Below are 72,089 nucleotides of genomic sequence, written 5' to 3'. Positions count from 1 at the left end.
CCTCATGAATGACAAAAACAGGATCGCACACCTTGATTGAAATGCTGTTAAAACCCTAGTCGGATCAATCCAAATACCAACCATGTCGACAAGACATACCAAAAATTGGATTCTGCGTAGATCCTAAGCCACACCTAAAAAGCTAAATAATACCTCTTCGATGTCTGAACTCCCAATAACCAAGGACAACTGTCAAAACGGAGCCTGCTGTTAATAATACTTCCAAACCAACATTTAACGGTACCCATATCCATAAACCAAAAGGTACAATGTATAGATTTTGACGATAGGTTGACGCATCCATTGACTTCCACTGATATAACTCGAAACCTTCGAAGAACCTCAACTATTGATGATGAACGAAATGACTAACGATCAAGAATGCATGGGCAACTAATCCAATGGTCTAATACACTACTAAAAAAACCCATGTGGAACTAAACATACCCAACTCTAAAGTTGATTTTTAAATCAAGAACTGCCCAGTCTAGACTATAGGTAGCAATCTATATAACAAGCTGACAAATCCCTCAACAATCGATTCTCAACCTGAGCGACCCAAACCCATCGTGCACTATTCATCAGCATTATCAGAAGGAACCACTAGCTACAAAGAGTTCCTTTTCCCGAAAGCTTCCAGTAGCAAAGAAAACGTGTACATTCCTGAGCACATATATCTGATGGAAACTAGCAATACACCTAATTTTCACCAAAGCTTGAACCAAAATCTCACATACATGACCCACAGATACCTGTGACCCATTCTTTTAAAACCATAAACTTTAACAGATTAATGATCCTCCAAGCAGAATACCCAATTCTCCCCCACTTAGGGTTCAAACTACCACCAACTGACATTTCAAACAGGCCAAAACTCAAATCAGATCAACCAGATGCATACCATCCCAAAACCTTGGAATGTATAACACAAATCAAAATGATATTCCATATAAAGACCTAGAAAACTCAAAGAGATTCCAAATCATAGATAGAGACCTCGGAATCTCCCTAATCATGCCCGCCTCTAACATCTAAAATCCTATGCAGATGCTCAAGCAATAATTATGTCCATTCATCACACCAATTCCCTATCTAGAAACAAATGGATTACCACAAACCTTGTCGATAAATACTTAATCATCAATTCATCATGCAAATCATTCATATAAAAAAGATGCATCATTCTCATAGTTGGGATACATTAGATACAAGAAACGTTTTTGTTCCTGATTCACTTCCATGATCATGTGAAACAATCAACTAGCACCAGACCAGACTATATTCAAAGAAAGCATACCCTTGATCTCATCTCAAGGAAACCATACCACAAGGATCCTCTTGTGCATTCCCACACTCCTATAATTGCTGCCAAAAACCACAACTATCTACGCCCATGTTGGGTGTACATCCTCACTCTGAAAATCACATGTCTGGTCTCTTTTTCCCGCGAACATGAAAAGCTAGAAGGACATAACCCCCGTCATGGATAGTGACATCCTAATCCATCTTCCAATCACTCAACTGGAACTATCTTGAGCAAGGCCATCGAGACCTCAAATCCATTAACTCACCTAGGTATGCACCATTCGAACCAAATACTGACATGAACACTAACGCCCAAACAATAATCTAACCCATCATTAGTTTAAAAAACCATAACCGAAAGGATGATAAAGAAGGGAAAAAACTACAATGAATCATGTTGCCAAACCATGTTATCTACCCTTAACCAGTTCCTTAGAATCCCCAAAGTTTTCTTTTATTCGAGTACGGATCCTATGCTTTCAATAGTATTGGTCCAATACTACCTTCCACACATATCCATAATTCCCTCAATAATCATTCTAGATCCTCTAAATAACTTCTCATGTACACTACCACCCGATCCAACCAGATATACCCACTCTCAAACGAGCACACACTGTTAATATTCCTAGAATCTCCTTCTAGGATTCCTCTTCCGAAAATGATCACGCAAGCACATTCTACCATGCTTCCTAGGTTAGCATAGGGTTCTCTTCACACCACCCTCCGCCATCAGTTGCCGAAGTGAATCCCTCTAATACCTTCTAACTACCTTACAAATACAATTACATGTTACAAGTACTAGAAAATTCTTCAACTGTAATGTATCACACCACAACGGATGGAATCAAACAAGAGCTGCGCAATAGAGTTAAACCTAACATTATAAAATTATCTAATTCCCACATGTAACCTAACGTATTCGCTTAATAGTTAGCTGATATTATTGTAGGTCCCTAAAATCACATAGCAAGTAGCGTTCGAGCATCGAGTAATCTAACTAGTGCCTCACTTAATCAGGCCATTCTATCCAACAATCTGAAATCCATAATAGCATGCAGTTCAAAAAGTTCAACCAACAGCAATATAAAAGGCATCTCTCCTAGCATTCTATCATGCAACCCTGAGCAGATCCTTAGCCCTAATCTAGCATGCAATTCGCCTATACTCATACTAAAACAATAAGCATAACACATGTATGGGTATTTAGGGAAATACTTACCTGACACCGGGTGATTGCAAATATCACACCCCTTTTTCTGAAAAACCTTTTTGGAAAATCATTCGTTTTAAAAGATTTTTGAAATCCTCGGTTTGAGTTCAGAAACACCTGGGAGTGTGCCCAAATACCTCAAACCAACGCTCTGATAGAAAATTGTAACGTCCCAAAATTTCCGAGTAAAACTTGAATTTTAAATAAGTCAAAACCATTCATTCATTATCCAAATTTCGGCCATAATAAAAGTATTATCAAATCATCAAAGTGAAATCATAAATAGTCAATGTGGAATAAATCTCTAGGGGACGCAGTATGATCAAGTCAGGCCCTTCATTTGAAATAGAGGTACCTGAAACCATAAACATAAAATTGTAATCACAAAGCTTAGTGAGTTCCCCAAAATACCACATACCATACATGTCATGTACACATACATAAATCTGGCCCTGCCCGCTACATTCATCAGGACCCGCCCGATATACATACAAACATATAGAACACATGCAATAATCACTAAGACAAATAGCATACAATATACTCATCAGGCGCCGCCTGGCATCGGGCCTCGCCCGGTATCCATACTACATACAACACATGAAAGAGTCACATAGGCAACTAGCATCCTGATCATAATAAGTCATGGGCCGACCTTTGGTACCTTCGACCCGCTAACACTATGAGGAGACTTACCTGAATGATTCAACAAAACTCCAATGGCTACCTCAACAACATAACATCGAATCCAAGATTCCTAAATTCAAACTGAAACAAATTCTTAGCCAGATACTCAAGTCTACCCAAGTTTGACCAAAAGTCCAACTGGTCAAAAAGTCAACATTCAGCTTAGACAAATTCAATGTCACGTCGTGACCATTCCTTGGTCACGTCGTAAGAATGCTAATGACAAAACAAGGATATTGTCACGTGGTGACATATCTTATGTCACGTCATGACTTCTAGTCAAAAGGCCAAAATCTTCATTAAGTGCCTAATCTCTTCAGGTCAAGGTCAATAACCTTAGATCTAGTTCCAAAATAGCTTCATAATGGATAAAGATTCTAAATTTATCCAATAGGATGGTCCAAACAAGCATGATCTAGTCTTTAAGTCTCATAGGGACTAAGAATGCATCTGTTTTAGCTAAATACATTAAGTCCAAGTCTCCAACCTTCAGATCTGAATCAATATGATGTTTAGATGGATAAAGTTTCCAACTTTATGCATCTTAATGTCTCAAGCTTTAAAGATCTAAACTTTAATACATAAAATGGCCTAAATGACCGAAATAACTTGTATGGATGAAAGAGAATGCGAAAGATCAAAAGTTTCCTAGTCTATGAGGTCCAGAAGACATTCTAAACTGATCAACAAGGTGTTGGAATCCAGATCTGAAACATACAATGGTCTTGGGAACTTGGAGAGTAATAAAATTGCAAACTTTATTCCCAACTCTCACTCAAAACTCATTAAAATGGACCAAAAACACCCAATACACTTAGATCCAAAGTTGAAATGCAATAAAGATTGGAACTTTATAACTTACAAAGGTCTAAAAGGTAGATGAAAGTAGAGATATTCAATTACCAAGCTTCAAGGATCAATCTTGCATGAAAACATTGCTCCAAAACCATCTAAAACTCCAAAAATGGATGACAGATGAGAGAGGATGCTCAAGTCTTAAAAATGGAGGCTTGGGTATCTCTCAAGAAGTTCTAGATATGATAGAGGCTAAGAAAATACCCTAAAACATGAATCCTTACCTTAAATACCTTGAAAACACTAAAAATTTCATGGGCTTTGGGCTGCACAGTTCTCATTTCGTGAGAATATATTCCCACCTCGTGAGGACTCTCACGCCGTGAGAATTACTTCTCACCCCGTGATAACAGATTTTCACCAAATTTTACTCCAACTTCTAACAGTCATAACTTCTTCGTTTCAACTCCGTTTTCTTTTTACTTAAAACATATCCAAATAAAATTCATAATTCACATAAGAGGTCTATAACAACACTCTTCCCATTTACCCTTCGACTCCAAGACACAAACCAAGGTTTTTTCATTTATCCATCATTATCATCATCCAATAAGATCTAAACCCCATTCCTTTGAAGCCCAAGGCTTTTACTTAATCAATTTATTGTCCATAATCTTGAAATAAGAAACTTCTTGAAATCGGATGTTACAATTATGCTTCAGTATGTGTATAACTAGTGCTCATGTGGTTGAAGGTTCCAGAAGCACCCACATGACATTTCATGATTGAATGGAAATTAGGGCATCACCTTCATGGGTTAATTTTGGATGGGACCAACCCAACAGAATTATGGTTTCCTATGCTTGCTTATTAACTGGATCATATTCCCATCATTGTTAGTCGCTACTTTTTAGTAATGGCTTAAAGTGAGATACAAAATTGAATGTTTGTAATAGTTCATGAGAGTTTAATATAATTTTTTCTCTTGTTCAAATGCCACATTGACCAAACCAAGTTAAATATTATGTTCGGTTTTGATTTGAGTATTTTTAGAAGTTTTATTCTGCAAGTGTCATCGAAGTTTGTTTGATATTTTTCTGAAGTGCTTAACTTATTTTTTTTGGTCCTAACAAGTTGATTTCCCTATGATTTCCGAGAGAACATTTTCATTAAAATGTTTTATTCCACCATTTTTTTATGTAATAATTCCTTCGATAGTATTATTTTTTATGATACAGTATTTGATGATTGTTTGTAATCTTTTATATATATATATATATATATATATATATATATATATATATATATATATATATATATATATATATATATATATATATATATATATATATATATATATATATATATATATATAGGGCCATTTTAAGTTTTCTTTCTTTAGGTTGATCTTGGAACCAACAAATAACAATACGGAACTTCTAAGTTGGTTTTGCTGATCTTGGTGAATGATAGAACATTAACAAAAGATGTAACATTATGAGATGATAGAATTATGATTTGAATTCATTATAAGTTGTATGTTTGTATTCTCCTAAGTTAGTCTTCATCTTAAATATATACCCGATGACAATATATATCACCACGTGAACATTATACTTGAAAGGTGTTTTTGTATACAAATACAATCTAATGACATAACGAAACACCAACCAATGGAAAGATACCAATAATCACAAAATTGGTTAAAGATAGAATCATCTAACCGTTAAATATCTTAAGATATATAAACTAATGAGTTGACCGTGATGAGTATTTATGTCTGTATAGTCGAACAAAACGTCGAAAATGTGCAAAACATAATACTCGAATCATGCTTAACTAGTAGTCTTTAATATTGATAGTTGAAACTAGCTTAATTAATCCCGCAGAATATAAAGTAACGCCACAAATATATAGCAAAGATTCTATGTGGCAAAAAAAAAATATATTGGTTTCGTCATGAGTCCACGAATACTTCTCGGTCTCATATTATTTTGACTTTTGAAGTTTTTATCCTTTAACTTTGACCGTATATATTTGTATTTTTTTATATACAATACTTGACGCAAAATATATGCAACATATTTGTTTTAAATGTTTTTTATTGTTATAATTTTATCAACTAATATATAACACAAATAAAATATTTAAGGTTAAAGTTAAAAAATAAAAACTTAAAAAGCAAAAAGTGGATAATAAATATGACAAAAAAAATAATTAAATGAAAATATATTTTCAATTAATCTAGTCATTATAGTAAATATCTTTGTTTAACAAAAGTATTATAAGAAAATCAGGATACCAAAAATTGTATTTGGAAAAAGCAAATAAATCAATAATTAGAAAAGAAAAAACAGATATAGTTGAAACGTCTAAATTCATGCATTAATTGCTTGTTCCATCAGTACCCTCCTCCTTGTTTCCATCTAACACACTTATTGTAGCTATCAGTTAGGTAGCCTTAAGGGCAGTGGTTGGTATTTAGACTTTACCCACTTCCCCTATCCTATTTCCAATCGATCAATAATAGCAACATTAAAAATAAAATATCAATAATAGTAATAATAACAACCCTTTTAATAATAATATTTTAATATATAATTCGTATTTCGTTTTAATTGAATTTAGTCCAGACAATCTACCCTTTTAGTTCAGGTCGTGTTTTGATGTATGCCTAATCTGAATAAAGGCAAGACTAAATACGTGAAAAACGTAAGATACACGGTTTGACATGTCGGGTATTGTTACCTATAGTTTCCTAATTAAGCCCAATTGGTGCTACGACCACCCAAAACTCTTGTTTTCCATTTTTTTAGCTGAATCGTAAGATGTACCAAGTCATTACTTTGTATACAACTCTTCAAAACAAATGGTCACATGTCTAGGAAATGTTAGCAAGTATCAGTCATTTCGATATCATATTGCTAAAAGTGGGTAGATGGCCTTTTGTACGTCATAATGAAAGAAGGTAAAGTGCATGAAATAGCAAAGTACTTTTTTTTTGTGTAAATCAATGTGGACAATATTTTTTAATATTCATAATGGTAACAATTTCATAGTTTGTTTTATCGATTATAACATTTTTTTAATTTTGACAACCAACAAATGCATATCGTTGATTGTATTAGTTTTTGATGGATTACCGAATTGGGGTTTATGGTATTCATACAAAAAGATGATACACAGATATATATACAAGGGAAACGAGATATTCAAAGAAGTTAGACTAGGCATGACAATCGTGTCGTGTTTGGGTTGGTATATTTGGAAACGAGATATTCAAAGAAGCTAGACTAGGCATGACAATTGTGTCATGTTCGGGTTGGCGGGTCAAAATATGTCAACCCAAACACGACTCATTTAAATATACAGGTCACGGGTTGGCGGTTTTGAAGATAAACTCATATATGACCCGCCAACCCATTTATTTATATGGGTTCATAGGTTGGCGGGTCTGTGGATCAGATTTAGGTTCGTGAGTCAGGTTACGATTTACGACCTTAAGGAAAATTGCAAAATGGTTACAGACTTAGCCTTACAGGTTATGACTTACGACCTTAGGCTATCCACCACGAGTCAAAATTTTAAAACAATCAAATGGTCTATGAATCAATGATATATATATAATATAATACTTATTAAATATTAATACTTGATACATAAATACATTTAAAAATAAAATCATTTTTTTATTAAAAATATAAACGGGTTGGTGGGTCAACCCGTTTTTTTTTTTTTTTGTTGAGAAACTCATATATGACCCATTCAATAAACGGGTTGGCGGGTTGGTGGGTTAGCGGGTTGCCGGGTTAAAAAACTCAACCCAAACTCATTTATTTCGTGTCGTGTCGTGGGTCGTATCGCGGGTCGTGTCAAGAATTGTCAGCCCTAAGCTAGACAAACAGAATAAATACAATATATACTAAAAGCCAACACTCCCCTGTGGTCGGAACTTTAGGTTAGAGGCATGTTCGATAGTCTAGAAATCATGCAAATAAGTATCAAGGGAGACCATTAGTGGAGATGGCAGCATATAGGTAATCAAAAGGAACATGGAGAATACGACTTCGTGATGTGAACCTTTTCTCCCAAAATATGATTGTCCAAATCCAAATGTTTGGTGCATTAATGTTCAACCAGAGGAGCGGATGTACTAGTAATAAGAGGGTGCACGGCACCGCTCGAACCGTTATTTAACCCTTAATTTTATATTAAAATCATGTAATTTTTATTGTTTAATTATCAGATAATGACTTGAAAGGGTAACGAACTTTCGACTTTGTTCACATTTAGTCACTAAACTTTTTTTTGTTATCTATTTGCCATTAAACTATTGAAACTGTTCACATTTTACCCTTATGACCGGTTGTTACCGGTCATAAGGGTAAAATGTGAACGGTTTCAATAGTTTAGTGGCAAATAGATAACGAAAAAAAAGTTTAGTGACTAAATGTGAACAAATCGAAAGTTCGTTTCCCTCTAAAAAGTTCAATGACTAAATGTGAACAAACTTCCTATTGTATTATGTTTTAGCAAATATTTATTTTTGTTTAATTGTAGCAACATTTGTTGATGAAGAAATCTATGAAATAAAAAAAAAAACAAAATGTAACATCCGGATTTCCAGGTATCATAATTTAAGTATTTTTCTTTTGAGTTAAGAAGAGAGACTCGACGAGTTGACGCCTCAACTCGTCGAGTAAGGTCACGACTGATGACTCAGATTAATGAATGGACTCGACGAGTCGGTGAGGCGACTCGACGAGTCCGCGCTGTTGGCAGAAACCCTAAATCTTTGGGCCCAAGCCATATTTAAAGGCACTTATGGCCTTCAATTGCGACTACCTTTCCCATAAGTTAGAACCCTAGCGAGCTTGAGTGTGTAGAGTGAGAGGAAGAGCTATCTTGAGATTTTTGGTGTGATTTTGCAAGAAAGGAGAAGAGTTTCAGCAAGAGGGACTAAGGAAGGTTATTGTTCTGAGTTATTCAAGCAAGGAGCTTCATTCTGAGGTACAAAAATGAACTACTTTCCTTCCCTATTGTGTAGATTCCATTTTGGGGTTAGGGCTTGAATTACTTCATCTTTGGGGTTTTGAATGCCTCAAACTAGAGATGGCAAAAAAAACTCGTACCCGATGGGTACCCGAAACTCTAACCCGAGTTGACCGGGTAAATCCTCGAGTTGACCGTGGATGGGTATTACCCGAATATAAAAAGCGTGGATGGGGATGGTTCTACCTGTCGGGTACCCGTACCCGTACCCGAAACCGGCCCTGATGGGTACCTGATATATATATATATATATATATATATATATATATATATATATATATATATATATATATATATATATATATAATTACGAGTTCAAACGATATTGTAACTACGTATTCATGGGATGTCACAAATTTTGCATGCCAAACCGATGGTCATAATTCACATCAGTGAGAATGGTTCATTTTTTTGTAAAACCAAAATCAGATTGGAAATTTTGATTTTTTATTTTGGAAAATGTCAAACCATTGGTTTTCTATTTCGGTTTCGGTTTTTTGTTTTTTTTTAAATATATTTTCAGGGTTTTTTTTTATTTCATAGATTTCTTCATCAACAAATGTTGCTACAATTTAACAAAAATAAATAATTTGCTAAAACATAATACAAGAGGAAGTTTGTTCACATTTAGTCATTGAACTTTTTAGATGGAAACGAACTTTCGATTTTGTTCACATTTAGTCACTAAACTTTTTTCCGTTATCTATTTGCCACTAAACTATTGAAATTTTTCACATTTTACCCTTATGAACGGTAAGAGCCGGTCATAAGGGTAAAATATGAACAGTTTCAATAGTTCAATGGCAAATAGATAACGAAAAAAAGTTTAGTGACTAAATGTGAAAAAAGTCGAAAGTTCGTTAACCTTTCAAGTCATTATCCCTTTAATTATTGGATCCATTACAGGGTTATATTACTCAATTTTCTATATATAAAAAAAATTGAGTAATCTAACCCTTATAAATGACACTTTTGACGAAAATGACGTAATTTTTTTTTTTTGTAAAGCAGCCTTCTTTTCTGGAACACATTGTTCCGGAAAGGTCGTCGGAATTCCGAAGTACAATTTCGGAGCATGGTTTCAGAATACATTTTATTTTTTATTTATTTATTTATTTATTCTTTTTGCATGTTACATGTGGTTTTTCATTTATTATAAATTATGGTTTTATATAATGTGTATATTTTGCTTTCATAAAATGTATAACTTTTTGTTTTATAAAATATAAAATGCAATTAAAATCAACAAACAACTAATAAATACATAAACTAAATAAATGATGTGTTTGTAGGTCATATTACAAATACGATGTTCAAATTATCTTTTTCCTTGTACCCCAAAAAATTTATGCTAGTCGTTTTCGATAACTTATAGCCCATGGACTGGTCTTACGCAATATAAAATCGATTTCCTGGTGATCAAAGGCTCCAGGAACCAACACAAAAACACCCCACAAACCCCTCTGTTGCCAATCTGTTGTGGTACGCCTGGGGCCTTTTCGAGGGTCATCTTGAAGCTCTCAAGTGAGATTGAAATAGTTAGTTCGCTACTCCAGTAGTTGACTCCCACTAGCAGTTTGTGGATGCAGACTCTCAAACGTATAAACCAATCCACATTTTCCGCATAGTAGCCGCCCTTCCAATGACTATCGTATACAGTCATTTTGAATGTCTTCAAATCCAAAGCACTCAAAAACCACTGAGCATGTGGTATATTGATTGGGATGTAAAGGTATAAAAATGTTAGAAATAATTATTTAGTATACAAATACTCAAGTAATGTAATACAAACAAATTTATACCGTATCCTACTCTGCCCAAGCTGGGTAAACGGATTCGTTAGCCATATCGCTCCAGTCAAATGTATCAGTGTTGAGAGCTGACGGCACAATCGTCTACTGAACATCATCCGCTCTACTCTCTAGTAGCAATGAAATCCATATCATGATGTGCTGTCAACTAAATTTTTTTGCAGTAAAGTAAGTATTGTTATTAGAAGCGTAATATGTAATGAGAAAATAATTATATTACTTACATCAGATGACAACTATCATCCATGACTATCTGCATATAATCGTGTCCGAAACTCAAGCGTAGCAAAATCTGTCAACTAATTGTGACCAAACAATAGCGAACCATCTCGTTCTTTATATACACTGTGTAAGGTAGGCATTAAATGATTGTCCAACCATGGCTAAAGTTGCATCATGCTCTACTAAACGCTCATCCTGAGACCTCAATTGCTCGCAACATTCACGGACCTCATTTTTCAATTGATGGGTCTCGTTTTGCAAGTCACTCAGTGGTGGTGGTGGCAGGTGAGATGAATCATCTATTTGTGACTTCTTTTCTTGAGGCTTGTGAGTGGGGGAGTTTTTAGGTGATGGTGTTAGGGAAGGTGCCCTGTAAACTTCAGTGTCAGGAAAATCAGGACCATTAATCCACGTCGAGCTAACTATTCACCATTCAGCATATATCTCATCTTCTGTCGCCCCCAACATCTATACGAGACTATTATCATGCTAACAAAATTATAAAATTATAAATAAACTGAAATTAGAAAATAAATAAATATTTAAATAATAAAGTAACCATACGTCGTTGATTTGTAAAATCTAGTTGCATTCAGGCTTTTTAAAGCCCTCAATTTTGACCATGACCTAAAGGATCACATTATGTTGTCGGATATAAAACAAATTGCTCACCGGAAAAGTCTCAAGAATCCATATATGTATGTTAGCAAACAAACAAATAAAAAATTGTTAGAATGTTAGCAAACAAACAAATAAAAAATTGTTAGAATGTTAGCAAACAAAAATAAATAATAAAATTTTCATCATATACTTTCTTTAAAAGCATAGGTCATTTTTTGAGGTTGGTTCTCTTTCGGTTCGTCTGAATGTATAAGTTTGTCAACCATATTGAATTCTATAAATAGTTTTTTGTACAATTGATGCCAAATTATTCTCCCCTACGGATATCTACCACATCAAAAATTAGTTAACAATTAAATTTATAAAAAATATTGTTAACGATAAGTAATTATAAAACAAAGGACATTATACATGTTAAATTCATCAAGGTTGGATAGCAAAAAGAACTACTCTTTTGTAACAGGCTATTAGGCAACCGCCCATTAAAACCTTTCTCTAACAGGTATAGAAGACATACACGGACTATATCCTCATCTGATAACTCATTAAGGGAATTTTTAAACACATTCATAACATCGTCTAATTTGAACAAGACATTCCTCGAGACCATAGGAAAGGCAAGAGAATGGAAGGTAGTGCCAGATGCAGATGTAGGAAAATAGTCACCAAACTGGAAACCGATGATGAAACAAAATTCTTTCTTCCCGAAAGACAACTTGTAACCCCCAATCTTAAAAACCATTTCCTATACTTGGCTACAAGGGTTGGAGACAACTTCATGGAAAAAGACGTAATGTAGAAGCAAAGGGTCCACATCTACATTAGGAATGTCTAACCACCTCCCAAAACATGTATTCCAGAACATAGTCTCGTATTCGGGTTTGTCTCTGAATGCCTCAAGAATTTGCCCGCCGGTTTTAGGTTTACGCAAGAGTATAATTATTGCATCAAAAATTATGTCGTGCCGCACAAATAAAAAATGTGTTATCACTTCACTCCAAAACGGAAATGACCAATATTTTGGAAAACTTCTAGACATGTTCCTCATATTCTGGACGAGTTCATCGTGTTCCAGAACAGTTTCTCGTGCTCTACACGCTTCCATAAATGAACTTTTAAGATCCGGAATTCGACATTTTGATGTAAATCAACAATATCTAAACATCAGAACTAATTTTTAGTTGGTCTTACAATAATGAAATCTTTAATTTAAACTCGGAAATGTTTTTAGTTCATTCCGGAGGTGTTTTACGAATTCCGGAATAGTAACAATTGAAAAATAGGCACCTTAAACAAACAAGGAAACTATGTAAAGAGAAATCGAAGAATGTACCCATTAGGGGTGAGGATTTAGACCGACCGTACCGGAACGGACTGGACCGGCTCTTGGACCAGACCGGTTATGGAGAATATTATGGACCATGGACATGACCGGATGAGTCGTGTCCGTGTCCATGTTCGGGTTTTCCAGTTCTTAGACCCGTTTGGACCGGTACAACTTTAATTGCATAAAGTACAAGTCGTTCAAATAAGTTTTTGGGTTTGATAGAACTCGTTAAAACGAATATGTTGTTGGGTTTGATACGATACAACTTGTAAAAATGATTACGTTCCAGTTTCATGCATAACTAATCTACCTTGATGTTATAATATTATAACTTGAAAATTTAATTTTCCAAATAAAAGCAATTAACATATAAATCAAGTTCACCAAGATCCCTTTCATATGATTTATCTGTCAGAGATACATAAAATTCAGAATTATAGTCTAAAATAATAGTTAAAAAGCTGAAATATTTTAGCTTTTATAGCTCAACTTTGAAGGATTGTAACTCACTGAATATAATACCAAAATCAAGAAAATTATAGTCTAAATTTATCTACAAACTGTAAATTAAATGTTGAAAAAAACCTCAGGTCAATCCGACTTAAAACGAATGACTTATGGTTGTTTAAAAAAAAATTCATAGATTACAAAATTTTAAAAATCTTGCTGAAAAGCTGAAATTTTTCAGCTTTGATAGCTCAACTTTGAAAGACTATAACTCATTGAATATTATACCAAAATCAACAAAATTATTGTCTAAATTCATCTACAAATTGTAAATTAAACGTTGGAAAAAACCGTGTGTCAATCCGACTTAAACCGAATGAGTTATGGTTGTTTAAAACTTTTCAGAGATTACAAAATTTTAAAAATTTTCTTGAAAAGCTGAAATTTTTCAGCTTTGATAGCTCAAATTTGAAAGATTGTAACTCATTGAATATAATACCAAAATCAACAAAATTATAGTCTAAATTCATCTACAAACTGTAACTTAATCGTTGGAAAAAACCGCATGTCAATCCGACTTAAAACGAATGAGTTATGGTTGTTAAAAAATTTCACAGATTACAAGTTTTTTTTAAATCGGGTCCAACCGGTTCTAAACTCGTTAAAAACCGGAATAGACCGGTTTTGATGGATTCATAGAACTGAGAACCGGCTTGGGGGGTCCAAAAAAACGGTCTGGTCTGGTCCGGTCTGGCCTAGTTCACTGGTCCAGTCCAGTCCACCGGTCCAAATGCTCACCCCTAGTACCCATAAAGTAACGGGGTCATAGTGCTCGTCTTCCATGTCTGAGGTAGGTGTCGGAGATCAGAGTTGAATGTAACAACCCAAAAACTAGGATAAATTTTTCATTTTTAAATAAGAGTTACAGTCATCAAATTCTTCCAAAAACCATTACATAGTAACAATGTCAAATCCCTAGAGTAACTATATCTAAAAGTGCGGAGAATTGTGAGGGGAGAATGTTGTGCCATCACGCCGGGACCTTTCGCTTAGTGTCAGATGTACCTGTAACCATAAATATAAACTTTAAGCAAAACCTTAGTGAGTTTCACCAAGTATAACATACCAAACATAAATAAGTTAATGCTATAGGCGAAATCATAGTCTTACAAGTAATTTCTTGCCAAGAGCCAATTCCCAGTCTTCCAATAGTTGCCACAGGCCAAATCCTGGTCTTTCATATAGATGCCAGGGGCCACATCCTGTTGTTTCATACAATTGTCAGGGGCCAAATCCTGGTCTTTCATACACATATCACAAATATAGCTTGCATCCTATATCACAAATAATGGGTCGGCCATGGTGCCTTCGACCCATTGATATAGTGAGAAAACTCACCTCAATCCGTTGATAAATAATTAGATGCTCGACTGTAGAACTGGAAGATCCCACACTAACACAACAAATAACCCTAATCAAAATTAGGTCATGAACCATAATTGTAGGTCTAAAACCCCAACCCACACTCCTTGGATAAAAGGCCATTTTACCCTTCCTATAATAGGGCTAACCAAACTTGGCCCATTAACACCATAATGACCTCAAGGCCTAATTCATACAACTTAAGGCTCATTAATAGAATCTTGAGGCCCACCGACTTAAAACAGGCCAAAGCCCAACACTTAACTAAGGCCCAAAGGTCCAAAGCCCAACTGACGTCCAAAAGCCCACCGTGAAGCGTACGCTCGGCGTATGCATTGAACGCTTGGCATACACAACCGATCGCCAGTACGCGCAGTGTACCACTTAGTACGCCCAATGTATTGGGCTTCTTGTCACCTAAGCCATTTAGTGGTTAATATATCTAGCCATAGGGTCCAAATTTCAGATCTCCTCCATTTTTGGGTTCTAATACATAAAGCTGGCAAGTTTAACCCTTAACATGTCTTGATGAAACCCAACATCCATTTTTATCTATGAAATCTCATATTAAGAACTCAAATTCATGCATGGACTCATATCAACCATCAAAATGACATTTTTATGCATCACGAGCAAGAAAGAGACTGTGATCTAACATATCTAACTCCTGGATTTTCTCAAACTCAAAAAGAGAACCCCTAGGACCAAATAAAGCTCATAAACAACCCTAAACTCAAACTATCATAATGGATCATTAAGGTAAGTACTTTATACATTCAAAAGCTCCCAAAGTTGATGAATACTCTGGATCTAGAAGCTCAACCTCAAGAAATGATTGGTCTCCAAGTTCCTTCTTATTGAATACACACAAAAATGCCACAAAATAATTTCCAATGCGTAAAAATACTCAAAGGATGAACTAGGGTTTCAATGGGACATAATGAACAGTGGAGACTGGTGAGGGTAGGTGTTTAAAGGTCATAATGATGTTTAAATAGGGCACATGCCCTAAAAATTAGGGTTTGGTCTTAGCTACCATACGCCATGCGTACACCCCAAACACTCATCGTACGTGATTAAGCTCGCTGACTCCAAGCGCATGTACGCTAAGCATACCAAATGTACACCCATCGTACGAGGGACCATTTTCAAAAAAAAATTCAAACTTGAAGGAGAAAACAAGAAATACCTGGAATCGAATGTTACAAATCTCCCTTACATGAGTTATAATTCATCTTCGAAGTCCGCTGATGCAAAAAACTCATGTTAGTGCTCCCTTATCTTGCCCTCCAACTCCCACATCTATTCAGATCCCTTTCGGTGCTGCTATTTCACCTTTACCCGGTTCACCACCTTATTACGCAAAATCTTAGTTTCAGTGTCGAGAATCGTAATCGGCCTCTCCACGTAATTAAGACGCTCATCCACCTGAATATCATCCAACCAAAATCACTACTGAGTCATCAGCTACACACTTTCGCAACTGAGGCATGTGAAAGTGTTATGGATCTGATTGAGCTCATCAGGCAAATCCATCCGATATGCTACCCTGCCCACCCGGGCAGTAATCCTAAAAGGGCCAAAAAATCAGGGGCCTAACTTGCCCCGCTTCCGGAACCAGATGACACCTTTACAAGGTGACACCTTCATCAACACTAAGTCCCCTACCCAAAACTCAACGTCGAAACAGTGTCGATCAACATAACTCTTATGTCGGATCTGCACGACCCGCAATCTGTTGCGCACATGCCGAAACAACTTTGTGGTCTTAAGCACTACCTCGGTGCTTCCCATGACCCGATGACTAACCTCGCCCCAAGAAACCGTGGTCCTGAACCTCCTCCCATACAACATCTCAAATGGTGGTCGGTTAATACTAGCATGATAACTATTGTTATAGGAGAACTCAGGCAGTGGAAGGTAAGTATCCCAACTCCCTCCAAAATCCAACACACAAGCCTGAAGCATATCCTCAAGCGTCTGAATCGTGCGCTCACTCTAGCCATCAGTATGAGGGTGATATGATGTACTAAAATGAAACTGAGTACCCAACTCCTCATGAAACTTCCTCTAAAACATGGAGGTAAAGCGTACATATCGATCCAAGACCCCAATAATTGGAACCCCGTGCCGAACTACCACATCCTGGACATAAATGTCAGCTAGCTTCTCTGCTGACATGCTCTCAGCAATCAGGATAAAATGCGCACTCTTGGCTAATCTGTCCGTAATGACCCCAATAGAATCTACACAAAGTGTCGTCCTAGGCAATTTTGTGATGAAATCTAGACTGATCTCCTTTTACTTCCACATGCAAATGGGTAAAGGCTGCATCTTGTCGTGGGGTCATTGATGCTTGGCCTTGACTTTCCTGCGAGTCAGGCAACAGTCCACAAACCAAGCTATATCCCTCTTCATATAGGGCCACCAATAATCTAACCTCAAGTCCTTGTACATCTTGTCTCCCCTGGATGGATATAAAACTTTTATTTATGCGCATCCTACAGAATAGTTTGTCTCACCCCACCTGCTGTCGAGACCTAAACTCTACCACACTTAGTCAACAATCCACGACTGTCCCTAACAAACAAGGGAATCTACCCTTGATTTGCTCAACCTTCCAATTCTCCATTTTCAAACCCTTCACTTAAGCCTCTTTGATTAAATCTAACAGAAGCAAGGTAACAACCATCCTCAAGAAAACATCTCTAATAGAAGTATCTGCCGCCTTACGGATCAAAGCATCGACCACCACATTGGCCTTCCCAAGGTGGTACATGATCTCGCAATCGTCATCCTTTACCACATCTATCCATCCCTGCTGTCGCGTATTCAAATTCGGCTGGTCCATCAAATATCTCAAAGTCTTGTGGTCGGTCTAGATAGCACATTGCACCCCATACAAATAGTGCCTCTAGATCTTGAGAGCAAAAACGACGACCCTCAACTCCAAATCATGTGTCGGGGTAGTTCCCCTCATGAGGCTTCAGCTTCCTCGAAGCGTAAGCAATCATGTCACCCTTCTACATAAGAACAACTCCCAAACCCATAATATAGGCGTCGTAGTAAACCACAAAATCATCCAAACCCTATAGAAGTGCAAGAATCGGGGCCTCACACAATTTCCGCCTCAGAGTCTCAAAAGCCAACTGTTGATCATGCCCCCAACAAAAGGTCACACTTTTCTTTATCAAACGGGTCAAAGGCACAACAAATTTGGAGAAATCGTGGATAACACTCTGATAATACCCCGCGAGAGCTAAGAAACTCTGAATCTCAGAGGTAATCCTCAAAACTTCCCAGAGCATCACAACCTTGATCTTTGTCGGGTCAACCAAGATTCCTTTCTAGTTTACGATGTACCCCAGAAATTACACCTCGCGCAACCAAAACTCACATTTGGGGAATTTGACATAAAGCCTCTCCCTCCTAAGGGTCTACAACACCTCTCATGAACGCTGCTTTTACTGCTCCTTGGTCTTGGAGTAGACCAAAATGTTATCAATGAAAACAATCACAGACCAATCCAACATCAGCGTGCAAACTCGGTTCATGAGATCCATGAACACTACTGGTGCATTGGTCAGCCCGAAAGGCATCACCACGAAATCGTAATGACAATGAATCCTGAAGGCTATTTTCTACACATCCTCATCCCTAAGTATCATCAGGTAGTATCCTGACCACAAATAAATATTGGAAAAACAAGATGCACCCTAAAGCAGCTCAAGCAAATCATCAATCCGAGGAAGTGGGTAACAGTTCTTCACCGTTAGCTTATTCAACTCCCGATAGTCAATGTACATTCGATGCAAACCGTCTTTCTTCTTCACAAATAGAATCGATGCTCCCCATGGAGAGCTGCTCGGACGAATAAAACCCTTGTCTAGTTGCTCCTGCAGCTGAGCGTATACAACTTTTGCATCTCAGGTGGTTCCAGGCAATATAATGCCTTGGCTATCGGAGCCGCACCAGGTATCAAATCAATCCGAAACTCAACCTGCATCTTGGGAGGCACTCCAGGCATATCCTCAAGGAAAACATCAGAAAAATCCCACACATTGGGTACCCTACTCAACTTTGCCATGCCCTCAACTCGTGTGTCAGAAACATAAGCTAAAAACCCAGAATAACCATGATGTAGATATATCCTGGCCCTCGCAGCTGAACAGAGAGCTAGCCCATGTGAAGCTCTCTCACTGGTAATAATTAGTTCTCCCTCACTTGGGGTTCGAACTCTCACCAGCTACTGCTCACAACCAATCACTACCCCATTGGTGCCCAATAAATCCATCTCGATGATAACCTTCAATCCTCTCAAGGGAATCGACACCAAATCAATAGAGAACCTCTCACTAAACATGTTCGAGACACACCTACAGAAAACACTTGAAGAAATCTCGGTATGGTCATTCACAATCTCCACCTATATAGGGGAATCCAAACTCCCCGGAGCGTCTCGAAACTTCTTGTTGAGCGCAAGAGATACGAATGATCGGGTAGCCCGCTGATCGAACAAAACATGAGCAAACAAACCATTAACCAAAAAGGTCCTTATACAAGATCATAATAAACATAAGCATAAACAAAGTAATAAATAAAATATAGGGTTAAGACACATACTAGTAACTACATCTGACGCTACAAGGGCCTCATCGGTGGTTAGCTGAAAATCCTTCACCACAGGAGTCTCCGCCTTGCCCCATCGGCCATCGGTAATCCTCAAGGTGGCTGGTGCAGGTACCACTACTGCTCCCCCAGAAAATCCTTAACAATCAGCCTTTTTATGGTCGGTCTGATTACAATGAAAGAAAATTAGAGCCCTCTTGGGGTAATCCCTGCTCACGTGACCCGATTGGCCACAACTAAAACATTCTAAAGCTGCTGATCGGCAAGCTCCATTGTGCGGCTTGCCGCACTTGGCACAACGACCCCAAACATGTTGGCCTCTAGAGTGGGTATCAAGGTCTTGGGTCTCTTAGTCTGACCCATAGGTGTCCGAACCTGCTCTGTCTTCCGCTTCGTTCGGCGCTCCAACTCAATCTCCCGCGCGTGGTCCTTCTCGACCATATCATTCAGGGTCTTGCACCCCAAGAAGCTCATGAAATCCCTAATATCATCCCTCATAATATCATGATATCTTGTCTTCATCATATCCTCATCTGTAGTGTACTGCGGGACCAAAAATCTCTCTCTCTCTCTATGAAATTGGTGGTAATCTCCGTCATAGTCTCTGTAGCGTGGTGAAGGTCCTAGAACTCCCTCGCCAGCTGCTGCACGTCTATAGTTGGTGCAAAATCCCTATGAAACCTTTGAACAAAGTCCGCCCATGTCATCACAACCACTTCCGACATCCTTACTGCTTGGGTAACCTCCTCCCGCCAATCACGTGCTTTGTCCCTCAGCAACCAGGACATGAATCCCACCTTTTCCCCCTCAGGGCAAAATTTCGTACGCTGAGAATTCTCCATGTCAGTGATCCAACGATGGCTAGAGGTAGGGTCCTTAACCCCAAATAAATCAGATGCTCCACACACCTTGAACTCCCAGAATGAGGGAACTGAATCCCCAATCTAAACCCTCAACAATCTCGGTTTGGAAAGATCTGATACACTCCTCAAGGAACTCCAAAATCCCCTCCTTGACGATACTGAAAACCACGGGGGTAGCATCAAGAATGTCACGAGTAACCTCGGTTGCAATAAGCTCACACAGCCTCTCATCAATTGATTCTGAGCTAGAGTTAGAACCTGAACCCGATCCAGAGCAAGCACCAATAGCTCTCTATCCCAAACGAGTGACCACCAGCCTCAAACTGAAAACACAAGATATAACAAATTAGCAAACACTCGAGGGAAACTCGCAACACACAGGCACCCTTAGAGTCCCCAGGTATGTTCTTGTATCAGGTACAGGTTATGTGCTTCTAGTAGTACATGCCTAATACTACCTTCCACGCGTACTCGTAGCTTCCTCAAGGTTAATCTTGATTCCTCCAAGTTACCAAACTACAACAGTAAACAAAGATTATGTTGTACAACATGTATATCCTAGACTCTTTGACGAACTCTTAACTCTCACACCACGCAATACCAAGAACCTAAATCCACCCCTGATTGCCTTATGCATGCAAGTTGCACACAAAATCGGATCACATAGACCGTCAAATGAAGATTCTGTCCTACATCCACAACCAAACAATTAATGGGAAATGAGGCTAAATCGATCATTCTATGACTATACAATCCTAATTATATACAACTTTGAAAGCGTACTTTTAGCAAATAACTGAGCCGATATCAATTCCAAGTAATACATGGCATCAAGCTCTATTGAGCTATAATGCATCATATAAATTAGACAATTCTATCATATGGTTCTTTAAGGTAACCTTAGTCCTAATCAAGCATGTACTTCATATATCAAGCAAACTAATCACAATACATAAGTATGGGTAACTTGGGAAACACTTACTTGAGCTTGGCTGATTACACACATCGCACTTCCATTTTTAGTTATAAAAAATCTTTTTCAAAAATTCAATTCCTTTTTCTTTTAAAAAGATTATCATTTCCTTAGTTTGAGTCCTCACACACCTGATAGTGCACCCGAATATCTCAAACCAAGGCTCTAATACCAACTTGTAACAACCTGAAAACTAGGATAAATTTTCATTTTTAAATAAGAGTTACAGTCATCAAATTGTTCCAAAAACAATTACATAGTAACAATGTCAAATCATTAGAGTAACAATATCCAAAAGTGCAGAAAACGGTGAGGGAAGAATGTTATGCCATTACGGCAGGACGTTTCCCTTAGTATCGGATGTACCTAAAACCATAAATATAAACTGTAAATAATCAACTAAATAAATTCAATCTAAAAAATCAAACCATAGTATTAAGGGTTCATCAATCTAAGTAGAAGTATAGGGTGATTATCATATAATCGAAACTAGAAAATACCAAATAAACATGTTGGTGTTTCTTGACATTAAATTATAGCAAAAAAAAATTATAAACGTTGAATCTACAGTTTGATATTCAAACATAAGCTTCGAATGTGTTTTTTTAGCTTCATAATGCCAAATGGTCTTCTAACTTTGTATCTTATCTTTGAAACAGGTTAGGATTGATAAGTTTCTAAATAAATGTTAAAAATTGTGTATATATAGAAAATAGAAATATGCATCGCGACTATGGCATTGGTCACCTCGCGAGATCAAAATTTCCCGTGATGTACTAAAATTTATATGTTAGGACGCATCACGTATATGGAAATGTTCCCATAGGTGGAAGTTATTCATTAAATCTGTGTAAGATTAGGAAACTTAATGCAAGAAGGATGTTCAGAACAATGTACTTTGAATTTAAGACTTCGTTTCCATGGAATGATCTCCATTGGAATACTCTGTAATGTTTGTTGACAAGTCTTTGTGACTTTGTGCATAATCATTACAAGAGAATCAATGCATATAAGTTTAGAATCTAACATATTTAGGTAAATGGCAGGAATTTGGAATTCTTGCATTTGCGGTAAGGATTTGGGATTGTGAAATGAGAATCATTGGAATTATGTTCAATTGATCTATTTCACAAAGTAAAGTTCATAGACAAACTTAGTGTGCATACTTGGTGTATGGCATAACTAATGTTTAGAAAAACATAGTGTGCATACTTGGTGTATGGCAGGACTAGTGTTTAGAAAAATATAGTGTACATGATTGGAGCATGGGACAACTATAGTTTTTAATTCAAGTATAGAGTTGATAGTTTGAAACAATATGCAATGAATGATGTGTAATCAATATGGTGATAAATAAAAGGTGTTCTATTTATATTCATAAGTTCTGAGACCATATTGGATTCGATTATTCTTGTGTTTCACTTTGCATGTTTTGACTTCCAGAATAACTAGTTCGTTCTTCCTGAATGACTAAGTTATTCAAACCATCCACAGTCAGACATATGTTGGAAGTATATATGAATCAAGACTGTCATGAAGCTGGTTTGTAGATGTCCAAGGTAGTGGACAAAGCAAGAGTTGTTGCAACATTCATGAGTGCTCATAATTTTTGAGTATTGGATTAAACTCACGCTTATTTGACTCGCATCATGTATTTTATCATGAGTGATCATGAGACGATAATATCTTATATTCTTAAAACCTAGAGATATGAGTTGTTGCCTATGAGTTGGTTATACATTGATTGTACGAAAACGCATTGGTAACTCGATGTTATAAAACGTGCCTTTGTGTATGATTCAACAAGTAGTAGAACAAGCATATGAGTCGAAGTTTATCCATTCTGTTTACCCTTGAAGGGATAAAAGTGATATATGTGGGCCCCTCAATGATTTAGTCATGACACCCCGAAGTGTTTGGCCAAGCCAGGACTGATTTGATTTATTCAATTAGTCGGCCATCATAAATTGGAAATCGGGAAACAACAAATGGACAGAGAGAATGATTATAATCCATGTCTCAGTCCATATGATATCTAGAATGGAGGAATATATGATCCCTTATCTAATGGACGCGTCATTGATTTGTTCAGAGTTCGACAGCAGCTTTTAAGAGCTACGATTGCTAGTCGGGTTTTAAAGTCAAACGCAACAATAGTTTTAGACTTATCCAAGTGGGAGACTGATGGATTAGTGTCTAAGTCCATAACTATAATCGAAATGTACTTGACCCGATTGGCATGGTCCATTTGGGTTGCATGGCATCGGAACAATTTGGACAGACTTTTGTGAGAAAAGGATAATTATGATTTGTTAATATATTATTAGTTCTAATATATTAATATGAAATCATATTATTTAATTAGTATTGATCAAGAGTTAATTTGGAATTAATATTGTGATCAAAAGGAGACCACTTAAATATATGAGGATTGATTGTGTAAACCATTCATTCTTATATATGTGGGCTTATGATCCATAGTTCTTCATGTTGGGCTAAACCCATGGAGTAACCCATGGATACTCTATGGAGGTTTTAACCCATGGAGCATGAAGAATATGGAAAGACATGAGTTACATGGTGTAACCCTAATAGCCACCATATATAAGGACCCCATGGCTCAAGAAATTGGCACTAGTGTGTATACACATGAGGGCTAGCCGATTTGAGCATAGGAACCTTTTCTCTCAAGGTATTCCAAGATGTTGGTGATGTTATGTGAACCATTTGAGGTGTCACACTTGAGGCACTAGGCTCTTAAGCTCCATGGAATCAAGCTACATAAAAAAGGTATGTCTTCCAACTGGTTTATATTACCCAAGTATTAATGAATGTATGCTAGTTAGGGTAATACCTTGGAAAGTTCAAGCTTGCATGTATAATAGAGAAAACATAAATTCAAGGTATTTAGGGTTGCATGTACACCATAGGAGTGTTAGAATGCTCAAAACCCTTCATGTTTATCTTTAAGAGTTGTACTTGTATTTCACTTGACAAGATCTATGTGTATATACATGCTTGTATTTGTTTAATAGGTCTTTGATGGACATAACCAAAGAACAAATTATAAACAGTAACATCAATATGTGTGTAGAATACTTATAAACTCATTCTATTAGAATACTTAAATGATCATTTGATTAGAAATAACATAATTTTATTAAACAACCATTCACTCTATTAGAATCTTATAGCAATATAATGTGGTATGCATTCTATTTTGGAAGATTGGACTATAATTTGTGAATTTGGTTTAAGATTGGCATATGTGTTGGTTGTAATTTAAAATGTTGATTATAGTAAATGTTGATATTCTTCATATTTGTTTGACAATCTCGTAAAACCAAGAATGATTGAAGAATCCAAGATTGATTCCAGAATACCAAATATTTTGAAAATCAAGAAGCGAATAATGATTCCATACATCTCAATAGTCGGACATTCAAGAAGTCAAGAACAAAGACATTTTTATCCTCTCAATGAAATTAAGAGATATACAAAAGAAGATGATGGATTCTACTAGTTTTACCACCTACAACTTCATGAAAAATCAAGATGAAGAAGCCATAGAATTTGATTATATTGCTGCCATTCTCATAGAACGAGTTTTTGTATCTCATTCTTCAAGAATGCAAAATTAAATATTATTATTGGTTTACAGATTTTTTTAGTTTTTTGATGTAGACTACTTCATTGAATGTAATTATTTAATATGTTCTTAGTATAAAAAAAATAGTATTACATGCTTAGAATGAATATTTTGTAAAAAGAAAAAGTTGATTCATATTCTTAAATATATTCTGTCAGAATGCACACTATAGTTACAAACATATTTTTTCAGATTTTCGAATTAAAAGAATAATTATCCTTCAAAATCAGATTTTTTTTTAAATAAGAAAAAGTATCCACAAAATCTAGAATTTACATCTTTTAAATCTAACTAAATTGACTAAAATATTCTTTCAATGAATTTGATGTTATTATATTTTACATGCTATTTCAATGTAATAATATAGACCCTAGATCATAATTATTCTTGATTTTTCATCTGTTAGTTTAGAACTGTCCTTGCGACCACATAATAGTTATCATCCACATTATAACCTATATAATTATAATTATATATATATATATATATATATATATATATATATATATATATATATATATATATATATATATATATATATATATATATATATATATATATATATATAATACATCGTGTATTCTACATCATGCATATATTCTTAGTTTAACATTGTTATAGATTTGATCATAAACCTAATAAACATGAATATCTTGTCGTGCTCCCATCTATTAGCTAACTAGTAGGATGATCAATTGTCATTGTATGTGTGAAATCACTTGATAAAAAATAATAAATAATAAATAAATAAATTAGACATGAAATATTACTTTTATATTAGTCAATTCAAGCTCACGTAGCATATATGCATTTGAAAGACCACAGACAATTTGAACATTATGCATTAATAACTTCACATTCCATTTGAATTAACCGACAGAATCCTCCTAACCCTTTCGCTTTTTCTCCCTACCAGTTTACCATCTTTCAAGATCAGATACGTATACAATGATCAGTCATTAGAAAAAGATAAATATAACTTCTGTATAGCCTGCGCCACGACCATGTACATGGAAGATATATTACAATGTCGTAAAACGAATAAGATGATACATAATACTTGAACTTCATATTTCACTCATAAATGCAAATGCTCACACCCTTAACAATAGAACAAAAATACAGTCGCTCAACTATACGGTCGTTCTTCCAACCAATTAAAGTAGTCACTTTAATGTCATGTCAAATAGATGTACATTTGTGATCGTTTTATTGCTAGACAGATCTTTCTTTTTATGAAAACCGATATTATAATGAATTATACATTAGTAATCAAGGTTTACATTAATTATATATTATTCCTAATTTATTGATAGACATGATCTTTGAGAGCCAACTAAGTAGCATGTGGATAGCATGTGCTTTGGTACAGGAACAAGACTCGTGGAGGGTACAACCCCCCCCCTTTACCAACCTCTTTTGGCCATCTCTCGTTCCCATGTGATCCACCTTTGTACATGTGTTGGTGGATAAACCCTAATTCTTAGACTTCATTTATTTTGTCTTTCAATTACCCATTTTAAAAGTAATTATTATTATTATATTACATTTGGGTTTTGTTTCCAATATATTTTTTATCCATCCAACTTGTATTCGTGCTATATTTAGAATAGGAATTCATCCGAAACATAAATGATTAAATCTGTATAAATTATCTTCTTTATGTTGGACATTGTATTCTTATCGAAAATGTGATCAATGATAACTTAGACAGAGTTGAAACATTTTTCAAAAACAGCTACAAATCGTGACATTTATTTTTAAGCCATAATTTTTTGTTTATATGTTTTCTACTTTATCCATATCTTCAATTATGTTTCATGAGATGTTTGATAAGGATAATCCCATTCTATTCGACAAAAATACAAATATCTATGAAATATGTCACATCGACGGAAATTCCTTTCTTTTATGTTATAAGCTAAAAAATTTAGACAATGAAAACCTTTTCTTATTCGAATTAATTAAAATCGGATACAAGGAGACTTTAGATATAAGTCTAACAAGAATCCTAAAAACAATAGGATAATAACTAAACAGAGATAAAAACAATTAAAGATAAATACAATTTGTAATTATTTTCAATCTCAATACTCCCTTTCAAATTGGATTGTATAGGTCATGAACACCCAACTTGCCGCGGAGAAACTTGAACTTTTGTGCCCAAGAGCTTTGGTAAAAATGTACGCAGTTTGAGAGTTTGTTTTAATTGCAACGGTCTTCACTTCTCCACTGTGTATTCTTTCATGCACAAAATAACAATTCATCTCAACATCTTTTGTCCTTTCATGATAAATAGGATTAGCCGCAATGTGTCTTGCAGTTTCATTGTCACACATGAGACGTGTAGGACCATTTTGATCAGCATCTAAGTCTTGAAGAAGCCATCTTAGCCATAAAACTTCACACACCGTGCTTGCCATGGACTTATACTTTGCTTCAGCTGAAGATCTCGATACAACTGTTTGTTTCTTTGTTCTCCACGAAACTGGAGAACCTCCGAGACTAATAAAATATCATGTGCACGACCTTCTAGTTGTACGGCAGCTTAACCAGCTAGCATCACAATAAGTTATAAGATGCAAAGATCCAAATGAGAGAAGAAAAAAACCTTGGCCAGGTGTGGCTTTCAAATAGCGAAGCACTCTGTGTAATTTATCCAAGTGAGTCTTTCAAGGATTGCATAGGAATTGACTAAGTTGGTTCATTGCAAATGTTATGCCCGGTCTTGTAACCGTTAAATAGAGTAGACGCCCCACCAATCTTCTATAATGAGTTGCATTAACTTCTTCACTATCATCATCCTTTCTCAGTTTAAGATTTTTCTCCATTGGGAAGTTACTAGGTTTACACGCGGTCATACCACAATCTTCAAGGATGTCTAGAGTATATTTTCTCTGGCTAATCACAAATCCTTCCTTTGAATGGGCAACTTCAATGTCAAGAAAGTATTTGAGTAGGACCAAATCTTTAATGTTAAAACTGTTTTGTAGGTGATTTTTAACCTCATTGATTGTTGTATCATTTAATCAACATGATGTCATCGACATAGATAAGAGCATCAATATGCATGGAATCCATCTAAAAAGTGAACATCGAAAGATCAACCTTGCTTTAAGGAAAACCAATTGCAATGAGAACTTTCATAAATTTTTTATACCAATTCTCAAAGGCGTGACAAAGACCATAGATGGATTTGTGCAGTTTTCATACCCAGGTTTCATTATTTTCACAAAACCCTTGAGGCACTTTCATTTATACTTCTTCGAGATCACCATTCAAGAAGGCATTAGTTACGTCCATCGGGTGTACCTCCCAATCTTTCTTTGTTGCTACCGCCAAGGCACATCTAACAGTTACTAGCTTTGCCACCGGAACAAAGGTTTCATGGAAATCAAGGCCCTCTACTTGAGTATACCCCTTTGCTACAAGACGAGCCTTGAATCTTTCAAATTCTCCATTTGGCTTGTATTTTATCTTGTAGACCCATTTCGATTCAATAGTTGTTTTTCCTGGTGGGAGCTTCGTAAGAGACTAAGTGTCATTTTCTTCGAGAGCCGTTATCTCCATTTTCATTTCATCAATCCATTTTGGATTCTTCATTGCATGGAAGAACTTCTTCGGTTCCTCATTCGAAGTGATGGCAGCCAGGAATACCTATCGGAAGTGAAGCTTGGAATCGTAAGGCCCTTCCCATATCCAAAAGGTGCATATGCTTCCTTTCAACCACCCCATTCTACTCGAGTGTGTAAGGACACAAGGTTTCTAACAATTTCCCTTTGTCTTTATAAAAATCAAGCATAAACTTAGATTTGAATTCTGAACTATTGTTAGTCCTTATTGTTTAGATATTCTTATCAAATTGGGTTTCAGTCATTTGATAAAAAAGAAACTAAGAGTTCAACAACATCATATTTATTTCTCATCAAGTATACCCAAACACCACGACTATAATCATCAACATTAGACAAAAAGTAATGGGCACTATCAAGAGAAGCATGTTTATATCTACCTCATATGTCAACACGTATCAAATCAAAACACTCTAATGTTTTTCAAAAACTTATTGTAAAATGAATTTTGTTTTGCTTTGCTCGAATATAAGAATCACAAAGTTCATTGCATGTACCTATTTTCCTAATTGTTGTATTTTACGAAGTAGTCCCTCTGAAGTGTGCCCAAGTCTTATGTGCCAAACATCATACTTACTTAGAACCAACATTGTTGCTCTCTTATTTTCAATCGGCTTCAAGTAATAAAGACCATCACGCTCCTTACCTATTCCAATCAGATTCCTCAAACGTAAGTCATGTATGTAACACATGTCAGGCAAAAAGGTCAATGAGCAACCTAGTGATGGGTTTTGAGCATTCTAACACTTCCTAAGTGTACATGCAATCCTAATAAACCTTGGATCTATGTTTGTCTAAGATATATGCAAATAATTATTTTTCCAAGGTTCATATCCTAACTAGCATGGCATGGGGAACTTGAATCAAATAAAGCTAGTAGAAATACTTACCTTGTAGTTGTAGTTGATTCGTTGGAGTTTTAGAGCCTAGAACCAATAATGTGGATGCCTCAAATGGAAATCACAAATCACCACAAACTTGGAACTTTAAGAGAATAGTCTCTACTATCTTGAAATCGGCCCTCTTGCTTTTTTCACTCAACTAGTGTCCACTAGTTTCATTTCAAGAACCAAAGCCTCCTTTATATAGTGTGGTGGATTAGGGTTACATCCATGTAAACCCTAATACCCATGTCTCTTCATTTCCATGAGATCCATGGGTTAAAGCTCCATGGAGTATCCATGGACTTTCCATGCAAGCCTAGCCCATTCCAAATAAGCATTAGCCCACACTATATAAATATAGAAGTCCATATTTAATTAGTAATATCTTCGATCTCTAAATTAATCCTAGATTAATTATAGATCAATACTAATTAAATAATATGATCTTATATTAATATATTAGAACTTATAATATATTAATAAATCATAACTTGTACTATTCTCAAAAGATTATCCATAAATTATTCGGGTGAAGTGCAACCCAAATGGACCATGTCGGGTCGGGTCAAGTACATACCAAATATAGTTATGGACTTAGACACTATATCCAACACCTAGATCATGAGTTATTTTGCTAATAGAAATCAAATTATTATTAAAATTTGGCACATTCAACACATTTTTCAATTTCAAATATTTTGATATTTCTATATCACTAATTCCTTCAACCGTCACTAACTTTCCGTTAGGTATACTATAAGAGGTATTGTTTTTCTTCATGTACATGGTCGTTGGATCCCGAGTCGATGATCCAATCATCTGACCTTTAACCTTACCAATCATGTTTTCCACTGGATTACGTCTTGAATCACTTGGTTTTATTGGTCTTAATAGTTGAAGCAACTTCTCACAATCTTCTTTGGTGAGGATTGGAGATTGTTCTGAAATATCCCTAATAATAGTCGTTGCCCAAGGTTGTTTTCAAGGTTTACTGGGTTGGTTTTTTTTGACGTGTTTGATTTATTTGACCACCAATCGGGATAGCCAATTAATTCAAAGCACCTTTCAATCGTGTGCCCAGTTTTCTGACAGTGTGAACAACGTCTGCCATCACTTCTTCTATTCTTGTTTCTTCCTTCTTTCTTAAAACCACTTGGAGAGTTACCTTTTGTGCCATACTTTGTATTTGACTAGTTGTTGGTGTAAGAAGTTGTTGCTTCTCCTATAGAACTTCAAGATGAGCCGATCTATTTTAGTTGTTCGTCTTGACTAAGCAGACAGTATGCATTGTTTAGTGTTGGTAATGAATCAATACTCAAAAATCTGAGTTCTCGAAGTTTCATACTTTCGTTAATACCCATGTAGTATGATGAATTCGTCATGTTTTCCTATCGTATCATAGTTACTAGTCTTCTAGTTCATATGCCCTTAGTGTGTTTTCTCTTTAAAACCTTTCTTAGAGATCAAACCATATGTCATGGGTTGTAACAGCATATTTGACACTTATTTTAATCTCCTTTTCCATGACGCTAACCAGTCATCCTCTAACCATGGCGTTGCACCTCTTCCAATTCATCAAATCGACAGATCCTTCTTCTTGTACTGGGATGGAGTTATCGATGAACATCATCTTGTTTCTAGCGAGAAGGGCATTCATCATCTAATTCTTCCAGTCGATGTAGTTTTCATCATGGAGAAGGTTTTCTCCAAGGAAATTCAATCCAGGGTGATTATAAGTGGTGAGATAATATGGTGATGATACATAGATGGCTTTGTGTATCGGTGGCGGTGGTGGCACAGATCCATCACCGACGACCATTATTTGAGAAAAATTAGGTTAGAGCTCACAGACTTCCTTTTGATACCATGGAAATTTTAGAGAATGAAAACGTTTTCTTATTCGAATCAATTAAAATCGGATATAGGGAGACTCTATATAGAAGTCTAACAAGAATCCTAAAAACAATAAGACAATAACTAAAACAAGATAAAACAATTAAAGATAAATACAATCCGTAATTATCTTCAATCTCAATAGACCCTAATTATGAAACTCATTTGGTCTATAAAATGAACTTGATTAATTATAACTATATAGATTAACCATAAGATTATTTCCATTGGCTTTGTTACGATAATATATATATATATATATATATATATATATATATATATATATATATATATATATATATATATATATAAGGCTAGGTTATAATGTGATAACCATTACTTCAGGTAAAACAATGAAACGTCATATATTTTTAAATGGTTTTAGTAAGTTGTACATACATTGGATCTATCATGGGAACCGTTATTTCCTCTGGTTGTAGATGTCGTAGAGCCAAGTAACGAAATGGATGATGTTATCGATGATGTGATGTGGGAGTCGAGAGAAAATGATACCAACCTTGATGAAGGAACCTCGAATACAGACAGTAGCATTGTGGATGATGATTTCATATAGTTGTAAGAAGAAGTGGAAACTAAATTGTATCCTCTTTCCCCTTTTTCTTTCCTTGATTTTTTTAGAAAACTTAATGCATATCAAGGTGAACAACAAATGGACTGTTAGTTCATTTGATCAACTCCTTGAGTTGTTGCAATCATCATTTCCCAAAGACAACACAAATCCCCTTTCATATTGCCGAGACAAAAAGAAACTGAAGAAGATTGGTTTGGGGTGCAGGTCGATACATGTGTGTAAAAACGACTGTTTTCTCTTTTGGAAAGAATATGAGTCATTGCAAATTTGTACCATTTATAAAGAGATCTGGTGGATCGATAAAAACAACAAGGGTAAGAACGTAGCCCATAAGGTGTTACGATACTTTCCTGTGACCCCTAGACTATGATGTTTATATTGTTCAAGGCATGCTGCCAAAAGTATGATTTAGCTTAGACTATGATAAAAAAAATACTCCGGCTTCTCGAGTGAACCCCGTAATGTATGCCTAGGTCTTTCAGCTGAATATTTTAAGGAATCTGTATGTCAAAGGTATCAGTTGGATAGTATAGAACCAAAATGACATTTTTTATGGTTAAGGAATTTGTCTGTCAAAGGTATCAGTTGGAAAGTATAGAACCAAAAGGACATTTTTTATTGCAGTGTGGGATCCTAGTGATTATGTTTTAGGATGGCCTTACCTGTGTGAGGTCAGTAAATTATGGGGTTTCAGAACTATAGCAGTGAGGTGTTGGTTGGTCAGTTGATGGATCTATGATTTTTACCATTAGGGTGCCTGAGCTTGGTTAAAGTTGGATTTCAACGGTAGCCTTGGAGGGTTGCTAAAGGTATGATATAGCCTTTCTGGAGATTCGGGGAAATCAAGAGGTACTAGTCAAAGTGTTTTAGGTTTCAGGAAGATGATAAGGATGTGATTTCGAGGACAAAATTTAATTTAAGTGAGAGAGACTTGTAACACCCCGTTTCGAATCGTTTCTTAAATCAGGATCATGACCCGAAGATCGGTTATCATAAGGCTATGGACCTTGGGGAATGAGAGATTTAGACCTGTCACACCCCCAAACCAAGGATGGCGGAAACGTTCGGGGGTGGAGGACTTCATGTATAGTATCACAACAACGAGTATAATAGTGCTCAAAGTAAATACAACCATCATAAATATAATTGAGAAAGTTACATCATAGCAAGTTTACATGTTTCAAAATCAATTACATTATGATGACAAAATGAAATGTTTGACGATTTATCATCCCATCCTCAAAATGCTGTTGGTTTTCCTGTTTCACTGATTTCCTGAGAATACAAGTAGTTTTGAAAAAATGTCAACAATTAAGTTGGTGAGTTCATAAGAGTTTTGTTTTAGAATGAAACTGTTTTCCTTGTAAAAGTAACAAAGTATGTTTCCAGAAAATCCAATATTTTCCTTATTATGTATGAAATGAATGCTTCTATGTTATGCGATAATGAATCCTAGAAAGATCGATAGATTCCTTCTATAATCACTCGGCGTATATAAATTATATAAAAATTAAGTTAAATAAACCGTTGAATATAATGGGTCTGCCCCAGGTCCACAACCAAACGAGGAACAGGAGATAAGGCGGGCCCACCAATTCTAAGTCGATTGTGACTAGATTCTTATATAACTCTAGCATTTACACTTAGCAATTATAGCTGAAGTCTAACAATTCTAGATGAAATATAGTTTTAATATCATGAAAACTATTTCATGTGAACTTGGTACTTTGTATTTGTACCCCTTTTCATATGAAAACCTAGTACTTTGTATTCGTACCCCTTTTTGTATAAAACCGGTACTTTGTATTTGTACCTCTTTTCGTATAAAACCGGTACTTTGTATTTGTACCCCTTTTCGTATGAAAACCTGGTACTTTATATTCGTACCCCTTTTTGTATAAAACTGGTACTTTGTATTTGTACCCCTTTTCGTATGAAAACCTTTTGTAATGTAAATGAACATAAACTATACCTATTATAGTTTATGAAGATTTTTGAAATGTATAAGCAACCTAACTATACCTATTATAGTTTAGTATGTTTGTTTGTGGTGTATAAGAACCCTTTTCCATGTAAGTCGAATGTATAGCAAAATATAACTATGTTTATCTTGCTTTGTTTTGTACTAATGATAATGATGGAGGATTCTTACAATTCAGTGAGTATTTTCTATTATATAATTATACCACAACAAGCAACACATGTAAAATATGAAGTCATCAAAGATTTAACACTTTGCTCAACATGTTACAAAGTGTGTTGAAAGTTATAAGTTGTTAACTAGTTTTTAACTTTTCTACACTGTTTTAGAAAGATAATAGAAAAATCAAACGAAGTCGAAAACTAAATCCGTAAATTCTGAGAGTTCCTAAAATGTGTCTAGTTTATTCATAATTTTTATCATGATTTTTGGAAGTCTTTAACTTGTGTTAAAATGTTCATATTCACAGACTGGTCCAGATTTGTTCTTGAAATGATAGGCTGTTTAGCAAAAATCACCATAAATCGTACAAAATCGTGTGGAGATGTGCAAGTAGTCATTTTAAATCTAAGAACTGGAACTACTTGCACCTAAAACAGTTTTGAAAACTAAAATGTTTAAGTTGCCCAAAATAGTCCGTGAATGGAGCTGAACTTTTCTGATGAAGGCTGTTAAATGAGTTTAGTTGTGTTCTTGGTGTTTTAACTTGTATTCCCCCCCCCCCCCCCCTTAAAACTTAAGAAAACATGAAATGTAGGGATATGAACTCACCTTGAGTGGTTTCAGTAGATGAGTGTTGGAGAAAGGAAGGGTTCAACTCAAGAACACTTGAAGATGCCTTGAAGATTTTCGAGAATCTAAGATCAAAGTGATGGAGTTTGTGTAAGCAATCGATGATTTGAGTAAAGGGGAGTGTAATAATCATATAGAGGATGAATTATACTTACCAAGAGTGTAAGAAAGCTTGATGATCAGCCTTGAATCTCGAATTTGAGGGATAAAGTTTGAGAGAAATGGTGTTTGATCTTCTTGGTGAAAATGAGGAAAATGAGTATAGTGAAGAGAGAGAGAGAGAGAGAGAGAGAGAGAGGGGATTTTCCAGCTCTTTGGGTAAGAGTTTGCTGGAAAAATGAGTGGAAAAGGACCATGAAGTGACTAGGAGTGGTGGGGAGGGCCATAGCTGGTCAAAGGAATGGGCATGGGGTGGTTGTTTGTGTCAAATATTATGGCAAGATCCACACTCCACCACATGATCTCACTTAATAGATTTTATTCTTAAATAAATATTTCCATCAAAATATGTTTATATTATGAATATTTAGGGTCTTATATGTTAAAATATGATTTCTGGAGAAAATCCCGCGTTAAAAGGATGAAAAACGGGCTTAAAATGTTAAAAATATTGAAAACCGGGTAGAAAATGTTGAAATCCGAAGTTCAGGACCGGAGGTGCTAAGGCTCGGTCATCAGCAGTCCAAATCCGAAGTGGCTTGGTCTTGGTCACGGAGGCGAGGTGTTGCGTCTCGCTGACTGCGGTCGGCCTCCTTGGTTGCGGCTCCTGATGGCTTCTCCTGGGGCTTCGGTTCTACTCTAGACCTCGGTTCAAGAGGGACTTGGCCCCTAAGGGGAGGCTTCGGTCCCAAGGGGTCTTTTTCCAATATTTTACCCCTCCTTGAGTGGTTTCTTATCAAGCCAAGTATCGGAAGGCCCCCAAATGATCAAAATAAATAAAAAAGGGTTTTGAGAGAGATTTGGGAGAGATTTGACATACTTGGAGAGATTTCTTCATACTGAGAGAGATTTGGGAGAGATTTCACATTCTTGGAGAGATCTCTCATACAAAGAGAGATTTGGGAGATATTTCACATTCTTGGAGTGATTTGGGAGAGATTTCACATTCTTGGAGAGATCTCTCATACAAAGAGAGATTTGGGAGAGATTTCACATACAAAGAGAGATTTGGGATGGCGATGGGCATGACGCGAAACAACAGCCTTCAGCGGTAACGCGACATGGTCACGGTGGTTCGATGGAGGATACGGCAGCGTCGGGGTGGAAGAGGTAAGGTGGTGCGTCGCTGGAACCCTAAGAGGTTGGAATGATGATGGGCATGGCTTGGTGGTGAACTATGAGCGGCAGGAGCAGCGATGGCACTCCACGTTGCTCTCCACCCATGCGTCCGCATACGAAGCTCCGACTCCGACGGTTCTCGTTTTCTCGGATGATCACAACGTCCGGTGGTGAAATCTTGACAGTGGCATCGGAAATGGAAGGGAGGTATAAGGTTGGAGGGTGGCGGCTGGCACTTCCTTTAGGGTTAGGGTTATGTAACAGGGAAGAAGCAGCCATCGGGTTTAAATCCCGCTTCAATCAAACCTTTGTCTATTTTTACAAGTTCGGTCCCTCCCCCTTGGGATCTTTTCAAATCAGCCTCAATAATTACAATTATGCCCCTCCTTTACAAATTGTTCTCAATAAAGTCCCAATAATTCACAAATTAGTCCCTTAGCCTCCAAAATCTCTTCAATGAAGTCCTAGAAGTTACCATATATCCCCTACCTTCAAAATATATACAAAACTAATCCGGAACTTACACTTGTAACCCCCCTAACTTCTAAAATTGTGCCAATTAACTCCTAAAAACCAACACCCTACATATTTAATTATTTATTTTAGGGCTACTATTCTTTCATTAATTAATTTATTTATCTAATAAATAAATAGGGTGTTACAACTCTCCCCCACTTAAATTAGATTTCTTCCTCGAAATCATTCCTTATCATTTCTTATACGCCAAGCCACTCAAGTAACATAGTCATCATCCTGGGCACACCCTAGCCCTCCCGGGGTAGCCGTGACCAATCTTCGCAAAGCCCTACAATCTGCAGGTGACGAATTCCTTGCAACAAGACCACATGTACTCTGTCCGAAATCTGTTGTCTCGAGATGGTCTGAATCCCTGACAAACCACTCATACTAAATCATTATCACTGGATCCAGTCTGTTTATCCCTCAACCGACTACTCAACTTTTAATAGCTCGAGGCTCCCACTATAAAACAGGTTCACAGGCCTAATTATCCATGCAGATCACTTATTCTTGGTCAAGGCACAGCTAATCCTGTTGGGAGTGACTTGTCACTCCCCAATCAACCAGCTATTACGTCCGTATCTACAACCTAAAACACAAATACTAACACTGTCCAGACACTAAACTGCCTGAAGTAGTAGGTTGCTACATGGTTGCTTTCCAAAATCTAATTAGACCTCCCTGGTCTCCATTCATTCACCAATTATCTTGAAATATCGGGTTCCTGCCCCGCTGCGGAGCCAATGGACTCCCACTTAGTCGCCTCACACGACTTCTGAACGAAACCCTTCTCTGGAACTAATTGCCACTAGTTATCATGTCACTATGGCTCTAACAACCTTCTGATCTAACCAATTGGGTCTGAGTGTTGAATCCTGACGTCGTCAAATTCAAGGCTAAAAGTGATTGCTACCCGACCAATGGTAGCCTGATATACCGAATGACCTTACACAGTCCATTACTTCCCTAATCTCATAACTGTAGGGGCGATCCTACAGGCTTATCACTGTCTCAACCAGATCTAATCCATCTAGGTAATTTCGAAACCCAATCCGTGGATTTCCATATCCTCACTGCTACACCCGAACTGTAGGGTGCTACTGTTCCTTCCGCGTTCCAACAACACGCTCATTCCATCAACCAACCTAGTGAATGTTACGGCTACACCCGTAGTCTCATGACACTCTATCACTATATGACCGCTAATGAGTGCTACGACTACCCCCGTAGTCTTACAACACTTCCCAGGCTAACTAACCACTAGTGAATGCTACGGCTACCCCCCGCAGTCTTACAACACTTTCCATGCTAACTAAGCACTAATGAATGCTACGGCTACCCCCGTAGTCTTACAACACTTTCCAAACCGGGTCGAACACGCACTCGACCTAACACCCAACTAGACTTGAGTCCTATCTGTAGCTCTAACCTGGTTCTCAAAACCTGCTATCTGATGCCAAGGAAACCCATGAACCAAATGTTGGAACGTTTTCTAAACTCCTAACTCACCCAATCTTCAACCTAGACGGCAACTCAACCGTCTTCATCTCTAACAGGGATGCAAAACTCATCCTAGTTTCACACCTGATGCTGCACCTGAATACCCGATCGGTTCTCCCCTGATTAGCTTCAACTAAGTCTTCTCAGCACGTGAGAGTTGAAGGGTTCCCAATCCTTCTTACTTTCCAATAGTCCACTGTCAACAATCTGAGCTTACCAATGCTGACGATCAATCACCAGTCAAACCTCAATATCGCCCATTTTCTGAAATCTTGAAGAGTACTCTTGAAATCTGGTCCAGACTGACACCTCAATCCAACTGTCATGTTGACCATCGGAGGACTTAATTCTCGCTCTGGCTGGCAAATCCTCATCATCACTTCCAATCTTGCAGCACTACTAAACTCTAACTGATCACAACCCATGCGAAAGTACATTCCTCTTGAACATCCACATCCGAACACTCATGCATCTGACACCCGTAACTGACTTCACTATCTTCATGCTACCGGTCTTTCCCTAGCAATGGCAGTGCCTTGAACTCCAAAGGTCTTCCATAGATAGTGAACGACCATACCCAAACAATGATAGAACCACCGAACTCTTACTTCACTGGAGAACTATTGCTCCAATCTTGACCGAGTATCCTCTAAATAATACTCATGTATAGATCCCGACAAAGATCTGGATTGATAACGGTACGTGCGGAACCCACTCCGCAAGATGCATCCCTCTGTGGGTTCATCAAGGACCTTTCAGCATGCAGGATGGCATATATAATCCTTGATAACCCAAACACTAGCAGAAAACCGACCCGAGATCTTAGCCTCTCTAATGTTCTTTATGCATAAAATGCAATCTTAGTGAGTTATATTGTACCATGCATGAGTTTGGGTGCTTATTATGGATTTGATTGAGTATTGGGTCCCATTAAGACATGTAAAGGAGTAAATTTTCCAACTTTACATGTTTAGACATCATTTAGGAACAGATCTGAGAATTGGATATAGTGGCTTAACCGATTAAGCACTTAATGGTGAGTTGGGTTGGCAGTGGAGTATGCGGAGCGTATCCAGTTTGTACACGGCACGTACTGGCCAAAGTAGGCATACGTTTGGCGTAATTCTGAGTACACAGGGCGTACTCAGCTGTCATTGACTTTTGTTAACTTTTGCGGTTTGGGCCATATTTAGACTATTAGGGTTTTGTGCCTTGTTGAGCCAATAGTCTTTCTGACTTTGGGTCATTTTTAGGATTTGGGCCTTCTTGGATTTGGATCCATAATGGGATTTGGGTGTCATTTAGGAATTTGGGCCATATTGGGCTTTTGGATCCATTGGGTTGGGCCTCGGTTATTGGGTCAAGTGAGGAAATGGTAAAATGATCTTTTACCCTGGGAGTTGGACAAGTGAATCAGATTCGTAGTTATGGTTTATGGCCCAATTATTAATTGGGGTTTTATTTGATTGATTAGCGTGAGGATTATCTGGATTAGCAGTCCAAGCGTTTATCTGATTTCAGCGATTTGAGGTGAGTCTACTCACTGTGCTTGACGGGTCGAAGGCACCAATGTCGGCCCATGATTATTATGATTAGGATGCTAATTGTATGTGTGACTCTTGCATGTGTAGTATGTGAAATGTATATCAGGCGGGGTCTGATGCCAAGCGAGGCCTGATGAGTGTATTGTATGCTATTTATCTTAGTGATTCTTGCATGTGTTTATGTACCTATATAAATGTCGAGCGGGGCCTTATGAATGTGATGGGCTGGGCCCATCTCATGTTCTAACATATCTATTTCAAGCGGGGTTCGATGTCGGACAGGACCCGATGGTTGTTGGGCATGACCCATTGTATGTTTGATATGTATGGTATGGGTATTTTGGGAAACTCACTAAGTTTCATGCTTACGGTTATCATTTGATGTTTTGATACTTTCGAATCGAAAGGGAAGGGCTCGGGGTGATCGCATCGCACACACCATGTTTATTCTGCATTTTGTTGATTTGATGTATTTTGATGATTTTTTGCATACTCTGATTTTCTTTTATGGTTTTATAAACATGTTTTGGATGATGGTTTTATTATTATAAAAATAAAACTTGTGGCCTTAAATTTTGGGACGTTACATCTACAACATCATTTTAACTTATTAATATGTTTTTTTTATCTACACATTAATATGTATATATGTATATTTTTATATGTGTAGATATATATATATATATATATATATATATATATATATATATATATATATATATATATATATATATATATATATATATAGTTAGAATGAGACTAAAGGTTTTGTTTGATGTTGTTGATGTTATTTGTATAAACTACATTTTGTATATGTAAACATCACAAAATATACACATGCATATTTGAGTTTGTGCATATATGCGTATTTCTTTTAACTTTTCTAGATATTTTTTCAAAAACCGTCTTAATTGGCTAAAGAGGATGTTATAGAAGGTAATTTATTGAAGAAAAAAAAGTATATAAGAAATGTTTTTTCAAGTTATATATTTGCATATAGTGCACATTTTACGTAGTTTTTTCTTTCGAATATCAGTATAGAAATATGTTAAAAATTATGAATTTACATATTTCTTTTGACAAAAGATAAACTCTAAAACAAATGTTGAAAAATGATCTTAAATATCTTAAAATACTTTGTCCTAATTGAATTTTAACACACACACACACACACACATATATATATATATATATATATATATATATATATATATATATATATATATATATATATATATGAATATATACAAATTTGGAAGAAATACAAATGTAGTTTTGATTGAATTTATAAAAAAAAAAAAAAATGGTAGACTAAGCAACGTTAAACTCACTCCAATCTCACATAGAAGATCAATAACGGAACACTTGCAACATTGACTCTGGACATATGGAATTTTACTCCTCAAACACTATAAATGTAATTAAAGTACATGTTAAGGACCAAATATGTTAGTTTACTAGTACAATTTTTTATATAGGTGGGATTGAATTTATTAGGTTGCTAATTTTGTGGAATATTATACACACTTGTACGCAAAACCGTATGATTGTGTCACGCAACTAGTGTTCATCATGTTACATATAACGCAAAACGGATTGTAATTAAGTGAATATATATATTATGAGCGACATGAATAAATAAGTGATTTTATTTAAAAATGGGAAGGTAAAAAGCTTGTAGGAACAAAACAAAGAATGCCAAAGAAGGAAAAACCAAAAGCATAAGTACATGAGGTTAGGTGGATGAGGAGGTTGGCAGATTCAATTATTTGCACATGGGGATGGATGAGGTGACACGTTGGACAAAAGAAAAAGTAATTAATTCTATCTTATTCATACTTTAATAAAATTTTAGTGTTTTATTTATTTTTCGTTATCAATTGCAGTATCATATTTTTTAATTTTAGGAAATCTCGTATTAAGCCATAAGAGTATTAGGTGTGGGCAACGGTGTTATGAGATCAAGTATTGCCAACTCACAATCCAAGATGTTATAACATAAAGAGATGATGATGTTCCTATATTATAACATGGTGTTAAGAAGAGAATGCAAGAAAGAAAGAAAGAATTTATTGGTTGATGAAGGAACAACCAATCAAAATAGGTGTTTTACCCGTCTTCGTTATCACAAGAATGATCTTAACACCCCCTTAACGAGCAAGAGGGTTGTGTTCTTGCATCTTAACGGCGTTGTGAGCAATCCACCTCAGCAACAAAAAGATAAAAAGTGTCCCATACCGAGTGCTCTAATATGTTATGTGAGCTTATAATTTAATTCTAACTTTTATTTTTTGAATAGAAAAATCCTGATTATTTTATATTTTGCCCAAATTAACATAAAAATCTTTATTTTTATCAACAAAAAATGACAGATTATTATATAAAATTAAATAATTGAGATTTTTTTGTTCAAAATGAGCGTAGGCAGGTACGCGTCTCATTTTGTTGGAACTAGAACCGGCGTTTCTTGTGAAGTTAGAATCGGAACTGGTCTAGGTGGTTCTTAAATTTTTAGAACCAATCCCAGAATCGATGGTTTCGGTTTCGAGACCAGGTAATTCAGTTACATCATTTTGTTTAGTTTCGTCAAAATAATTTTTAGCCATTGAAACAAAAAGTAAATATTATAACTAGCTCATTACGACACAAGTTACAAACGACAAAAAATAATAGTTTTAAAAGATAATTCAAATTGCTAAATATAAGTCATAAACCAAAGTTTATGTTCTTACCGTCAACCTGTTAATATTATTTAACATCATATTGTTTCAAAATTATTCTCATCACGTGTATTCAAATTGTTTTACTGGTATGCATTTACATTCACATTAAACCTTTTGTTTTAAAAAATATATATATATTGCAAATATAACTTATTAGCATGTTACCTTTAAGATCCAATTAGATAGTTCCAACAAATGTCTTGGTCATTAGCATTTTTAGGGCCAATTCGTTTAAGTGTTAAGTACTTTTAAATTTTAATGTTTTGGAACCGGTTTCAGGTTACCTAGCGGGTAACGGTTTCTAAAAAATGGAAACCGAAACCAGAACCAGTCCTTTTCTGTTCCCATTTTTAAGAACCGGAACCAATGACCTCGGTTCCGGTTCCTGAACCAACTGTTCCGATATAGTTCCGGTTTTAAAAGTGGATAACCACTATCGGTGCTCACCCCTATGTAAAGAGTGTTTCTTATAATAAAACAATTTGGGTTTAATTGAAACAAAATTATCGTTTTATGCTTGTATTCCTCAAAATAAATTTCATAATATTTATAAATTTTAATACGAGAGGAGTTAGAAAAGAAAAATAATAGATAAATAAATGGTATCTAACACCATTATTGTAAAAATAAGACAAAACTTCAAAAATGGTCCCTGTGGTTTTTGAAGATATTAACTTTAGTCCCTAATTTACAAAAATCTCACGGATCGTCCCTGTGGTTTCAATACTTTTAACATTTGGTCATTTCGGCTCACTCCGTTACCATTTAGTCGTTAAGTAAAGGGTATTTTTGTAATTTCACTACCCAGGGACCATTTATGAAGTTTTCTATTATTTTTTTTAAATGAAACTTAATCTCTCTCTCTCTTATTAGCATCGGTCATCTCTCTCTCTCTCTCTCTCTCTCTCTCTCTCTCTCTCTTATTAGCTTCGATCAGCTCTCTCACACACATGAACACAAATCGATAACTTATCGTCTACCACGAATTTCAGGATTAGGGTTTTTGTTTTTGTTAACTTGGGGGTTTTAGTAATTTAGTATCAGTAGTAGATTGATCGACCTAAGTTAGTAGGTAAGGTGTTTGTGGAAATTACTCTATCAGAGTAGAAGTGTTTTTCAGTGTTGTTTTGATTTGTTTGTAATATAGTTTAGCATTCAGATAAAGTGGCGAATATAAGTTTGGGAATGGCGGAGGATGACTCGGGAACGGAAATACATCTCCCAGCTGACATTGATTGGGAGATGCTTGATAAATCAAAGTTCATCTTCCTAGGCACTACTTTATTCTCGGTTGTGTTACTGTGAAAATGGGGTTTTTAGAGGCAAAATCAGTTGCCATTGTGAATGTTGTAGTTGGGTTAAGTGCATCTATGGCTGCTCAAATGGTTTGAACACCAATTGATGTTTTGAGTCAGAGACTGATGGTTCAAGGTGGATATGGTGCACAGATTAGATACAATGGTGGAATTGAGGCATTTAGGAGGATCATTCAAACTGGCGGTGTTTGACGGTTATACAGAGGATTTGGGATTTCAATCCTGACATATGCTCCATCAAATGCAGTATGGTGGGTGGCTTACTCCATGGCTCATCGAGTTGTTTGGGTGGGGTTTGTTATTACTATTTGAATAAAGAAAGGAATAGTTGCGGCGGTGGTGGTGGGTTTACACCAGATTCTAAGGCGATGGTGGCGGTGCAGGCGGCAAGTGTCGCCACGACTAGTGGGTTTTCGGCAGTGGATTCAATTTGAGTTGGGGATTCAAATTCAAGGGTGATCGGTAGTGGATTCATTTACTAGATTCTTAATCTGGGCTTTGATTTTGGCTCAACTGTTGGATGATTGGATGCTTTGTCGGATATACAAGAAGAATTTAAGTGCACAGAAATAGATTTCCGATTGTGCTCCGACCACCATACAAAGCCTTGGCTCTTCTTCTGTCACACCCCAAAACCGGAACGGCGGAAACGTTATGGGGTGGATGACGTCATGTCAAGTATCACAACATATGCAGTATAGTAATCAAAGTACAACAACCATTGCATTAATAGTAATAGTTTTACATCGGTTACATGTTATAGTAATATCAAAGTAATTACAGAACATAACATAGATGCAGCTCGGTACTAGGCTGTCTTCACAAAACTCCTGGGATGTACCTGTCTATTGCTGACCTGAGAATACAAGTTATTTTGAAAGCGAGTATCAGCATTTTTATAAATTCTGGTGAGTTCATAAGTATTTAGTGTCATTTGTGTAAGTAAGCATTTTATTCAAAATAACTTTATAAAAAGTAGTAGTTTAGAATCTACGGTGTATTAGCTTCCTTTCCAGAAAATCCTATATTTTCTAAATTAAAAGCAGTCTTCTACCAAGACTCGACAGTGTTATGTTTTAAAGAGAAATTTTCCTTGAAATACTATCATTACCAAAATACGGTATTTGACTTTAAAGAAAGTAGGAGAATATCACTAGTAAAAATACTAGGAGAAATAACATATGCCTCAGCAGAAAATACTGCTGACTAAGGCAAAAGAAATCATAGACTCCAGGAGAGTATCGAATGAATGATACGTCTGGTTCAGTCTAACAAAAGGAAACACAGACACCAGACGGTATCAAAAGTACGATACGGCTAGCAAGGTCTAAAACAAAGAAACACAGGCCCCAGACAGTATCAAATGAACGATACAACTATCAAGGTCTAAAACAAAGAAACACAGGCCCCAAACAGTATCAAATGAACGATACAACTAGCAAGGTCTAAAACAAAGAAACACAGACCCCAGACAATATCAAATGAACGATACAACTAGCAAGGTCTAAAACAAAGAAACACAGACCCCAGACAGTATCAAATGAACGATACAACTAGCAAGGTCTAAAACAAAGGGTAATCCTAAGAGTGTTGTTTCAAGAATACAATGTTAATTCTCGTTAACTTAAGGCCATGAATTATAAGGTAAACATGGAGATACTCGTAACCATACTGATTGACATTAGAGTACTTGACGCCCTGCAAGCGTCGGAATAAATGTGACATTTGTCACCCCTTGGCTTGGTAGGCCGTGGGCTGTAGCTAGCAGTCATGGTGCGGGAGTGTCAGTCCTGTATAGATCTATACACACAATGTCCTCTCTCCCTCCAAGAGACTCTGGTTACCAACTTGACAAGGGGAAATCTGTGTCCTGAAGATGCATCTCGTATTCTGAATTCTATTAGAGGCGCTGGAGAAATGATATAGACTCGCGAATGAATGGACTCCTTTGGAATTCTCGTACTAGAAAGAGTAAATAGAACCTCCTAACTATTCCTATAATAGTTACTAGTGTCTCTAATCTATGAATGATGAATGGAAGGATGCCCTTGCTACCCAATGGAAATGAACTGGTCGATGTAAACCTTTATGTCTATACGTGTATACATGATATATAACTAATGTTTAAACGACCTTCGGACGGATATCCGATACCCACCAGACCACATCCCAACGAGGAAAATGAAATAGGGCGAACTAGCCTTCCTAAGTCTTTTAAACATTATTTATATAACTATACAAGTACAGGCATACATTTAACGAAGTAGAAGCCTAGAAGTATAGAATAAAACTTTGGTAAAACTTTTGGAAAACCTTTAAAAATAAGAATTTATGACTTGATATCGTTATGTAAAACAAGCTTTGAAAACCGTTCATAAACACGTTTTGAATATAATTTGATAACACAATATAAGTAAAGAAAACATTTGTTTAAAACACTGATGTAACTGGTTTAGAAGTAAAACATACAGCACGAGAGATAATTTGAGAAAAGATTTAAACAAGTAAAGACATTTTGGAAAACCATCTATAGTATTATACTTGGTAAAACAGCTGAAAGTGTAATAAATCCTTATGCATGCGGGTTATTAATCACATATGATTGCTATGATAACTAGAATTTTTTAACTTGTATTCCCCCCCCCCCCCCCCATAAAAGCATGTAAAAACATTTAAAAGGTTAATTCAGGGGTATGAACTCACCTGTTGTAAGTGGATCGGGCGGAGGTGCCGGTTGGGTGCTCGGTGTCAAGTAAAGACTTGAACACACTTAGTGACTTATTAACATATGATGACATATGTTTACATACAATTAGTAATTATAATACTAATTAAACACGTATACGCATCTTAATGTGCGGAAAACACTTTGGTCAAGTGCTAGGAGTGCCCCGGGTAGCATCTAAGGGTGTGTATGACTTGTATATGGAGTTTGCTCTTCAAGAGTAAACTCCTTATGGAGTTTTTGGCCCAAATGACCAACTCCCCATGATTTTACGGCCGTAAACTCATGGTGGGGGTGTTCTAGGATGCTTAATGGTCTTAAACTCTTGAGGGGTGATGCTAGACTTAGTTTTAAGGCATTGGAATGGAATTTGAACAACATTAGGACCATTTGAGGAGTTTATGGCAGTAAACTAGGATTTTATGGCCGTAAACTCTTACATTCCCTTTCCTTATGTGTATTAAGTTCTTAAATGGAAGGGTATAAAGTTCTATGCATTTTTCCAAGCCATATAGGGAAGTTAGGGCATCATTTGGCCTCCTTTTGGGAGTTTACGGCCCATGGACCAATCCTAGGGGGGTTTACGGCTGTAAACTCCTAAGTCCTTGGTTTAATTGATGTTTAAAGCCCCTACTTCAATGGTGGTTGGTTCTAGACATTTACCCAAGTCATAGGAGGTGTTTGAGGGAAATTCTAACACCTTAAAAGGTGTTCACGGCCCTTGAAGAGGGGTTTACGGTCCAAGAGTGTTCTTGGGTTGTAAACTCATGTTTACTCTCCATATAATAAGTTTTTGGTGTTCTAATCTCATACATGCAAGTCTACAAGTCATATCTAAGCCCTAGGAGTGATTTGGAAGGGTTTTGCGGCTTCAAAACCCCACTTATGGGTGTTTACGGTCCAAGAGTGTTCTTGGGCCGTAAACACATGATTTGGCCCCTATTGGATGTCTTAAACACGAATTTTCATGTTAAATGAGCTAAACAACAAGTTAGGGTAGATCACTTACTAGTTTGGGGCTCGAAATGGGCGGTTTTTGGATCGAAAGCAACTTGTAGAGAGAGAGTGTAGAGAGAGGGTGAAAAGTCTCAAATGGAGTCCACTCACACTTATATAGGGGTTTGAGTTTGTGGCTCGATGGAAATCTACCCGATACTGACGTTAAACGGGGCTTTTGGTCGCACCCGATTAAATGGTCGTATTTTGACTTGGTTGTAACTAAAACTTTTCAAGGGAATATTGAGGGTGTTTCTAATTTGTTTCAACCCCTACAAAGTCATTATAAAAGTCCCAATTTAATTAACCTAATCCAAAAGGTTAACGGATAAATTAAATAAAGCGAGTTTTATTAACGGAAGAAGAGGTTAAAAATGACCGGATAAATTTCGGGTTGTCACATCTTCATCTTCAGATGTTTGGTCTGTGTGGTGCAGATATGTTTTGGTTGTTTTCTATTCTTTCTAGATTTGTTTATAGTAACAGATCGATCATGTGGGTTTTGTTTTGTTTATATGGATTTATTCATTTCTTCATCCAAAAAGTTGTATGTTTGCTTAATGATTTGGTTTTATTCTTTCATTTGTTTCTTATTTATTTGAATTTTGTGTTTAACAATCTAGTGCAAGGTGAATCGAGGCAGAAAGAAACAATCTGGTATGGAGTTTAAAGCTTCATAGTTTACACACACACACACACACACAGAGAGGTGGGACCCTTTAATATTAAATAATTACATTTTTTTCTTTATTTTTTAAAATAAGGTAAAACTTCATAAATGATCCCTGTGAATTGCCCTTCACTTAACGGCCAAAAGCTAACGGAGTTAGCGAAAATAACCATTTGTTAAAAGTTTTGAAACCACAGGGACCATCTGTGAGGTTTTTTGAATTTGGGGACTAAATTTGATATTTTCAAAAACCACAAGGACCATTTTTGAAGTTTTGTCTAAAAATAATAACCAACTCTCAACTAGTCTCCAATTAGTCCTTAGGAGGTAAGCGGTCCACTGGATGTCATCTAGGCGTTTAATCCATACTTAGGAAGTTTATAAAATCATGGGAGCCGAGTAATTTGTTTACACATGTAAAAAGTTCTACACTGATAGAAATATTTTGGAGATAGTCAATACTATACTAAGTCTTATTTATTCATTTTCTTATAATATTAATCATATTTATTTATTTTGTTGTGATATTAATTATCTTTATTTTAATTAGAATTAATTATTTTACAGTTTATGGTCGCTAACTAATCGTCAAATAGTATTTAGTATTTTTTTTAAACGGCAAACTATTCTACTCCTAATCTAATCCTAAACACTATCTATGTCTCATAATGAGACTTGAATCAATAACCTCTCATTTAAAAGAGACACTTTTTACCGCTAGGCCAAAGGTTTTTTTGGTGTAGTATTTAGTATCTAGCAAGTACCATCTAACGCATTTTGCAATATTCATTAGACCAAAATTTTCGACTTAACTTAATAAATTTGACAAATGTAATTTTGTGATTATTTTAAATTAATTTTTTTCCACATATCATTTTATAAGTTTTTCTGTTTTAATAAATTTCACATAATATTTTAATGTAATAATTACAATAAATGTAGTAATAAATGAATATCAATCGGACTTATCTTTTTATTTTAAAATTCCTAAATTAAAGTTTATTAGTTTATTTTGTATATTTATTTAAATTTAAAAGAAAAATCAATTTTAATAATTCATTATTTTTCTTATTTTCTTATAAATCCAAAGTTTTTAAATATTTAGATATTTATATTTATTTTTTTAATTAACTCATATAATACATAGGTCCTATATTTTGTAAAACATTATTTTAAAAATAAATTAGAGAGGAACTATATAACCGTTTAGAAAAAAGTTAAATATTACAATTTTCTTAGACTGACCAATGGGTGTGAATTGTCAATGATATCTCCATTAAATAAAGACAAGCCAACCATTACCCGATGGATGGTTCCTGTTTAAGGAAATCTCAACTTAAAATAAAAATAAATAGAAAGAAAAATAAAAGCTTGCAAGAGGGGAATAAAATGGAGAGAAATATGAAAAGAAGCATGTGATCAGATCTAAAACTTTGTTGTTTAACAAAAAGAATTTAAGTCTTAATTATATAACTCAACTTGTACACCTGGTTACAACACTTGTATGTTGTCAACCTTTAAGTGTCTATCACTCCATTATTAATGTTATTAAATAACTACCAAGATAGATACCAACGTAACACATATATCTGAAAGACAACAACTATATTATATAATAATAATAATAATAATAATAATAATAATAATACTGTTGCTAATTGTATAACATCATTTATTCTTTAAAAAATTCAACATCCTTGATATATGCATAAGGACAATGTTTATCGGAAATAAAATACAAAAGTCATATTCACCGATGGATCTAAAAATAAAACAGGTGCGGTAATCCAATGTTTTAAATAACGTAAGACGTAACTTGACGGTAATGTCAAATTTCATTCTTTTTTGAGTCGTGACGAGTCACATCGTTTGTAAAACATGACTTAAGGCAGCAATTTTGTATATATATATATATATATATATATATATATATATATATATATATATATATATATATATATATATATATATATATATATATGTGTGTGTGTGTGTGTGTGTGTGTGAGACTTAAGACGACATTTTGTCAAAGCCTGACGGCAAATACAAACCTTGTAGCTATGACGTAAAATAAAAGAGCCATGACAAGCTTTTTATAACATTGAGTAAATCGGAAAAAGTCAAAAAAAAAAAAAAAAAAAAAAAAAAAAAAAAAAAAAAAAAAAAAAAAGTGTCAAATATTACTCAACAAGGACAATGTATTAATCTTTTTATAGTCTTGTCATTTGGGCTTTCAATGAGTTGGGCTAAAAGATTTTGTGAAATTATTGTTTAGGGTAGCCTAAAATGTATGTAATTATGGTTAACAAATGTGCGATATTAAAAACTATTTCAAAATAACTTAAGCTACTTGAAAATACTTTATAAGCTGTAATAAGTTAGTTTTATAGTTTTACTGATAGTAAATTACAATAAGTTATATTACTTTTGACAAACATAGCCTAGAATAATTTATTGATAAGATAGCTTCTGAAAATAAGTTAGTTTGCTAAAAATGACCTTATATTTTTTATGTTTATGTGGTTTTCAATTCCATTTACAGAAAAATAAATTAAAAAAGAAAACTAAACTAATCTTATCTTCAACCTCCTTAATATATGTGTTTGATAGCAATTACATATTTGAGTCTTTCTTCAAACAAGTAACCGAGAACAACAATGCGGAACACCAACAACTATTTGGTGTCGAGAGGATGCTATCATTCGTTTTCACCCAAAACATAGAATTAAGAGCTTCTTGCGACATAATACATCACTTGAATTTAAAAAATAAAAAAATAAAATAAAATAAAATAAAATAAACATCATCATCTTACCAAATTAATGACAATAATTTAGCATAACATGGTGGAACGTAAAATTAGTGCAATATATTAATTAGATAATCAACATATGGTAAACAAATGAATAGTAACCGCGATCATAGATCATTAATCAAGCAACGTGACAAGACCCTAGCTTTAAAGGTTTTGGCCAATGCTTTATTTGTCAAACAAATTAAGCAAATAAATCATTTTTATATCATACAATATAAACCCGAAAAATTGATAATTATGATGCAAATAGTTGTGTAAGTAACGGGACTGCTTACTGCTAACATCCAAGTTTGCAACAACGACATTATTTTCAACACCTCGTAAAAACCATTTCACGAAGAAGTCTTGTAGAAGACTCTCTGGTATGTGAAGCATGTTGATCAGGTTATTTTAACGTAGTAGACTCATTACTTGAAAAAGACGTATGAACAATAAAGGTAGAACTCCCACGTACACCCCATTAGTTGATTTTTCAGCGTTTTGAAATCTAAGAACTATATTTCCTCAATATTAATCAGTTGAATATAATGTCCGTTAGAACTTAAATGGATGTTAGTTCGCCTATTGCAGTTACTTAGGAATATTGCGAGTTACTAGCAAGATCACTAAATTTCATAGTGGTCGCACGAGAAATAATGTAGGTTTCATGTCTCACGTGTATCAAATAAAGGCTGTAGCAAATGTGGAACTAGTCCACTTGATAAAAGCTTTGTCTCTTATATTTGATGGTCGTAGGTTCTAATCCTGATGTTTGCAATTTCTACTAGCTTGATGATACTAACTTCTAACTACTAACCAGTTGTTAAAAACATGAATATTGTGAGTGTATAACTAGAATGCTTACGTTGTTATAATAATTGTATTACAACGAAGGCGCAACGTAACAATGCGAAAAACCGTATCTCCGTTTATACATGGGCGAGTTTTTTCCTGCTAATTTGATGACCATTTTGTATTATTTAAAATTTATAACTTTAAAATATGATATTTTTTTCTAAACAGCTCATATAATTTATAGTGTTATAAAATGGTATAAACAATATCCCCACAAAGGGCATAACTACTTGTGTTGGATATAAATGATATCAAAGTGTAGTAATTTATTTTTAAATAAATTATACTTTTTCACCTGAATTAAACACCAAACTGTGTAAGGGTTGTTGGTAACTGGTAAAATAATTTGAATAAATTGATTGGAGGATAAGAGGATTATAAATTCAAGCAGACCAATTGTCAGAGTCCAGCTGGGGGTCCCAACTGTCAATAACGTTAGCGGGCCAATCTCAAGAACCAATCACATAAATTTCTTTATTATTTTATATTATATATTATTTTATATTATATATTATTTTATTAATATTTGTATTTTAGTTGTTATGGGTAGGTTCCTAACCCCATGAGGGACAGTAGACCAAGAGAAGGTAGCTTATTAAGGTCAAACATTCTTTTCAAAATATTGCAAATATCAGTTAACTCTAAATTTACAGATTAAACACTTAAAATATTGTTAAAAACTAGTGGTTTTTATATTTTTATTATTCTTTTGAACAGAAAGCAATTTATTACTAAAAAACAAGTGAAATTACAAGAATTATGAAAATTACAGACGTAAATTGTTAAATTGTATACAAAGGAAATCCAATATGATTATATTATAGTCCAGCCCAAATCTGCCCGAAAAGTCTGATAGGCCCAATCCGTGTGCACTATGGTGATTGCGAAAGAACGTTATTGCTAAATTAAATACTAATTTTCTAAGTCAAAGTTAATAACTTCCATTTTTATGATGCAATAATGTCATAAACTATGTTCAACTAATACTTACAGAGCCTACGAGAGAAAAAAAAAAACTAATGAGAAGAAAAAAAATTATTCCATCTAGGTTTCTCAATTTTTTGTCCAAAAAGTTATGACGATTTAATTTTCAATTTTCTTCCATTATATATATATATATATATATATATATATATATATATATATATATATATATATATATAGAGAGAGAGAGAGAGAGAGAGAGAGAAATTAAATATCCTTCTCTATTTTGTTCATACAAATCCTCCTATCTAATTAAATAAAATAGTGATATGTGTAACACTCATTTAATGAAATTTTAATATATTAATATGTCACATGTCATTATTTAATTGGATAGGGATTTGTAGGAACAAAAGTAGAAGAATATTTCATTTCTCAAAAAATAATAATTACCAATACCACAATTACATGATTATAAAGAGAATAAAACTTTTATTCAAATCATATATATATATATATATATATATATATATATATATATATATATATATATATATATATATATATAGAGAGAGAGAGAGAGAGAGAGAGAGGTTTAGATTTTATGGAAAACAAAAAAAAAACCCTAAAAAAATCATAAAAATCATAAAATGCATAAAAAAAAAATACTTAGAGATCACAAAAGAAAATTTGAATTGTTTTTATAAAAAATCGCAGGCTTTTGTTAAAATTCGCTGAAAAAAAAATCAATTTTTTTTTTGTAAAAAAAATTTCTCCGATTTTATAAAAAAAGCTGCGAGTTTTTCAAAAAGAATTTCAATATATATATATATATATATATATATATATATATATATATATATATATATATATATATATATATATATATATATATATATATATATATATTAAATACCAAAATTGGTTTGTGAGGACAATCTACTGTTCATTTCAATGAATTTCAGCCTTTGGATATGAACAGTATGAGACACGTGGTAAATGGTAAGCAAAAGTCTCAAATTTGCATATGAGTTTTGTTAGACTATTTTACTGTTCATTGCCTTTCACCATGTGTAGATAAAAAAACAAAATCCAGTTATTAGTTTGCAAATATGCTTGTCTGAAATCTGAATGTATTTTTACTGTTCATTACTTTCTCATTTTATCTATATTTTATATAATGCACGCATATTATCAATCTCAAATATTACATCTTTGCTTTTAAATCGGGACTTTTGTTTTGTTAAGTAGAAAGTGAGTTTTTCCTTTTGCAGATTATCTCATTGTCTAAAAGACTTTATCATTTTTAAGATCGTTTTATTATTTTTTTGGATAATTTTTGTGGCTCTAAATTCAAGTGTTTTTAACTTTGTATTTTTGTAAAAATTTCAACTTCAAATCTGTAATAACTCACAAATATATATATATATATATATATATATATATATATATATATATATATATATATATATAAATAAACAAATATATATAATCAGATTATAATTAATTTATATATATATATATGTTCTTTTTCTGTAAATAAAAGCAGGAGTAATTAGTCTTGATTAGGCAAAAATAATGAGGTTTAATCCTAAAACCCGTCATCTTCAATGGAGGAGTAAATTGAAGCAAATCATAAGTCTTTAGCAGTTACAATGTTAGGCACTATATAAAGCTCGAAAAACCCTATGAAAACCCCACTGAAATTGCAACAATCGACTGATAATCAAGGGAGAAATAGGGTGTGGAAGTTCGTGAAGATTTTCAGTCTTTTGCTTTGAATTGAGGTATGTTCTTGGATTTAAGCTCGAATTGGTTGTTTGGATAGGTTTATATACGAGTCTTTCATGTTTTGGTTTCACCTCATGTGTCCGTTCGGCCCAATTTTCGTGAGTTTTCTCGTGTTCTATGGTTGCTCGCACATAAATGTTTGTCATGTGTTTATTATGTGGTTTATTTATTTATTTATTCATAGTATATTTTATGATAAGTATGGTTGTGTCAAATGGTATTAGAGCCAGGGCACGGGTCGATGTGTTCGACGGGGACGTCGAACCCTATAATGGGGGGTGAAAGAGGGTTAGATCTGATCCCACATCGGCTGGGAAGGAGAACTAAGCATTCCTTATAAGGGGTGTGGATACATTCCCTATCACAACGCGTTTTAAAGTCGTGAGGGCAGCAGATCGCATAAGAACTCTGCAGTTAAGCGTGCTCGGGCGGGAGTAGTACCAGGATGGGTGACCCCCTGGGAAGTCCTCGTGCCGAGTGGCCCAAAGCGGACAATATTGTGATACGTGCCAGAGGGGGGTGTTACAAAATCTCAATCAAAGATCTTTTGTGCATAATTGTGCAATTAAAAACTATATAGTTGCCCCGCCACATCGCCATTGTGCAATTAAAAACTATATAGTTGCCCCGCCACATCGCCCTGTTCAAAACCTAGTTGTAATTAATTTTTAACCTTCTCTTTTTTCATAAAAAAATAATGAAATGATATAATAATGTCAAAAACTCATTTATGAATAACCAAGCGAAAAGCAATAATAATAATAATAATAATAATAATAATAATAATAATAATAAAGTTTTAATTTAATAAAATAAGATAGAATTTATGAACAAGGCCCGCTTCAAAATATGTACCTAAATCTTCATATGGCCTTAATTTGATTCCAACAGACCAACCCTAGCGCTATCTCACATGATTTCAGCCCAAAACCATTTTTATTCACATATTGATTTTATTTTTCTTAGACAAATTTCATGAAATTTTTATTTTAATATTAATTAATTTTTATAACTATTCGTTATTTATCATCATTCAATGTTATTAAAGATCATTATCTTTTATTTTTCTATTAAACACTAATATATATATATATATATATATATATATATATATATATATATATATATATATATATATATATATATATATATATATATATATATATATATATTTGTATATTCAATGTTTTCGTTTAAATTTGTGATAGAATTGTAACATATATGCTATCTATTATAATTGTAACAAATATGCTATCTATTTTAATTTCGGATAGAATTATATCTTCAGCTATATCAATCATAGAATCCCTAAAAACGTAACTAATAAATTATGAAATTCATATAAACATATTTAAAACCACACACATTACACTGCACCTTTTTAAAATTCTTTTACCTGTCTAATTTTACTTTACGACAAAATGCTATAGATATCAACTAAATATCCGTTACTCTACTAGAAACTCGATTGGAGAAAAAGGATACTGAAAATTTAAATCTTTTAACCCTCGTGGGCTTAAGGGCGGGGGTTTCACGGCAGGACTGACTGCTTTAAAAGCTGGGCGGGGGTTTCACGGCAGGACTGACTGCTTTAAAAGCTGCTACAGGCAAAGTCAACAAACATGAGAAATCGTGCAGGGAAAATCAACACGTGTTCATACCATTTGTGTTTGATATGTTTGGTTTCCTCGCACCGGATGCGGTAGAACTTCTTAATAGAGTACAACGGATTATGTATTGCAATGGTATATCCCCTAATTCTATGAATGTAGTCTTTAAAAGATTGAGATTTGCTATACAAAAAGGTTTAGCGGCGCAGTTTGTTGCCCGTTTGTCATCTCACTTGTTGTACGATGATAACTAAATTTAAAATTAAAAAAATCTTTCCAAAAAAATAAATAAATAAATAAATTACGTATAACATTTCTATCGCTAACAATATAAATTTGACCTTCAAATTCAAATAAATAATTGGTTTTTATCTAGATTAGGTTTCCGTTTTATATTGGCCTACATAGTCAAACAAAAATCGAAAAAAAAAACTAGGAAAAAAATCAAAACCAATCATAAAATATATTAGATAATAATCGATTGTGTAAATTACTTCCAATTCTATATTAACACAATATAATCAAAAATATTAACTTTAATTTCTTTTCGAAATTTTAAACTTACAAGAAAAAAATTGCCGGATACTCAGAATCAATAAGTAGAGTCGTTGTTTAAGTTCTTCGACACCTTCGTAGTGCTTTCCAATGGTCGTTAGCAAAAATAACGATATTTTATTTTCTAGATCAGTCATCATCTCCAACATATCGGTCACTGCATCAAAGATCTTCTTTGCACTCTCCTCTGATACATTCTCAATCTGTAAGGCATCTTCATCCAACTATATTTTGGTTCAAAGTTTTGGGGATATCAGTTTTTGGTTCAAATTTGGGGTTTATAGTGGGACGATAGTGAAAGACAAAATTGGTCATGCTTCATCGTTTGTGTACACGAAGGTAAATGAAATGTTTCATTTGTGTCCAATATGAAATTTATAAGTAAATGGTTTACTTTTTAATGTTTTTTATATCCATATTATATAATTAACTATTATATTTTGAATAGATTTTCATATTAAATATTTTGATTTTATTATTTTAACTAAATTATATAAAATTTGGATATTCTAAATTTATCCTTTTTAACATGCTTATAACATTTATTTCAATCAATTTTATTATGTGGCATTTGAAAAAAAAATAGAGATATACCTAGATAGTTTAATAACACTCGATTAGCCCGGTGAAATTCCATCTACAATAAATGTTATTAATCCAAATCATAAAGATAGTCGTTCCTTTCGTTCATTTAATTGTTTTATTTTTATTGTTGTTATATTGTTTATCAACATTATTATTTTCATCATAACTATTTTAAGCAGTATAATATATATATATATATATATATATATATATATATATATATATATATATATATATATATATATATATATATATATATATATATATATATATATATATATATATATTTAAACAATCAATGTAAAAGTTTGAAAAAATCTTAAATCTTATTAATAATATAAATGTTTTATAAATCTTTTTTCCCGTCGTTCCACATGTTGTTGTAAAACCCGGTCTAATGTATCAATCGAAGTCACTAGAATTGGTGCGGAATCTCAATCTAATGATTAACGCAAAACAGTTATAACAAATTAAGAACACAATATCGAATCTTCAATGCACACTATATTGATCAATAGTCTAGTACTAAGATCTCTATGTTTCTCAGTTCTCTCTATGTCTCCAAACTCGAAATCAGCTAATTAGAATTACCAACCTTAAACACGTCTGAAATAATACTATATATACTTAGACCTAATTACAAAGGCACAGTCCAAAACCCAACCGAAAACATCATTAAACCCACCAAAATCACATGGTGATTTCGGTCCAAACACCACCGAAATCATGGTGTTTTCGGTTCTAGACCGAGAACTCTAAAAGCTATCAAAAGTAAAGTATAAACCACAAATCATGTCCTAACAATCTCCCCCTTGGTTTATAGCTTTCTTTTCTTTTTAATCTTGTCTTTGTTCTTGACTTTCAGCCTTTATATTCGATTTCTTCACAACTTCAAGATGAACATATGAATTTCTACATGAATGACTTTAACTTGAACACTTGGACTTCCTTTAAAGTTTGACTTTAAATACACATTGGGTATAGAGGCTTTTTGAATAGGTTCTTGAAAATCAACACTTTTCGCTTTGAAAAACTTAAGAGATAATTACAGAGAGACCGATTCTTCTGGATCACTTCAGCAAGTTCATAGATAGCAGCAAATTGATTGAGGAGGCTTCAATGCAATTCGCCACATAACTTCAAATACAACTTCACCTTTGCTTCTGGGGTTGAAATGTTGTGTGTCGAAAAATAATCTTTACTTCTTGTTCCTTCGAATGAATATTCTTCGTCGATCGCAGATGCGTCTTGAAAAGTAACCATGACTAAAAAGTCCATGTGGATCACAGAGTCATAAAGACCCTTCTCACCACAGTTGTTCAAGGACCCAACCTTAGCTCAAATGGAGACTGCTCGTAGTATATGTATGAACACGGAGGAACGCACTGTGATTTGTTGAGTATTGGAGAACTACTCATGGCTTTTTTTGATGTTAGCCCTTACATATCCTCGATCAAAGATCTCAATACAGTTTTTCAAGTTAACAAGTTAACTTGGCCCTTGGCGAGACATTCAATGGTTTCTGAATCTCAGTTAAGTGTACCATTCTAGTGCCAATGATAGTTAATTAAGAATAACTCACAAAACCATCCTCTGACAAAAATATCCGAGGACATATTTCCATAGTTTAGCATGACACGAGATCAAGGGCCTTTGGCGGGACATTCAGCGATAACCGTGCCTTGCGAGGTGCATCGCCCTAGTGCCAATAACCATTAATTCCTTTCCTGCGAAGAACGTATCTGAGAATACATTTGAGCCTCTGCAGTTTTGCATGACACAAAGAATGTCAAGACCTTGGGTGGGATGTTCAGCGATATATATTTCCCGGTTGGGTGAATCGCCCTGGTGCCGTGACAGTTCTTATGTAAAGATAACTGACAAGACCAATTTTGACAATATGTACAGTTTCAAACTTTCAATTCCTTAAATACGACAGTTCTTGGAAAGATACTGCCTAACTTACAGTTTGTACAGTTCATGCCTTCAATTCTGTGAATACGACAGTTCTTAGACAGAATCTGCCTAACTGACAATTTGTACGGTTTCATGCCTTCAATTCCTTGTGAAAGAAGTGTGAAGTGTAATTTCGTGAAATCCTTTCAAGATCTCTTTTTGCACAGAAAATTCAGGCACAGTCTCCTTGAGTCTCTTCTTCTTTTGAATTCGCGTTTTAAGACAAATGATGATTTTGAGATTAAAATAAAAATAAAATTAACTTAGCACATAATAAAAATAACTAAGAAATAAAATTAAATTAAAATACGCTCAAAAGCAATAAAAATATTTTTGGATTTTTTGTTTTTTCTGAAAAGGAAATAAAAACATAAATAAAACATATTTTTGGAGTTTTTGAATTTTGAATTTTATGATTTTTGTTTGGTTTTAATTCTCCCCCTAAATTCGTGAGTAGAAGAGAAAGAAAAATGAACAAATTTAGCGAAAACAAAAATAAAATACAAAATGTACAAAAAAAATAGTCTTCAAAACGAATCATTTTAAGAAAACTCACAAGCACATCAAAACGAGCTTTTCCAAAAGGTTTTGTAAACAAATCGACAACATTATTATCAGTGTGGATTTGTTGCAAATGAATAGGTTTACGCTCAAAACAGTCTCGTATAAAATGAACTCTAATATCTATGTGCTTGGTTTTAGAATGTTGAACTGGATTTTTAACAATTTGAATAACAACATCATTGTCACAAAAGATAGGAGTGTCAAGAAAATTCAAACCATAATCCAACAGTCGATATTACATCCAGATGACGTGAGAATAGCAAGCAGACGCAACAATGTATTCAGCCTCAGTTGTGTTTCAATTCCGAAACGAAGTTAACATATTCAAAATTCATCACGCCGTTAAATACGGTCCCCATTTGTGTTATCTTTTCTTTCCTCTTTTCCCACAAATGACACATGCTCTCCATTAAAATTCTGAATGTCATGCAGATGAGAGATGGCTCATATCATGTGCCTGGAACAACTATAAGTCCCAAAATTATTGATCTTATGCAATATCAATCTTAATTGCTTAAAGAATGCAGAATGTTAAACAAGCAATGATTTAAGAACACAAAATAGCTTCAAATGCACACGATTCTATTATCAATAAACCGTCTGGTACATAAGAACTCAAAGCAGCCGTTAACAAAAGAATGGAACAACTAACTACTAAATAACTGCATTATATATGTGCCAAATATAAACACCACAAAAAGGCCCAAGCCCATCATGACCGAAATCACAATCACCATGGTGATTTCGGTCCTCACAACCGTAAACATAATAATCCCATAAACAAAATATAAAACTAGCATAAACCACATAAAGATGTCCCAAAAATCTCCCCCTTGGTTTATTGCTAGTTTTCTTCAATGTTTCTTTGCAAGATGAACATTTGATCGAACCATTGTAGCAGCCCACGACTTCGTCTCAAAATTTTGGACTATGAACATCTTCTGTAACTTAGGTTGGTCTAGCGGTTGTAGTTGGCATTCGTATAAGGTCATAAATCAGCACTACCCCTTAGTAGCTGCGTTTGTGATTCCTTGACAATAGGGTGGAATTTGCCACACCCCAAAACTGGAATGGCGGAAACGTTCGGGGGTAGAGGACGTCATGTTTAGTATCACAAGACATGCATCATAGTAATCAAAGTAACAAACAACCATTTCATTAGAAAGAAAGTTTTTACAAAGTATGTGGTTCACATAACATAGACTACAAAGTAAATAACAAAACAAGACTTGAAGCTATACTGCTCCATCTTCTGAATCCCAATGCGTGTACCTGTCTACTGGTCTCCTGAGAATACAAGTTATTTTGAAAGTGTAGATCAACATTTAAGTTGGTGAGTTCATAAGACTTTAGTGATGTAAGAAGTTGTAAGAAAGTTGTAGTAAGTTGTAAGTTTTGTTTAGAAAAGTTCGCCTGTTCCTCCAGAAAATCCTATATTTCCTGCTTTTATGAAAGATAAGTAAAAATGACTCTACAATCCTTTCTATGCGTACTAAATGGATACAAGTTATATATAACCCAGAGTAAACAAACAATCGGTTGTGTGTATCTGCCCTAAGTCCACAACCAAACAAGGAACAGAAAATGAGGCGGAAGGCACACATCCCATTGTTTGTTAGATCATCGCTGTATATAACTATGGTGTATTCACTTGGTGCTCACAGAGTTAACTGTAATAGTTCCTTTATATTTGATGAAAAGATTCTTTAAGAAAACCCTTATTTCTTTTAGTAAAAATGGTAACCACGGTGGTTCCTTCTATAATCACTTAGTTTATGCTAGCTATATATAATCTAATATCGAACAGATAGTTAATTGTATGAATCTGCCCTAAGCCCACAACCAAACAAGGAACAGGAAATGAAGCGGAAAACACACATCCAACTACCTATCGGGTATTTATCATATATAACCCTGGATGTATAAACTAAGGTATTACAGAGTTAACCACCTAAGGTTCTTTAAGTTTATACTGGTTTAATAAAATGGATTAAACCCTTTACTGGTAAGTTTCTAGTTTTGTCTACCAAATGTTCTATTTGAAAAGTATGTTTTGTACTAGAAAACGGTGTATTGAATTTGTATACTATGACCTGGCCCATACCTGGTATCCCTTATGATTACTTGGTGTATACGGAACATATATGTAGTTAAGATCGGATAGATAGTAGGTTGGGTGAATCTGCTCTAAGCCCACAACCAAACAAGGAATAGGAAATGAAGCTGAAAGCACACATCCTACTACCTATCGGATCCGATTAATATATATCCCTAATGTATACACTAAGGAATCATAAAGTTATCATTATAGGCCCCCTTTTCTACTGAATGTACTAGACTCGACTGTTATGTTTTTCATTTGTAAAATGTAAGTTTTTCCCTAGTTTATAACTATCTTAACTCGAAAATAGTTTGCATTAATTTTCAAGTGGAACTGTCACAATATGAAAGCAATGGGAAAATGTAAGTACCCAGTTTTCTTTTGAATTGACATCCTGACGTACTGATTACCTTAAAACATGTATGTTTTATTAAGGTCATAATGTGATGGATAGTACCTATACTATACGCTCTCCCTGCAAGAGATTCTGGGGACCAAACATGACTTCCGAAAACAAATTGCTAGGCCGCGTAAATTCACATTAAAGTTATTTGATCATGTATACCCAATTTACTATCACCTTTTGTTTAGAACAATGAGTTATTAATTATTGGTATAGTTAGATCTTGTAGTGTTCTCTTGCTATAACATTTAGTATGTTCGTTCTGTTATGGTATCTTAGTATGTTCTTTCTGTTATCATGTATAGTGTATAGTATGCCTCTCTGATGTATTGTATCTACCTCCCTAATTCTCTTTATAGTATGTTCTAGCATCTAGTATGAACTGAACCTCTAAACTATACCCCTTATAGTTTACTAGTGTCTTTACTTGAATTGTTACTAAAAATACTCATTTTACTAATAAATTATGCTTGTACTTTAAAAAAGGAGTTTTGTTAAACTATAAAGTAACATAACTTCAAAAGAGTTTTTGAAATGTTTTGATCACTTATAAAAGACATAATCAATCTTTTGAAAGATGTTTATAACAAACATTTACACAATTAACATTGTGTTCAACTTGTATCCCCCCCTAAAAGCATTTAAAACAGTTAAAAGATTCATTATAGGGGTATGAACTCACCTTATGTGGGTGATTCAAATGAATATGCGTGTAAGGATGAGAAGTTCCACGAATGAAGTCTCGAGACACAACGAGTACTAAAGGACATATAATGGCATATATTGGCATGAATATAAGGTTTAGAAGCAACTACATGCAACGAAACACCTTTAGGGACTAGGAAACACTTGGACTAAGTATGAGAATCACATGTGATTCATCTAAGGGATGTTTATGACCAAGAAATGGTGTTTATGGCCATGGAGCTTTGGGCCGTAAACTCATGGTAAAAGTTGCATAAGAGGGTGTTTGAATGGTAGGGAAACTTGAGGGATCATTGCTCTACACAAGGATAAGCAAAACTAACTTATTGGAAGGTGTTGAGGTGTTTACGGCCACACCAAGAAGTGTATGGCCGTAAACTCTCCAAATGGTCTCATTTTGGGTCATAAAGGCAAGGGGTTTCAAAGGTTCAAGTGTTCCAAGGGTTAGCAAGTGTCTATAAGTGTTTAAGGCTCAAAACATGACAATTGCAAGGGTTTACGGCCAAGGGAGATACTCCTGGCCATAAACTCTTATTGATGTTGAGTTTGATGATGTTTCAAGGCTATGATCTAGTGTTTAACATGTACGACTAGATGATAGATGGAGTACTCACACTTTTGAGGGCCTTTGAGGAGATTATGGCCACCAAGAACAAGTGTGTGTTCTTGGTGAAAGTTGAAGATCTAGCCAAAAGTTGATTTCCATGGATGAATTCAAAGAGTGATTCATGAGTAAGAAGGATAACATCAACTAGAGGGAAGAATCATTTACATTTTGGAAGACCGGGAATGAAAATCTTGATGATACTTGAGAGAGAAATGAAGTGTTCTTGAGGTGGGAGTGAAATAATGAAAGAAAAGTTGAAGGGAAGGAGTCTCATGGGGGGAGTTTACGACCCACCTTGAGTTTACGGCCGTAAACTCATGTTTTGTGGCCGTGGACTCCTTTTTGGTGGTCTAAAGGCTTGAATGTTGCATCGTGTCTCTAGCAGGTACATTCTAACACTCATTCCTTAAGTGTACTAGGCTTAAAACCCAATAGAATGACCCGTAACAAGGCTAGAAGGCAATAAATTTTCAGGTTGTCATAGAATTTGATTCTTCTTTCTCACTCTCAGATGGTGGTTATGTGGTTATCGGAACTGTTTGGGGAGGAATCCTCGCAACTCGATGTAGTTCTTCTATGTGAGCATCCATCTGGTGGGTGTTGGTACGTTTGACTGCTTGAATGAATCACTTTCTCTATCAGTATTAGTCGGTGAAATCATCGACTCATTGAATATATTCGTCATTGGTTGAAATACAACAATATATTCATCAACGTCATATGAAGTATCTTCGGTCTTTGTAAATTTTCCAAATTTTGACCGCTCCTCTGTTCCATCGAAAATATCCTCATCCAACACAGGTACACCTTGAAAGGTAATCATGACTAAAAAAATTCCTTGTGGATCATAGAATCATAAAGACCCTTCTCACCACGGTTGTTCAAGGACCCAACCTTGGCTCAGATGGAGACTACTCGCAGTATATGTATGAACATGGAGGAACGCATTGCGATTTGTTGAGTATCGGAGAACTACTCGTGGCTATTTTTGATGTTAGCCCATGCATATCCTAGATCAAAGATCTCAACACAGTTTTCAAGTTAACAAGTTAACTTGGCCCTGGGTGAAACATTGAGCGATAATCGTGCCTTGCGAGGTGCATCACCCTAGTGCCAATACCGTTAATTCCTTACCTGCGAAGAATGTATCCGAGAAAACATTTGAGTCTCCACAGTTTTGCATGACAAATATATTGTCAAGACCCTGGGTGGGATGTTCAGCGATATCTATTTCCCGGTTGGGTGAATCGCCCTGGTGCTGTGACAGTTCTTAGGTAATGATAACTGACAAGATCAATTTGACAATTTGTACAATTTCAGACTTTCAATTCCTTAAATAAGATAATTCTTAAAAAGATACTTCCTAACTGAAATTTTGTATGCATGCCTTCGATTTCTCCAATACGAAAGTTCTTGAAAAGATACTGCCTAATTGACTATATGTATGGTTTCATGTCTTCTATTCCTTGTGAAACTAGAGTGAAGTGTAATGACCATCAATTCCTTTCAACTCCTTGCTCATAAAATTCCGATACAATCTCCTTGAGTCTCTTCTTCTCAAGAATTCACATTTCATGACAACGAAAATTTTGAGATAAAAACAAAATAAAAATAAACTTAACACACAAATAGAGCAACTAAGAGTAAAGATAAAATTAGAATATGCTCAAAAACAATATTTTTGGATTTTTGATTTTCCTGAAAAAGAAATAAAAACAGAAATAAACATATTTTTGTATTTTTGAATTTTATGATAAATAAAAACATAAATAAACATATTTTTTATGATTTTTTGTTTGATTTTTTTTAATTATCCCCCTTAAATTTGTGCATAGAGGAAAAATATGAACAAAATTTAACAAAAATAAATATAAGATACAAAATGTACAAAACAGAAACTTTTGGGATCAAAGTTGTTAAACAATTCAATATCGTTTATCAGCATACAACTGCATGTTTAGCTCTGGTCAATCACCAGTATCGTGGTCCACTTAAACACAAAGGATATTTGCAAGTTGGACAGATTATAAGTGACAAGACATTGCAACTATATTCCTAAATAGACCATTTTGCTGACGACGACCAAGGATATTGTTGTCCACTTAAATTCAACAGCGAGATCTACAGATAACCTTTAATCATGAACCAATTCAATTTTAAGCTCACTAGAACGTGTTCCCCAGTTTATGACATACCCTAGCAATCAAGGAATTCCAAAGAGCTCTTTGCTTTAGGTGAATGCTCAATTATTTAAGAGAGAAGATGGATATAGAGATGCATATGTTGTGCCTCAGGTCGGATCTCCTCCAATCACGTAGAGGGGACAACATATGACTAACATAGATAGAGGGATAGAGAGATAGAAACATACCTATGATGTGTCCCACGTTGGATCTTCCGATCCCACAGAGGGGACATCATATGACTGAGACAGATAGATAGAAAGAAGCATAGATAGAGATGCATAGAAATAGAGGTTCATATGTTACGTCCCAGGTTGGATCTTCCGATCACGCAAAGGGGGCAACATATGACTGACATAGAGGATAAGAAAGAAAAAAAATTTCACACCGAACTACTTTATCAGAACCCCCCAGTCATCCTATCAGCACCAGAATTAAGGAGATAAGTAAGTACGTCGAAGAAATGTTGAGCCACAGTTCTAGATAATTAACTTTAATGTATCCCACATGATCCCTTGTTTATCTCACTGCTCAATCTATTCGAACGTCATGTGATCATTCCAAATGTAACTATCTAAGTCCAGATGAGTTAACATTGTCAAGTCCTTTCAATGTCAATAGTTTCTAGTCCTTTAACTTTGTAGAGATCCATTTTATACGAACGGTGGATGCGGAAGAAAAATATCTCGAGATTTATCGTGTATCAAAATATAAATATATGAAGAACATGATGAGAATTCTTGAAAGATGAGAAAGAAAGAGATATAAAATATAATTCATGACGAACATTAGTGGGAGAGAGAAACTCTCCCTAGGTGGGGAGAACCCACAAATTCTCTCTCTAGAATTACATTGAGATTAAGAGTGTATGTCTAAGAAATGACCACCTTTCCCTTTATATATGAGGGAGAGATAAATACACCAACAATACAATAAAGGAAAAAATATAACCTAACTACCACTCATTATTTGTAGAGCATTTTCATGCTCCAACATTCTCTCCCTAAATGCTTACAAATGATGAGAGATACAATAAGTGATACAAGGTTATAATATAGTAATCCGACCAGAAAATATGGTAATAAAATGAAACATAATGAGAACCAAATGCTGAAATGTCTCTAAAACTCTGAAGTGTCTGTGAAGTCTGAAACTGGCCATGAATCTCTAAAAATGAAGGGCTTCGGCTTCAAAGAACCACCAATGAAGCAGAAAAGTAAGATCCAATTCTTCAAATTAGTCATAATCATCGGAAGAAGAAGATCACCATGAGCAACTAGAAGATCCAATAAAAAGAAACACTTCGGCTTCAAAAGTCTGGAAAACATCTCGATTTTTCGAGTCATAATACACTAGAATTCTTCAAAGAATAACCTGCTAAAAATGTGAAGCATCCATAAAATGAAGTCCGGATAAAAATAATGTGAGTCCAAAGACATGGTCCAACAATGCCAAAAATTTGATCCAAGGATCAAAAATAAGTGCCACGTCACGTCGCCAAAGTAATCTTCGTCTTCAAAATATCACAAATCCAAACTCGTGAAACCATAAGATCTGAACCGAATGCGAACACAAAATCATCCTGTGGTAGAGTCCGAATAATAAATAATCTGAATCGGAAAACATCGAGTAATTCCAAAATTTTGATCCGTGAAGACCAAAAATAAGTGTCACATCGCATCACTAAATAAATAATCGTCTTCAGAAGTCTTCAAAAATCCAAACTCAAACAATCATAATAACCAAATCTTGATGATATTCTCTCCCTATTTTTGATAACCAATGATAGATATCAAAAATCAACAAATCATCAGATGGAGAGTGTCGGATACCAAGAGCTAAGAGAGCTCTCCCTAGATGTATGAAGGGTCTCGATAAGACACGAGAAATAGAGTAAAAGAGATACTCTGCGGTCATGAGAAGGTGGGTGATATAGTTGCTGAAACTGCATGAACAAATACCATAGAACGAAGAATCACTGCATGAAAATAATCTTTGTTGTGCCGAAAATATACCAAAATATCCAAACTGCGGTGCGGGAACTCTCGTAGTGGTCATCAAAAGAAAGTAAAGTCCACATGCTCAATATACATGATTCGTCAACTGAAGATCAAGAGCGTCAAGTCATAATATCTCATAAAGTGAAGAATGCGAAACAACTTTATTGATCAATTGCTGTTGGTGCAAGGCTCACAAAGAATAATATGAAGTCCGACTGCGGTATGAAGTATTCTTCCAAAATAACCGGCATGAAGTGAACCAATGTGACAACCCATGGGTGGTTAGTGGCAAAAATTGGTATTAAAAAAAATTGGTGTAAAAAAATTGGTTTTAATAAAAAAATTGACTAAATAAAAAAATTGTGTTTAAAAAAATAATTGGTTGAAAAAAAATAATTGGCTAAATAAAAACAAATGTTGTTAAAAAAATAATTTAAAAAAAATTAAACAATAAAAAAGGCTGAAAAAGAAAAAAAAATGAAGTTAAAAAAAATAAGAAGGCTTAAAAAAAAGGGAAGGGGCTGATGAGAGGGGAGGAAAAAAGGAGGAAATGAGGGGGGAAGGAGGAGGAAAAAGGAAGGCCGGAAGGAGGAGGGAAGGAGAAGAGGGGGTGTTGAAGGAGAAGATCCGAAGTTAAGAAGGTGGGGATGGTTGCAGAAGGAGTGGGTTGCAGATGAAGGGAATGGGGCGGATGGTAGGTGCGGGTGATAAGGGAGGCTGCGGGTTGGTCGACTACTGATGGTGCGAAGGGAAGCTGAGATCCGAAGTCTATTGGTGAACCGCAGGAGGAAGCTGACTGCGGTCCGAGATTTGTGGGCGAGGATGCGGACCAAGGCTTCGGTCCGAGGCTGCGGTCCGAGCAAGAATGAGACTTTGGTCAGCAGGTTAGCAGGAAGGAATGGTTGCGGACTTCTAGGCTGCGGATCAAGGGTAAGAAGGGTCGCGAGGCGGATTCTTAGGAGACTCTGGTAGACAGTTTTTGGTTGCAGATCGGGGGTCCGAGAGGGGCTGAACAGATGACGAAAAATGTCCTTTTTCATGAAAAATGATGCCAGAACGACCATTTATTCATATTTTAATAAGAGAATTTTTTATAAAGCATTTTGAGTCAAAAGTTGGTCTTGGGGAGGCAAAGATGAGAGTGTGCAGGTGAGTTTTTAGGGACAAAAGGTGATGGGATTTGTCATAGTCAAGGCAAATATAAGTGGAATACTCTTTACCCAAAAGAGTAAAAAAGACAAAGTGTTTTATGCAAACAACACTTTACGTCCAAATACACTATCTTGATGACTCACAACAACAATTTAAAGATGAAAGGTATAAACATTATACTTCATTTGAAGAACAAAAAGTTGCTGGAAAGAAAAAAATCTTCAAAATAAAATGTTTTTCTCCACTTTTCTTCAAGAAAAATAAGCCCATTAATTTTGTGTCTTTTCTTTCAAGATTAAAAGAACCTCCTGGAACAATTTCTTCAACATATTGGAGACCACAAAAATAATTTCTTCTCCTATTTTCTTCATTTATTCAACAGAAAAATATTAAGAACACCAAGAACATAAATTTCCAGCATAGAATTTGTGTGAGCAGCAGCAACCTAATTATTCTTCTAAGCAATAATCACCACAGAAAAATAGAAAACTCATCAGAAATTTCCGGTAGAACCAGAAAATTCTTGCAAAAACACGAAAAATCTTCAAGATAATCACCGAATGAGAGTCGTTTCCTTGAACTAGTCGATTAAACCTTCAAGGTACGACTCTGATAGCAATTGTAGAGACCCATTTTTATACGAACGGTGGATGCGGAAGAAAAATATCTTAAGATTTATCGTGTATCAAAATATAAATATATGAAGAACATGATGAGAATTCTTGAAAGATGAGAAAGAAATAGATATAAAATATAATTCATGAAGAACATTGGTGGGAGAGAGAAACTCTCCCTAGGTGGGGAGAACCCACAAATTCTTTCTCTAGAATTACACTGAGACTAAGAGTGTATGTCTAAGAAATGACCACCTCTCCCTTTATATATGAGGGAGAGATAAATACACCAACAATACAATAAAGAGAAAAATATAACCTAACTACCACTCATTATTTGTAGAGCATTTCCATGCTCCAACAAAATTTGAATCCTTCGTGCCTACTAGCACATTGAACACAAAGTCTAAACAATTCAGCTTCAGTGCACTACACGCCTCTCATATTGCCCTTTAGCACTAGACTTCATATCACTTCCTAGGAATACTTACGAAATAAGACATATTTTTGTATTATTTATTATTTTTATTTTTTTTATTTTGATTTCTCCCCTAAATTTGTGCATGGAGAAGAAATTAAATAAAGAAATGCGCAAATTTAAACACATAGAAAATAAAAAATAAAAATAAATAAATATTAGAAATTTAATCTTCGAAACAAATCATTTTTAGAAAGCCCACAAGCACATCGAAACGAGCTTTACTGAAGGGTTGGTAAAAAAAAAATTTGTCACATTGTTATCAGTGTGAATTTGTTCCAAACAAATGAGTTTACGCTCATAACAGTCTCGAATAAAATGAATTTTAATGTCAATGTGCTTGGTTTTAGAATGTTGAACCGAATTTTTAGCAATTTGAATGGCCGCATCATTATCACAAAAAATGGAAGGGTCAAGAAAGTTCAAACCGTAATCCAGCAATTGGTGTTGAATCCAGATAACCTGACAGCAGCAGGCTGAGGCGGCAACGTATTCAACCTCAGTCGTTGAGGTCGACCCCTTTTGTTGTTTCTTTCATTGCCATGACACCAATCGGTCCCCTAAAAAACTGACATCCACCCGATGTAGATTTCCTGTCAAGATCACACCCTCCGTAATGGCTGTCAGCAAAAGCATATAAATCGAAATCGAGTTTTTTAGGATACCAAAGACCCAGTTTAGGGCTACCTTTAAGGTACCTAAAAATCCTTTTAATAGCAATTAAATGGGAAATTTTAGGATTAGCCTGATAATGAGTGCATTGATAGACGACAAACATGATGTCAGGTCTGCTGGCAGTCAGATACATCAAAGATCCGATCATCGATCGATATTCAGTTTGATCTACGGATTCCCCATCTGGATCTGGAGTCAACAATGGTATTTCTACCATTGGAGCCAAAGCAATTTTTGAGTCTTTATAACCAAACTTTTCTAGCTAGCATGTATTCCACATATTTGCCTTTATGCAATAAAATTTCGGCCGAATCCTATCGAACCTGTAACCCTCAGAACATTTTCATCTCACCCAACGAGCTCATCTCAAATATTTTATTCATTACATCCTCGAACTATTTGCATAGCTCTGTGTTGGACGACCCGAAGATGATGTCGTCTACGTAGATCTGTACGACAATCAAATATGCATCCACTTTCTTGATGAATAATGTATGATTGATCGTTCCCCTTGTGTATCCATGCTCAAGAAAATGTTCAGTTAGGGTAGCATACCAAGCTCTAGGAGCCCGATGTAACCCATATAGAGCCTTGTACAACTTGTAAACATAATTTGGAAACTTTGGATTGATAAACCCTGGTGGTTGATCAACATAAATCTCCTCCTTCACGACTTCGTACAAGAAGGTTGTCTTGACATCCATTTGATAAACTGTAAATCCCATGTAGGAAGCATATGCTAGGAATATATGAATGGCTTGCTACAGGAGCATATACTTATGTGTAGTCAAGGCCCTCTATCTGCCTGAATCTGCGAACGACCAAACGAGCTTTATTGCGCACAATAACCCCGCTATCATCTTGCTTATTTTTGAAGACCCAACGCGTGTCCAAAGACTTTTTTCCATTTGGTAGCTCTACCAACTGCCATACTCTCAACTTCTCTAACTGATTTAGTTCTTCATGAATTGCATCTACCCAGCTTAGTTCATTTAATGTCATGGCCACACTCTTTGGTTCAATTTGAGATATGAAGCACGAATAAGGACATTCGTTAACATCTCTACTTTGAATTCTGGTATGAACCCCACTTTCTAGTGGACCAATAATGCTCTAGATAGGATGATCGCATTTAACTCTGGTTTGGATAGAATGATTGATATCATTTACTGTGACTGGAAGATTTGTGATGTTGTCAAATTTTCTCGCTGTTGAATCACCTCCATCTAAGTGTCTGTGATCGTGAGAAGTACTTGCCACAAATTCATTTGCAAATGGCTCTGGAAAGAGAAAATCCATGAAGGTTTGAGTGATAGATACATTTTCCCTTGTGAGAACCTTAGCTTCTTTGGGAGTAAAGGGAGTGGCTTCGGTGTCAGATATCGACTTTTGGACAGGTGAAGAAGAAGATGCATTTGGTGTAGCTGCATCCACCCTAGGGGAGTCAGATATCACGACAGATGGTTTGAATGAGCC

At 35.1% G+C, this 72,089-nt stretch overlaps 1 pseudogene; it reads left to right on the top strand.

Annotated features, from left to right (window-relative positions):
• The first annotated feature begins 36,126 nt into the window (after positions 1-36,126).
• LOC128133506 (uncharacterized) lies at positions 36,127-44,104 on the top strand (annotated as a pseudogene).
• The last annotated feature ends 27,985 nt before the right edge of the window (positions 44,105-72,089 follow it).

The sequence above is a fragment of the Lactuca sativa genome, chromosome 4, assembly GCF_002870075.4.
Source record: "Lactuca sativa cultivar Salinas chromosome 4, Lsat_Salinas_v11, whole genome shotgun sequence".
NCBI lineage: Eukaryota > Viridiplantae > Streptophyta > Magnoliopsida > Asterales > Asteraceae > Lactuca > Lactuca sativa.
This window is presented reverse-complemented; position numbering and strand designations above follow the sequence as displayed.